The following is a 71,604-nucleotide window of genomic DNA, read 5'->3' as shown; positions in this document are numbered from 1 at the left end:
TGAGATTGGATCTTGACGAAGGGAGTGGGAGAGGTAACGAAGGAGAATGTCCCCTCCTTAGAATGGAGCTTCGACTTGAGGATAGGATGGGAATTTTGTAATATTTGGAGTGCATTTTGGAGACGGGAAATATCAGGGGCTTTTGATGTTAGCAATGCCAGAACCGCGGTGCCGGTTCCGCCGCGAACCGCTCTGCACCAGCTGCACTCTGTGCCACCAACGGTTCGACCTTTTGGCTCAACCTTGTGAACAGACATAGCCATTCTCTGATTTGTTGTAAAATGACACCTGTGGAGAAGGGGTTCAACGTTGTCTCTGTCTTTGTGTTAAGCTTAGTAAGACAAGTATGTATTTATACATCTTTGAAGACTCTAGAGCTAAATAAATAAATAAACAAGGTTATAGGGTCGTGTTGCTATTTGGTAGAATTGTCTGGTGACTGGTATAAGTTAGAACGGTAGAAGAGCCTTTAATAACATTAACTCCACTTTTTATGTACCTCAGATCAACATATGGACAAAACGCATTTACTCCCATCTCTCAGTAAATGTATCTATCTATCAACCAATCACATGCGCACTGATGCACTTCATTTCTGATCACATTTACTTTACTCTTCTGCATCGTGGTTAACAATATTCTCATAACGCCAATAGGAATAGAACATTTGCACAAGTTTTGAATAACCTCCGTTAGCAACTTGTGAGCATTTAATTTGTTTCATGCAATAGATGAAAAAATAGATGAGATAAATTATGCAATTTGTGAATTTTTTGTGTGTTACGTGAGATAAATTATCATGAAAAATAATATTCTCTTTATTTATATGAAAATTGTTTTCTCCAACTATAGGAGATAATTATCTCATGTCACATAGACATAAAAAGACATATCTGTAATCACTACTAGAAAAGCTATTATTTTCGAAGGAATTTTTCGACGGAAAAAAATTCTGTGGAAATTACTGACGGAATTTTCGACAGAATTCAATTATCGTTGAATTTTTTTACGGAAAATAGATTCCGTCAAAAACTATCGACGAAAAATTGATTCCGTCGAAATGTTTTCGACGGAAAAAGGATTCCCTCAAATATTTTTGACGGAAAATGAATTCCGTCGAAAAAGGATGAATAAAATAAATGCAAAAGAAATTAATTTTGTGTAGTTTTTCGACGGACAAAGAATTCCGTCGCAGATTTTGGACGAAAAAATAATTCCGTCGAAGATTTTTGACGGTAAAATAATTCCGTCGAAAACGGGTTAATAAAATAAATGAAAAAGAAATTAAGTTTGTGAAGTTTTTCGACGGAAAAATAATTACGTCGAAAATGGGTGAATAAAATAAATGAAAAAGAATTTTATTTTGTGAAGTTTTTCGACGGAAAACTGATTCCGTCGAAGATTTTTGACGAAAAACAAATTACGTCGAAAACGGGTGAATAAAATAAATGTAAAGAAATTAATTTTGTCAAGTTTTTCGACGGAAAAATAATTTCGTCGAAATTTTTTGACGGAAAACTAATTCCGTCGAAAATGGGTGAATAAAATAAATGGAAAAGAAATTAATTTTGTGAAGGTTTTCAACGGAAATTGGATTCCGTCGAAAATGGATATATAAAATAAATGGAAAAGAAATTGATTTTGTGAAAGTTTTCGACGGAAAAATAATTCCATCGAAGATTTTTGACGGAAAATGAATTCCGTCGTAAACGGTTGAATAAAATAAATGGAAAAGAAGTTGACTTTGTGACGGTTTTCGACGGAACATTAATTCAGTCCAAAACGGTTGAATAAAATAAATGGAAAAAAAATTGATTTTGTGAAAGTTTTCGACGGAAAAATAATTGCATCGAAGATTTTTGACGGAAAATGAATTTCGTCGTAAACGGTTGAATAAAATAAATGGAAAAGAAATTGATTTTGTGAAGGTTTTCGACGGAAAATGAATTCCGTCGAAAACGGTTGAATAAAATAAATGGAAAAGAAATTGATTTTGTGAAAGTTTTCGACGGAAAAATAATTCCGTCGAAGATTTTGGACGAAAAATGAATTCCGTCGAAAACGGATGAATAAAATAAATGGAAAAGAATTTCATTTTGTGAAGTTTTTCGACGGAAAATTGATTCCGTCGAAGATTTTTGACGGAAAACAAATTCCGTCTAAAACGGGTGAATAAAATAAATGTAAAAGAAATTAATTTTGTCAAATTTTTTGACGGAAAAATAATTTCATCGAAGATTTTTGACGAAAAACTAATTCCGTCGAAAATGGGTGAATAAAATAAATGGAAAAGAAATTAATTTTGTGAAGGTTTTCGACGAAAAAATAATTCTGTCGAAAATTTTGGACGGAAAAATAATTCCGTCGAAAATTTTGGACGAAAAACTAATTCCGTCGAAAATGGGTGAATAAAATAAATGGAAAAGAAATTAATTTTGTGAAGGTTTTCGATGGAAAAATAATTCTGTCGAAAATTTTTGACGGAAAAATAATTCCGTCGAAAATTTTGGACGGAAAACTAATTTCGTCGAAAATGGGTGAATAAAATAAATGGAAAAGAAATTAATTTTGTGAAGGTTTTCGACGGAAATTGGATGAATAAAATAAATGGAAAAGAAATTGATTTTTTGAAGGTTTTCGACGGAAAATAATTCCGTCGAAGATTTTTGATGGAAAATGAATTCCGTCGTAAACGGTTGAATAAAATAAATGGAAAAGAAATTGATTTTGTGAAGGTTTTCCACGGAAAATTAATTCCGTCGAAAACGGTTGAATAAAATAAATGGAAAAGAAATAGATTTTGTGAAAGTTTTCGACGGAAAAATAATTCCGTCGAAGATTTTGGACGGAAAATGAATTCCGTCGAAAACGGATGAATAAAATAAATGGAAAAGAATTTCATTTTGTGAAGTTTTTCGACGGACAATTGATTCCGTCGAAGATTTTGTACGAAAAACAAATTCCGTCGAAAACGGGTGAATAAAATAAATGTAAAAGAAATTAATTTTGTCAAATTTTTTGACGGAAAAATAATTCCGTCGATGATTTTTGACGGAAAACTAATTCCGTCAAAAATGGGTGAATAAAATAAATGGAAAAGAAATTAATTTTGTGAAGGTTTTCGACGGAAAAATAATTCCGTCGAATTTTTTTGACGGAACACTAGTTCCGTCGAAAATAGGTGAATAAAATAAATGGAAAAGAAATTAATTTTGCGAATGTTTTCGACGAAAATTGGATGAATAAAATAAATGAAAAAAAAATTGATTTTGTGAAGGTTTTCGACGGAAAATGAATTCCGTTGAAAATGGATGAATAAAATAAATGGAAAAGAAATTGATTTTGTGAAAGTTTTCGACGAAAAAATAATTCCGTCGAAGATTTTTGACAGAAAATGAATTCCGTCATAAACAGTTGAATAAAATAAATGGAAAAGAAATTGATTTTGTGAAGGTTTTCGACGGAAAATTAATTCCGTCGAAAACGGTTGAATAAAATAAATGGAAAAGAAATTGATTTTGTGAAAGTTTTCGACGGAAAAATAATTCCGTCGAAGATTTTTGACGGAAAAAGAATTCCGTCGTAAACGGTTGAATAAAATAAATGGAAAAGAAATTGATTTTGTGAAGGTTTTCGACGGAAAATTAATTACGTCGAAAACGGTTGAATAAAATAAATGGAAAAGAAATTGATTTTGAGACTGTTTTCGACGGAAAATGAATTCCGTCGAAAACGGATGAATAAAATAAATCGAAAAGAATTACATTTTGTGATGTTTTTCGACGGAAAATTGATTCCGTCGAAAACGGGTGAATAAAGTAAATGTAAAAGAAATTAATTTTGTCAAGTTTTTCGACGGAAAAATAATTTCGACGAAGATTTTTGACGAAAAACTAATCCCGTCGAAAATGGGTGAATAAAATAAATGGAAAAGAAGTTGACTTTGTGACGGTTTTCGATGGAACATTAATTCCGTCCAAAACGGTTGAATAAAATAAATGGAAAAAAAATTGATTTTGTGAAAGTTTTCGACGGAAAAATAATTGCGTCGAAGATTTTTGACGGAAAATGAATTTCGTCGTAAACGGTTGAATAAAATAAATGGAAAAGAAATTGATTTTGTGAAGGTTTTCGACGGAAAATGAATTCCGTCGAAAACGGTTGAATAAAATAAATGGAAAAGAAATTGATTTTGTGAAAGTTTTCGACGGAAAAATAATTCCGTCGAAAACGGATGAATAAAATAAATGGAAAAGAATTTCATTTTGTGAAGTTTTTCGACGGAAAATTGATTCCGTCGAAGATTTTTGACGGAAAACAAATTCCGTCTAAAACGGGTGAATAAAATAAATGTAAAAGAAATTAATTTTGTCAAATTTTTTGACGGAAAAATAATTCCCTCGAAGATTTTTGACGAAAAACTAATTCCGTCGAAAATGGGTGAATAAAATAAATGGAAAAGAAATTAATTTTGTGAAGGTTTTCGACGAAAAAATAATTCTGTCGAAAATTTTGGACGAAAAAATAATTCCGTCGAAAATTTTGGACGAAAAACTAATTCCGTCGAAAATGGGTGAATAAAATAAATGGAAAAGAAATTAATTTTGTGAAGGTTTTCGATGGAAAAATAATTCTGTCGAAAATTTTGGACGGAAAAATAATTCCGTCGAAAATTTTGGACGGAAAACTAATTTCGTCGAAAATGGGTGAATAAAATAAATGGAAAAGAAATTAATTTTGTGAAGGTTTTCGACGGAAATTGGATGAATAAAATAAATGGAAAAGAAATTGATTTTGTGAAGGTTTTCGACGGAAAATAATTCCGTCGAAGATTTTTGATGGAAAATGAATTCCGTCGTAAACGGTTGAATAAAATAAATGGAAAAGAAATTGATTTTGTGAAGGTATTCCACGGAAAATTAATTCCGTCGAAAACGGTTGAATAAAATAAATGGAAAAGAAATTGATTTTGTGAAAGTTTTCGACGGAAAAATAATTCCGTCGAAGATTTTGGACGGAAAATGAATTCCGTCGAAAACGGATGAATAAAATAAATGGAAAAGAATTTCATTTTGTGAAGTTTTTCGACGGACAATTGATTCCGTCGAAGATTTTGTACGAAAAACAAATTCCGTCGAAAACGGGTGAATAAAATAAATGTAAAAGAAATTAATTTTGTCAAATTTTTTGACGGAAAAATAATTCCGTCGATGATTTTTGACGGAAAACTAATTCCGTCAAAAATGGGTGAATAAAATAAATGGAAAAGAAATTAATTTTGTGAAGGTTTTCGACGGAAAAATAATTCCGTCGAATTTTTTTGACGAAACACTAGTTCCGTCGAAAATAGGTGAATAAAATAAATGGAAAAGAAATTAATTTTGCGAATGTTTTCGACGAAAATTGGATGAATAAAATAAATGAAAAAGAAATTGATTTTGTGAAGGTTTTCGACGGAAAATGAATTCCGTTGAAAATGGATGAATAAAATAAATGGAAAAGAAAGTGATTTTGTGAAAGTTTTCGACGAAAAAATAATTCCGTCGAAGATTTTTGACGGAAAATGAATTCCGTCATAAACAGTTGAATAAAATAAATGGAAAAGAAATTGATTTTGTGAAGGTTTTCGACGGAAAATTAATTCCGTCGAAAACGATTGAATAAAATAAATGGAAAAGAAATTGATTTTGTGAAAGTTTTCGACGGAAAAATAATTCCGTCGAAGATTTTTGACGGAAAAAGAATTCCGTCGTAAACGGTTGAATAAAATAAATGGAAAAGAAATTGATTTTGTGAAGGTTTTCGACGGAAAATTAATTACGTCGAAAACGGTTGAATAAAATAAATGGAAAAGAAATTGATTTTGAGAATGTTTTCGACGGAAAATGAATTCCGTCGAAAACGGATGAATAAAATAAATCGAAAAGAATTACATTTTGTGATGTTTTTCGACGGAAAATTGATTCCGTCGAAAACGGGTGAATAAAGTAAATGTAAAAGAAATTAATTTTGTCAAGTTTTTCGACGGAAAAATAATTTCGACGAAGATTTTTGACGAAAAACTAATCCCATCGAAAATGGGTGAATAAAATAAATGGAAAAGAAATTAATTTTGTGAAGGTTTTCGACGAAAAATGGATTCCGTCGAAAATGGATGAATAAAATAAATGGAAAAAAAATTGATTTTGTGAATGTTTTCGACGGAAAATGAATTCCGTCGAAAACGGTTGAATAAAATAAATGGAAAAGAAATTGATTTTGTGAAGGTTTTCGACGGAAAATGAATTCCGTCGAAAACGGTTGAATAAAATAAATGGAAAAGAAATTGATTTTGTGAAGATTTTCGACGGAAAATGAATTCCGTCGAAAACGGATGAATAAAATAAATGGAAAAGAATTTCATTTTGTGAAGTTTTTCGACGGAAAACAAATTCCGTCTAAAACGGATGAATAAAATAAATGGAAAAGAAATTGATTTTGTGAAAGTTTTCCACGGAAAATAAATTCCGTCGAAAACGGATGAATAATCAGAAAGCATATTATGTTTGTTTGCGGAATATCTTTTTCTTCTCAATTATGATGTTATTATCATTACCAACTTGCTTATTACTCAATTAATAAAACATCGCCTGTATGTAATTGCAATAAAACAGCTAACTGAAATACCTCATAACATAGATAATATAAGTGTCTCTAGAAATCACGGGACTACCACAAGTAGGCCGGACCAACTAGCAGATTCTACAACTCCAATCTAAAAGTACTAACATAAAGTGTCATGGACAATCTCCATGGTCACTCAAATAAGGCAACAAGCCCAACATCAGACAACAACATAATCATAAATAGCGGGAAACATAACAGCATCCAAATCCAGACATGGCAACAAGTCCACAGCTCAAAGTCCAAACACAGCAGATTCACAATCTGTTATGGACCAATACTATATTAATAATAACGCACCACAAGCATATAACTTAAAGACCACGCCTTTCCTTTACGTTTTACGTCTTAAGGCTTCATACCAAGTCATAAGCTCTTAATCACTTGATTCTGACTTAGTTCATTTATTACAGAAATTTAACTTCATCAATCTAGGGTCCACAAACCCCCAATAGCCTACTGTACACACAACACAGCTATTGTTCTTCGAAATCCCAGAATAACCAGATATTCCTCGGGGACATATCCGGATATGCAATATCCGAATATCTCACTGACCATATCCGGATATACAATATTCGGATATTCCGATTCCCATATCCGAATATCCAAATCCCATATCCGGATATCACATATCCGGATATTTCTCGGGCAGATATCCGGATATTTCACGACAGAATGCAGAAACTGCATTTCGTGAAGATATCCTTCCAAGGTTGGGTTTTTACTGATTCTAGACACTTAAACATGCATTTCTAGGTGTGTTTGACCAACCCCAACATTAAGTTATCATCTTTTAGCCTTTAGATGCATCGAAGTTCCATTTTTAAGCGTAAAAACTCAAGATCAAGGGTTGAACCACTCACCCAAGCACAACCAGCCAACAAATGGTGCTCTTGGAGCTCACAAGACCACTCCAAGGTTCTGACCAGGACAGGATGCGAAAATGGAGCAACAAGGTGGGGTCTTTCCTTCACAAGGTAGCTTCTTGGAGCATCAAGCACTAAGAAAATGAACCCCTTCACCCAACTCAGAACACAGCTCCCACACACCACCAACACACTGGACACCACTCAGAAACAACCCTCACACTCAACCTCAAGGGTCACTCTTACTCAAGTAAGGCATTTTGATGAAGAAAAGTGGAAGAAAAGGTTTCAAGCTCACACAAGGAGGCACCAAGGCAATGGAACAGTGCTCAACAACCTGACCAGCAAACACTCACGCTCAAAAGTCTGTTTTCTAGGGTTGAGTGCCCTTAAAGAGAGTATTTATAGCCCAAACACACTTAAACACACAGTATTAGCTTTAATTGCTACGCTTAGCATTTTAATCCCAAACTTTGAATTCTTAATAGGCTATCACTTGGAGTGTCCCAGCAAGAGCATGACAGGATGCGCACATTGATTATGCAGTTGCAGGGTACAGTTGCACAGCAAGAGGAGAGGGCTGCACAGCAAGAGGAGAGGGTTGCACAACAACAAGAGAAGGCTGCACAGCAGGAGAAAAAGGCTCAGCAATAGGATAGTCTCATGGTTAAGATGCAGAGGCGAATGGACAAAATGGAGAAGCTTTTGCAAAGGCTTCCTGTGGAATTATTAGATACTGAGGATGACGACGAGACTCAGCCCCCATCTCAGGTCGTAGGTGATGACTATGATCATGCAGGTCATCCATCAGCATGACTTTTGTATCTTTGTTGGATGTATATGACATGGACTATTGTACATAGACTCTTTTGATTAGTATATGATAGGGACTTTTGTATATGTATGTCCCTTTTGATTAGCATATGTCTTGCACATTTATAGATATATGACACTTTTGATTAGTATATGACAGGGACTTTTGTATATGTATGTCCCTTTTCATTAGTATATGTCTTGGACATTTATAGATGTAGGACTGTTTTTATTTGTATATGACAGGGACTTTTGTATATGTATGTCCCTTTTGATTAGCATATGTCTTGGACATTTATATATATAGCACTCTTTTGATTAGTATATGATAGAGACTTTTGTATATGTATGTCTCTTTTGATTAGTATGTCTTGGACATTTATTCATATAGGACTCTTTGGATTAGTATATGACAGGGACTTTTGTTTATGTATATGTCTTGAACATTTATATATATAAGTCTCTTTTGATTTGTATATGGCAGGGACTTTTGTATACATAAATTATAGTAACATCAAATAATTTTGATATGTTATTTTCATTATATTTGTTTATCAGGTGAGAAACAAAAATTGGTATTAATTTTGTAGAGAAACAAATGAAAAAGCAATTTTGTCGAAAATTGAGACAAGATTTTTCGACGGAATTATATTCATTTTCTGTCGAAAATTTTCGACGGAAATAGTTTTCTGTCGAAAATCATTATAAGATTTTTCGACGGAATTTCATTCATTTCCGTCGAAAAATTTCGACAGAATTTGTTTTTCGTCAAAAGTCATTACAAGATTTTTTGACGGAATTTTATTCATTTCCGTCGAAAAATTTCGACGGAATTTGTTTTCCGTCGAAAGTCATTACAAGATTTTTTGACAGAATTTTATTCATTTCCGTCGAAAAATTTCGACGGAATTTGTTTTCCGTCGAAAGTCATTACAAGATTTTTCGACTGGATTTCATTCATTTTCCGTAGGAAATTTTCGGCGAAATTTGTTTTCCGTCGAAGATCATTACAAGATTTTTAGACGGAATTTCATTCATTTTCCGTCGAAAACTTTCGACGGAATTTGTTTTCCGTCGAAAATTGAGACAAGATTTTTTGACAGAATTTCGTTCATTTTACGTCGAAAATTTTCGACAGAATTATTTTTTCTGTTGAAACTTTCAACAGAAATTATTTCGTCGAAATTTCTTTCGAAATTTTTCGACGGAATCTGTAATTCCGTCTAAAAAATTGTTACCCACGAAGATATTTCTGACGGCTTCATTTCCGTCGAAAATTCCGTCGAAAATATTATTTTCGACGCAATTTTAACCATTTTCGAGGAAATTTTTCCGTCGAAAAAAAGACATTTTCTAGTAGTGAATTTCTCTTCTTTTTTATTTTTCTTTAACTTGGGGGATCCACATTTCTTGTTAGTGTAGGAAAAAAACTTCTCTCATGTTAAATGAAAGAAGTATTACCCTTATTTCTATATGAATTTAATATTTGTCATTTTAAATGACATAAGTTATGTCATTTAGTAGAGAGATAGACACAAGAAATGAAAATCAGGGGGGAGAAAATGAGTGATTTTTTTTAATTTAAATATTAAATAAAAAATATTATTATGTTTATATCTCTCTTAAAATGACAAATATTTTTTCCTTTATATTTATATATATATATATATATATATATATATATATATATATATATGGAAAAATGTTTATCTTTTTAAATGACACAACTTATATCCATTTACTCTCACAAAGAGGTGGGACCCACACCTTTATTTTTTTTGTCAAATCTCTCTCCTCCTTTATCTATCTCTTTCTCTCTTTTAAAATGACACAACTTTACATCCTTTAAAATGACACACTTTTCCCATATTGTAAATAGTCAATTAAACCAAAAACTTAATCTGATAAGTGAAGGCATCTTTAATGATTTTATATATCTCTGACACGTTCTCTCATACTGGAGTTTATTAGGCTTGAAGGGTGGACAATGCATAGGTCCACCTATTTGTGCTCATAAACTCCACAAGACTTAATTATCTATTGATTAATTGGGGGCAGTGAGGATCGAACCCTTGACACCGAGGCTCTGATACCATATAAATAACTAATTTAACCAAAAAGGTTAAAAAGATAAGTAAAGGCCTCTTTAATGATTTTATCTCTAACACACACTAGTTTATTACCCCTGCAATACATGGAAAAAAATAGAAGTCAGTTTGTTTGTTTCATAAAAGTTAATATAAATTTTAAATAAATTTTATAAATAAAATTTCCTAGGACACAGTTATTAAAGAAATGATTAAAAGATAAAATAGATAAGGAATTTGCAACTTAACATTGAATGATGTCTACAATAGACTATAAGAATGTTACATCAGTGACTCAAAAAATCTGCAATAATAAATCCCTTGGAAGAGAATTCAGGGGCATCTGTCTCTGTTTCTCAATCGCTCCCCGCTTTGCACAAGATGAAGTATCAACCATCGAAAAAAGGTTTAGGAAAAAAATAGGAATATCGGAAGGTTTCATAAAATAACCAAGATTAAGAAAATAATAAGAATTAAGAAACTAACATGTAGTTTACAAAAAAACAAAAAAAATAAACTTCATTATACATATAAATTAAAAGAAGTCGGTTGAAGTGTAGACACATAAATAATAAAAAATTTAATGACAAACATAGCTTTACGATGCAAAATGTGTCTTTTCATGTTTTTTAGCTTAAGATGGTTTACCATAAATGTATTTTATTAAACTTTTATTGTAATCAAACAAGGAATAAATAATTCCAAATTTTAAGTAATAAGCGAATTATTGTATATTAATTATCACATAAGATTAACTTCAGAAGTTGAAAAAGAAAAACGAACACACAAAATTTAGATTATATGGAATATTATAACGTCAAATAATTAATGTTTAACCTCATGTTAAATATTAGACAATCATTCACAATTGTTCAATCACACATAAAATAAATATTAAGACATAGTATATTTTCTAACTGTCTAATAATTATCAAATATATAGTTCAGCAACACCCAAAATAATGTTGATACTACACAACTTCTTCCCCAGCAGCTCTGTCCATACACAACTTCCTTTTCTCCAGCAAGGTGTCTGTGACTTCAGCAACAAAACTAATTAAAAAAAGTATTGGGGTCACTATACTGTATTAATAATATAGCATATAAAAATAATATGCAGTACAAAATTATAAACACACAAATAATTGGTAAGTACTTAACTCTTTCTCTATATTAATCTTTTTGTTAGGATGGTTAACTGAACAATTAAAATTTTCATCCTTGACAACTTAAGATTTTATAATCAATGGTGACAACAAAGTAAGGGAAACATCTACAACATTAGCACTATCACATGTTTGACTCTCATCATCTTGGTAAGACATTAAAAATGTCATACAAATAACACAAAAAACGTTTAATTTATAAAATTTGATTTTTTTTTATTTTAATTTAAAGATACTGCTACTCATTCTGGATCTGTTGATGCAACATCAGTGTCGCAAACATTATCGAATATTGTTTCATCATAAAAATTAAAAATACTTGTAAAACTAATACAAAGTACTAATATAATCAAATAACATTTGAAAACAAAAACAACATACATTCGAGTTAACAATAGAATTAAGGTATGATGCGATAATAGTTTCGTTGCAGCAAACTTTAAAAACTTGATATTTTGGCTCCGAGTATGATTCCAAATTCTTTTTTTTTTTACATTGACTTTAAATAACATTAATTTGTCAGTAAGAACATTGAGCTCTTATGGATAATGATCCAAATCACCACACTGCATCAAAATATTATACAAAGTTAATTTAATTAATTAATATTTCTTAAAGGAAACTCAGTGAACATAGAGTGTTGAGCAATTATAATCAGACCCTTTTGAAATGATGCTCGCGTAAATCAGCAGCACTCATTCCAAACAAATCAACACAGTCTCTATTGAACATAAGAAGAAATGCAGAATCTGTGTTATCCACAACCTTCACTTAAATACTGAATTTTCCAGACATTAACACTAGCTATTTAGTTACGCATCACAAAGGAATAAGTGAAATGCACAGTACTTTGTAATTGAAATGTTAAGATTCAAAACACGTTAAGGACAATAACTTACTTGGGATGATAAGCATCTAAATGTTTCCGGCAGTTCTTACAACACTATTTTCCAAAATCAGAACAAATGGAATATAGACAAAAGTAATGCACGTTGTAATTGAAATGTTAAGTTTCAAAACATTTTTCTAAGAGTTCTTGCAATAACTTACTTATGGTTCCAAAAGTAATGCACGTAATAACCTGACAGGTGAATAATAAAAAAATATAAGAACACAAAAAACACAATCCAATAAAGATATGGGAAAGTAGTCACCATATATATATATATATATATATATATGTATATATATATATATATACGGAGAATGTTATATTGACAAACTTTTTTCTTACAAATTTACAAACTATACTAAGTCTGACTAGTCATACATTCTTCATTGAAGTCTGACCGGTGAGACTTAGTGTAATTTGTAAGAAAAAAAGTTTGTCAACATAACTCCTCCCTATATGGGAAAAACATTTCTCCGGCAACTTGATATAAGTTTATCTCCGGCTATCCCAAAGCTACGTCTATAAATATATATAGTAGAAATGCTTTCACTATATATATATATATATATATATATATATAGGGGCAGGATATTCTTACACCGGTGTAAGAGTTAGAAGTCTTACACTCAATCTTAACCATTGATCCACTTATATCCAATGGCTCACATTACTAAAAAAATTTGAGCCCTTAAATATAAATGAGATCAACAGATAAGATTAAGAGTGTAACTTACACTGGTGTAAAATGATCCTTAGCCATATATATATATATATGGAGAATGTTATATTAACAAACTTTTTTCTTACAAATTTACAAACTATACTAAGTCTGACTAGTCATACATTCTTCATAGAAGTCTGACCGGTGAGACTTAGTATAATTTGTAAGAAAAAAAAGTTTGTCAATATAACCCCTCCCTATATGAGAAAAACATTTCTCCGACAACTTAAGATAAGTTTATCTCCGGCTATCCCAAAATTACGTCTATAAATATATATGGATTCATGTAAGATGAGAACTATATTCTCATGTATCGAATTACTAAACTCACGTCATGTGGAAGTTATTGTTAGAAGAAATTGTGGCAATGCAATATTTGGTTGGAACTTGTGTTTGGCCATAACCTCATCCTTTTGACTAAAGATTGAAAGATCAGCTATCGAACCATGTGCTGCATATTTATTTTCCGAGTTCTAGCCCATACTGATGGAGTAGCGGACGTGGTGGGACCCCTGCGTCATGTTTTTCGGACAATAAATTTCACGAGGTTTTTACTAAAAACTTCCTTAGTTCTTATACCATTAATTTGTAATGAAAAAAAATCAAGAAAATATATATTCTAACAATTTTTTTTTTTTATACTTGTTCTAACAACTCTTTATATATACCCGAACAAGTAAAATGTAAAAAAAATATGAATGTTTTGATTTGCAAATAGCATTACTCAAAATGAATTTGGTCCATGAAAGGCACGAAATGCACATGTTGGTAAAACAGAGCTCAATTTTTAATATACTAGCTTGCAGTTACATTATATCACTCGTTCTACTATAACTTTTAATAATTATTTCGTCATTACTATAAAAACATCACATTAGAAGTCAAACGCTCTATAATTTATTTTTAGATTATGAGTACATCATAATTTATTTCTAGACATTTTGAAGTTTGAATATTGATGCAAGCACATAAAAACTCAATACTATTTGATCTAGACCTAACTTATGTGAGATTAAAGTCCAATTCATAAAAGACCCAACAAGTCCAGAAAACCATTGCTTAACCATTAAGCGAACAAATTTATCCCACGTAACTTGAACATCTCGCGTTCTCTTGACACATGCTACCAGCAGGTCAAACAAGTGAACTTGACTAGATAAGCTACTTAAGACAACTTGGCTACTACTTGAACCAATAACTAAAGGACAACACTAGCTTGCCATGATATCTATAAGGGTTTAGCCTGACCATCTGATAATCTATAAGTGAAAGTTATCATTTTCCACTAGTAGAAATAAACACCGCCATACAAAGACGACTTAAGCAAGGCATCCATCTATTATAAATACAAAGGCACTAAGTCCATGTAAACCTGAACAACTTGAGTAATAAACTGATTTGGGTGTAGTACCTTTTAAGTACCTCCTTCAATCTCCTCAAACAACCCAAACACTTTCACACAACATCAACTATCATCTCACAGAGCATACCATAACCCAAACCCTCATCAAGTACCAGGTTCAACCGTATGTAATCCATACATTAAGACGAGTAGCTGATATCCATAAAGTATTAATTTTTTTAAATGAACACATCTGCTTTGTTATATTAAAAGCCATAATGCCCTGCGTCCGATGGTTACCATTGAAAAGGTAGTTGACAAAATTAAATGCCCAGTGCCTATCAAAAACCCTAGTTCAAATGAGAAGAAAGTACACCGTTCATTAAAGATACGTTTGGTATTGCACAAATGGAAATATGGTATAATACAAAATTACATAAATGAATGAAAAAGTGGGGACCTGTCACTTCATTTATTTGGTATCATCTAAAATAAATAAATAAATTCCATCTATTTGTTTGGTTTTCATCAATAAAATAAAAAATGCATGTAAATATGTAATAAAGCCAAATAATGAAGATTATTATTCTTATTTCCATTTCCTTTTCCTCTCCTCCTCCTTTTTTAGGAAGGTTATTTTTCTTTCATCAAAAAGGAATAAGGTGTTTAGCTGCCACCGGAAAATATTAAAAGCTGGGAATACAGTTAGATAAATATAATAAAAAAGGATATTAATTTCACATAGACTTTGAGATTTGCACAAAATAAATGACTAAAATAAATAATAAAACAAAATAAATCAAGTAAATAAATTTGTCTTTTAATGAAATGTAATTAATCAAGGTTTACTGTTTCCTTAAGCCTTTTAAATATTTGGAAACATGAAATTAATTCCATTTAGCCACAATAGATGGTGTTTATATTTACGATAAATGACTTTAATCAATTACTACAATCATCACATAGACATAAATATCATAATGTTACTTTTAAAAAAGGATTATAAGCTAAATCAAAATAACTTGAACAAATAAATAAATATGCATGATACATCTATCATTATATTAAAATTCTAAATTAAATGAAAAATATTACAATGGTATATACTAATTTCATACTAGCGATAAAAATTCAACCTCAAATTGTTATAAACTTGCTGCAAAGCTTTAACCAATTACTACAATCATTAAAAAGAAAAAATTATTAAAATTATTATCTATATTTGTTATAAAAAAAAAATAAAAAAATTATTAAAATTATTATCTATATTTGCAACAATTATTAAAATTACTACATCGAAAATATTTACCTTCAATAGCACGAAAGAAAGCCATACAAATTACTCTCTCTCGCGAATCCACCTGACAGGTTTTATTAATGTTCATGCTTGTATTCAGGGGTGGTCTTCCCACTTGATCATGGTGAAGAACTTTATACTTGAAATAAGAATGCAGACAAAATAAACACACATGTGGGTACTCCTTGAAGAGTTGTGATCACTTAATCTTCCTAAACTTGCAAATTGCTCAAGTGCGCTATACCAAGGGCTAATGAGTTTGAGCCCAGTACAGTCACGGTGATATTGGGTGAAAATCATGATATTTTTATAATTTTAATTTATTTCAGGGTTATTATAATCTTTATAATTTTTTAATATTTCAATTCCAAAACGACATCGTTTTGAGAGTAAATGCAGATAACTTATCTACAGTAACTCAGAAATATTTTTTTTGTTAAACTATTCATGTATTTCATGCATGGCCATGTTTATGTAACTGGTCAATTACCAGCTCCTTACTTTTTTTTCGTTCTACACATTTTATACATTAAATGTCTGTTTGGTGTGATGTATAAGATAAGATATGATAGTATAAACCCTGATAGTAGAAGGCCTGATTAAATTTTAATACTATACAGCGTTTGACATGATATTGTATAAGATAATATATTGTGTAAGATAATACTATCCAGTGTTTGGTAATGGACTGTATAATACTAGATTGGATGAATAAGCATTGGGCTCTTCTCCGTGTAAGATAGTCAGTTGACTTTTTTCAAGCTGAAGAAAAAACACGAGGCGGGCTCTTCTCCGTAGAGTCCAAGTTTAAAGAGTTGGGCTGATTGTTATTTGTTTCGGTAGCCCAATTGAGTCCAGTTAATAAATTGTTAAAAAAGAAGAAGGCGAACGACAGGGGTAAAATGGTCAAACTATAAGGTGGACTGGAACACCGTTAGATCGTGGTACCGAATCGCTGAGCCGTAGATATATAGCCAATAAGAAAAAGGGAAGAGCGGCTTTCAAAAATTCAAATCTCAAACCCACCACCCCCTCCAACCCCGCTCTCACATCCATTCAGAGAGAGAAGCAATTTTCAGGAACAGATCTAACACCCAAAAAAAATTAAAAATAAATAAATAAAAATCGAAAATGTCTGGGAAAGAGAAGGGCGTCAATGTTCAGGTTCTCCTCCGTTGCAGGTATTCCTTTTATTATTATTATTATTATTATTATTATTATTATTTTGAATTTTCTTCGTTTTTCCGCATTTGAACTTCTTATGGAACTCGAACTCTTACGTTTATGTATTGCAGGCCGTTTAGTGACGAGGAGTTACGGAGCAATGCGCCGCAAGTTGTGACTTGCAGTGAATACAACAGAGAAGTAGCGGTGTCTCAGAACATTGCCGGCAAGCATATCGACAGGGTTTTCACTTTCGATAAGGTTTTTCTTTTTACTTGTTTCTAATAATTTCACTTTTGTGTTTATCAGGACTAGCTTACTCTTTAATTGTTATAATTTCGAGTTTCATTGTGTCTCAGATTCGATGTATTGTAATTGCAAGCTTGAGTTAATAGAAATGCATATTGTAATATATTCAATTGTATGTTCTGTAAGGTTTTTGGTCCTTCTGCTCAGCAGAAAGATCTTTATGAACAAGCTGTTACTCCAATAGTGAATGAAGTTCTAGAGGGATTTAATTGTACCATTTTTGCATATGGTCAAACTGGTACGGGAAAAACCTACACTATGGAAGGGGAATGCAAAAGGTCAAAGGTATTGATTTGGTGTCTATACTCTATCTCATAATCATTCACCAAGTGTTACAAATCAGTCATCTTAGTTACTTACTTCATTTGATGATTCTACCACAGAGTGGGCCCAATGGAGAGTTGCCTCCAGGAGCAGGAGTCATTCCTAGGGCTGTTAAGCAGATTTTTGACACTCTTGAGAGCCAGAACGCTGAATATAGTGTGAAAGTCACCTTTTTAGAATTGTATAACGAAGAGATCACTGATTTGCTTGCCCCAGAGGAACTTTCAAAAGTTTCTTTGGAGGAGAAGCAAAAAAAGCAGCTTCCTCTTATGGAGGATGGTAAAGGTGGAGTTCTTGTAAGAGGCTTGGAGGAAGAAATTGTAACAAGTGCTAGTGAGATTTTTACTCTTCTTGAAAGAGGGTCTTCCAAACGGCGAACTGCGGAAACGTTATTGAACAAGCAGTCCAGGTAACTGTTGCTACTTTGTTGTTTTAATTGACACCTTGTCAAATCAGATTTCGATCTTATACTGAAATTCGGTTTTTCTTTTCAGTCGGTCACATTCACTATTTTCAATTACAATCCACATCAAGGAAGCAACCCCAGAAGGTGAAGAACTAATAAAATGTGGTAAACTGAATTTGGTGGATCTAGCTGGCTCAGAAAATATATCTCGTTCTGGAGCTAGGGAGGTAATACATTATGAGCATAACATTTGTTTAGTACGCCATACACCCTGGGAATTTCCTAATAAGTAGTAATTTTAATATTAGTTGAATTTTGTAATGTTTGTTAGGGTCGTGCAAGAGAAGCTGGGGAAATTAATAAAAGTTTGCTTACTTTAGGGCGGGTGATCAATGCACTTGTGGAGCACCTTGGTCACATCCCTTACAGGTTTTTATTTTTGGGCTCCTGACATTGTTTAATTCTCTGTATCTACGACGTTATCCCTTTCTTTGTATGCTTACATGGGTAAGTTGGTATTTAGGGATAGCAAGTTGACGCGTTTACTGCGTGATTCACTTGGGGGAAGAACCAAGACATGCATTATAGCGACAGTGTCTCCTGCTGTTCATTGCCTAGAGGAAACTCTGAGCACACTGGATTATGCACACAGGGCAAAGAACATTAGAAATAAACCCGAGGTTTGTTGTTGATTGGATGACTTAGTATTTGACAATTTTATGCGTATTTAGTCATATATCTTCCAAATATTTCTTGTGAATATGATCATAGTACTTTTTCAAAGAGATTTTATGAACCATGTATTTGATCCCATTTGTATTGTGCAATGTGCATTCATGATAACATATGTATAGCTAAATGTTTAATAAAATTGTTTATAATGAAAGTCTCGAACAGAGGGACTGATTTGATTGCTCTATTTGATCCATTGTTGGGATGAAGCTTAATTATCTATGTTATCAAAATCTTATAAATATTGGTTCTTTCGATTCATTTTGTTCAAGCATGCTGGGGCAACTTGAGTGCTTTTAGGGTCATTTTCTTTTTTAGAAAGGATCTGCTACTTAACAAGTTTGCTTCTCTGGTTTGACAATTTTTCTTTAGAATAAGATGCGCAAGATGTGAGGATGTTTTTCATTTTGCTTTAATATGATTCATTGCCGTGCCTTAAGCATTGTTTTTCACCTCCTTTTTCTTTTCTATTTTTTTTAGGTTAATCAAAAAATGATGAAATCAACACTTATCAAGGATCTTTACGGTGAAATCGAACGCCTTAAGGCGGGTGAGTTGCTTCGTATTTTTGTGGTTTTTTATTTGCTAAATTAAGATTTACTTGGGTTCTTTAGATTTCTTGCTTATGTGTCTTATGGTCCATGAAATTACTGACTTGACCAGAGGTGTATGCTACACGTGAGAAAAATGGAGTGTATATTCCAAAGGAAAGATACTATCAGGAGGAGAATGAAAAAAAGGTTATTGTTTCTATCTTCCTTTTTGTCTGTTGTTTTTCTGTTGCGATATGAATAATTCAACATATATTCATTAAGAACAGCAGTTCTGTTTCATGTGACTTTCAGCTGCTGAAATCACAGCGACAATTTTTATTTAGTGCCTTGGACATTTCTAGTTTCCTAGCATGGTTATTTTTATTGTTGTTCATTGGTAGGTGTAAGTATAAATTTGTTTGGTTGTTAAAGCCACTCTCTAAGGCCCTTCCATTGATGCATATGCTTTTCTTCTGTTTAGGCTATGTCAGATCAGATTGAACAGATGGGGATCACAATAGAAGCACATCAGAAGGTTTGCTTTCTTGAAAAACTATTATCTGTAGAAGATGCAATGCGCCTGCTTGTTGTTCTTGTTATGACTGAATTATTTTTTTGTTACAACCAGCAACTTGAGGATTTGCAAAACAAATACATTGATCAAGTTCGGCAATGCTCTGATTTGAGCAACAAACTTGATACTACTGAGGTGAGTTATCGAAGTTTTTGTTCTTTGTTGCTGTGAAATTATACATGCGCTTGCTTATTAGGTAAAGATGTTAAACCACACAGAAAAACTTGAAAAAGACTGATAAGTTGCTTGCCAACAAAGAGGAAGATTTAAGGAAATGTCAGTTTACCCTGAAAGAAAAAGACTTCATCATATCTGAGCAGAGAAAAGCAGGTATGCATTGCATGATCATGTTTCTATGATTGTTTCTCTTGTAACGTTGCTTTAAGATATTATTTATTATGTGTGACAGAAAATGCTCTGGCTCATCAAGCATGTGTTTTACGAGCTGATTTGGAGAAAGCTCTCGAGGATAATGCTTCATTATTTTTGAAAATTGGTAGGATGCCTTATTCTTTTATCTGCTTGATTGACTAAAAATATAAGAAGTATTAAATACCTTATTTATGTCTGGTAATTATATAGGTAGAGAAGATAGATTGAACTCGGATAACAGAGCTGTCGTAAACAATTTTCAAGCGGAGCTCGCCCAGCAGGTTGGTTCTCTTTGCAACACTGTTGCAACATCACTGTCTGAACAGATCGAACAACTACAATGTGTGGAGAAGCTCTGTCATTCTTTTTTGGGCATTCATGATAAGGTGCGTGCATCAAATATCCAATGCAGTTGTTCTTGTTGTTGACCTTCTTTCACGGTTTCATCCAATTTCTCGAATCCTTTTTCTATTGGGCTTTTTGTTCATTTAAGATCCACATTTCTTAGTTTTTTTGTTTTTTATATTATTTTTTTTGCTTTTTGTAGTGGTGTTACATTTATTGTTATCTTTTATTTTTAAAATTCTCTCAATCCCCTTGTTGTCTGCAGGCGGTTATTGATTTGAAAAAGAAAGTGACATCTCTAAGAGCCTTGTACATATCTCATATTGAGGCAGTGCAAAATGTTGTGCGTTTGCATAAGGCGAGCTCTGATGCTACCTTGGAGGAATTATCATCTGTTATATCCTCCAATGGTCATTCTATTGAAGAAGTATGTTATATTAATGTCTTTTGTACATTTTTCAAATTTTTTTCCAACTCTAATAGAATTTTTTTTTATTCCTGGTGAATCAGTTTCTTGCATCTGAGGCCACTGAAGCTGGTTCAATATTTGATGATCTCCAAAGTTCTCTTTCAACTCAGCAGGATGAATTGGCACTTTTTGCAAGGGAACTAAGACATGTATGTGCTTCAAGTTTTACTTCAGTCTTTCTCATTATTACTTTTAACAATTTAGTCAATTCTTTGTATTTTTCGTTTATCTTTCAGTACAGCTCTCTATACTTTACTTCAATGTTCTTTGTCCTGACTGATGTTCTTTATCTACTTTTGGTTGTGTTTTGTTCTGTGTATTGTAAATGAAAGAGATTCAATCTCAGCGTTGAACAAATAAATGATATCTCTGAGAGCTCTCAAGAATTTGTGGATAAGCTTTTCGAAGAATCAAAAAAGCTTGAAGACTATGCATCACAGGCTGACCAAGTGCAAATGAAGAGCATTGCTGAGTTTAAGAAAGTTTATGAGGTTATGATGTAATATTAACGTGTATGTTTGAAAGATGGTTATGGTTGTTGACATCTGATGTGGACATCTTATTTTATTCTGTACAGGAGCAGTCAAGATCTGATACAGAGAAACTTATTGCTGATATGACTAGTTTAGTTTCTAATCACATTCGTCGTCAAAAGGATCTGGTCAGTTTTGGGTGTTTTTTTGTCATATTTCTTTCTTATTTTTTGAGCCCTAATGGTTGATTTTTTTATTTTTTTTTTGTGTGTGGCGGGGGGCGATTTTTATGTGTTTCTGCTTCTGTCAATTTAATTGTCGTCATGGATTCATGGTTGGTCTTGCAGGTAGACGCGAAGCTTGTTGATCTTCGAGAAAGTGGAATCATGAACAAGTCATTCTTGGATGGACATGTGTCTTCAATGGGAGATATTGTGACCCATGCAAAAAGGAAATGGCAGGCCTTTTGCTTGCAAGCAGAAAAGGATGCGAAAGACACTGCTGATTATTCTGCAGCAAAGCATTGTCGAATGGAGGTACTCCTGCAGCAGAGGTAAGTGTTATTTCTCCAAGTTTTCTTGGTCTTCAACTCTTGATCCTCTCACAGTCTAACAATCTCTTTTTGAATCCTTTAGTGTTAATACTTCTCAATCGGCTTTGGATCATTCAAAGAGGACGCATGAGGCTGTCAATGAGATGGGGACCAAACATATATCTGCAACACTGTCACTTATCAGGTGTGAGGTGAATTCATTGTAATAAGAATGTCTTGGCTGCCCGTGTCTACCAAAAATGAGGTTCATTGGGGATGGGGGCGGGGAGGGAGTGTTATATGGTTTTGGTTTTGCCCAAGTTTATGCTTGGGTTACTGATGAAGGGTTTCACTGTTTTCTTAAAATACTTAAGTAGTCTTCTCATTAATAGGTTTCATGCGAAGTGATATCAATTACTTTGTACAGGAATGCTTCTGATAGCAATGAGCAACATGTCATGGAGATCGATTCTGCGCGAGTTGCAGCAGAGGAGGATGTGGCAGAGAACAGTGAGGATCTTCTTGAGCAGTTTGATGGTGAGTAGTGTTCTGGATCTTGGTCCTTTGATTTAACAGTATATTGCAGCAAAAATTACCAGTTGCAGATGAATTCGAGTGATTGTTATTACTTCCAAATATCTTTATGTGATTAAATAATGCATGCGAATACCCTAGCTAAAACAGTTTAACAAACATTTACTGGACTCTGCATTACCAATACCTCACTATTTTTATTTTTTGTTTAAAATATTTCTTATATATTTTGCATTCATGTGAGGTCCTTCTTTGTTGGGGTATTTTTGTAGTCGCGTCTGCACAAGAGCGGGAGTCCATATCTGGCGTGTTAGATGTGGTGAGCAATCATGCAAATACACTTGAGACGTTCAGAGAGGATCACGCTGGCCAAGCTGCTTCCATTGAACACAAGGCATGCGAAACTTTTCAGCAGCAGTATAGGGTAGGTTGACTTGGTCTTCTTTTTTTTTTCTCGGAAGATCAAATATAAATATTATTATTAAATAGGAAGAGTAACATTTTTTCCCATTTTGCTACCTCTTTGTCTTGCAGGACTATGAGCCTAGTGGTACCTCACCAATAAGATGTGAGCCTGATGTTCCGAGTAAGGGGACAATAGAGTCTCTTCGATCCTTGCCAATTGACGCCCTTCTTGAGGAATTCCGGGAAAATAATTCATGTGAAATTTCTGATGTCAAGGAGTTGAAACCATCACTTATTCCACGTTCTCCTCTCATCCAACTCAACTAATGGTGGTAGTAACTTGTTCGGTTGGGTCCATTTTGGAATCAAATTTGTGCCTGTATCTGTAATATCGCATTGTTTGTTTACCATTAAAATTGTTCTGAGCATGCGTCATTGGTTGATCGGATGTAATGTGATATCTCGGGCAAAGTACTCATGTAAATCCCACCTTGGGATGAAATATAGGATAAATAATTATTTTTATGTCATGTTCTCACCTGTCATTAATTTTTATTTTTATTTTGGAATTTTTGAAAGGACAATTCTTTTCCATCTCACTGCTTAGATTTTGAACACAAGTTATGCTTCTAAAATTAAATCTTCAGGTTCGACCTTTTTGTTGTTAGTAAAAGTGAAACTTTCAGGCTTTCAGGTGATAATAATAGGGTAGGTTGTTCTTGTAACTTTTTTACGCTAATCACTTTATATAATTATTTTGTTATTATTAGATGAAAATTGAATTAATTGTTCTAATTTAATGTTATTTTGTAACTGTTAATTTGATTTTAATATAATAAGGAAAAGAACGATTGTTAAAAAACAAAAGTAGAAGGTAATAATAGTCAAACTCTTTAACAGAGAATTAATAAACTTATCACCAGGAAAAAAAAAGAACTTAATTTGTGTAGTTTTAATTTTTAATAATAATATTTCACCAAAACAAAAAATATCGATTTTTGCTATAAATACTTTGTTTCTTTTTATGAAAAAGTATATTGTTTATGAAAAACTTATTTAACTATGGTTGAATTTTTTAGACATGTTTTTTTTTTTTAAAAGTATTTTTTTCCTTAAAAAATTCAAATTAGTGGCCCTTTAATATACCTAATGACTAGAGGCCTAATAGATCAATTATAACAGATAAATAGAAATTATTTACATTTATTTACACTATTAATTTTTATTTAACTAAATCAATTTATTTTTTAATTTTTAATTTACTGTTAAAATAATAGTACCAATTTAGTATAATTTATGTGAAATAAAAAATAGTAATAAAAGAGGAATTAGCATTGACAATCAAAATTATGTCATGTGACAAAATATGGTCATTCTTTCTGGCGTGTCAGGTTCCGCCATATTACAACCTAATCTCTTAATATTACTAAGGGTAAAGTGTGTGACATTTTAAAGGATGTAAAGTTGTGTCATTTTAAGAGAGAGAAAGAGATAGATAAAGAAGGAGAGAGAGTTGACAAAAAAAATAAAGGTGTGGGTCCTACCTCTTTGTGAGAGTGAAAGGATATAAATTGTGTTATTTAAAAGGATAAACATTTTTCCCTATTACTAATGGGGTAGCGAGTCTAAAGTGGAGTGGATGGATAAATTTTTTCCATTAAAAGGTATTTTACAATTTACAATGATTTTTTAAATGGAGCACATTTGTTTCTCAGTCGGTAAATCAGTTAAATCCATTTGGTTTTTCATGGTTGATTTTCTATTTTTTGAATTTTGCTTGGCCTTTTACATATTGCCTTGATTTTGTAGCTGTGACTTATTGCATTATCCTGCATTTTAAATTTATGTCTTCCATTTCTAGCTTACTTGTTGAGTCATATTATACTTTATTATTATCAAAACTTAGTCTTTCAAAATTAATTAATTAATTAATAACTATTTTATCTCTTATTCAAAATTATATATCAATATGTCTCTCTTTAATCGATTAATTTGATGATTTAATTGATTAAATGGTCAAAGCTGGAAAAAATGGTTGACTTGAAGATATAATCAATTAAATCTTCAAGTTAATCAATTAAATCTCCCTACAGACACACAGGTCAAATCTCCTCCATAAACAAAAGCAGATTCCATGCAGAAAAAGCAAATCAACAAGCATAGATAACCAAACAAACAAAGAAACCAACAAAAGAAAAACGATTCTTGGAAACTGGATTGATTTACATGAACTGATTTTGTTACTTTCCTTTTGATATAGTACGAACAACGAACCGTTCCCGTCTTGCATATTCATCATAAAAATACTTAGTAGAATCTTCAATCAGTTTTCCTCGGAGGTTATTTGAATTTAATGTAATAGTAGTTGATTGCGATTTGTATTTAATAGGAGCTGATTGTGTTTTGTATTTAATAGGACGCAATCAGCTCCAATTGAATACAAATCGCAATCAACTCCTATTACATTAAATTCAAATAACCTCCAATATCGTGTTTGTCTCGTTCAATCAATGCTTTCACGCTCTTTTGGAATATTTAATCGATTAAATATAAGTTTTAATCGATTAAATCAATTAAGAGAGATATTTAATTGATTAAGAGGGAGAATTAATCGAATAAATCTTCAAGTCAACCATTTTTTTTCTTCTAGTTTTGATCATTTAATTGATTAAATCTTCAAGATAATTGATTAAAGAGGGACCGATTAGTAGATACTTTTGGATAAAGGACAAAATAATTATTAATTAATTAACGAATGGCACAAGAGTCAAAAAGCCCTTAGAGTTTTGATAATATTATTTTTACTAGATTCACATAACTGCGTTCAACCCATTGGTCGGGTGAATTTGAGGTTTATTGACCTAACAAAGAGAAGATATATACGATAGTTGATGGAGATGATAACTGTAACAATCCCCGAAATAATAAAAAAATAGACTCTTTTTTGGTCTAATTTCGTGGTCCATGTAGAATTCAAGCGCATATTATTGATTTTATTATATTGTTATGTTTTTATATTTTTATTGATTATTTTAAAAATTAATTAATATTAATATTTTCAATATTAATTAATGGGTTCATTTTTTCTAAAATTATTTTAGAAAAATTTGTTTAATTTTCACCGAAACTACATTATTTTGGGACGAAATTCATGATGTGTTTGTAATTTTAATTTATTTCAGGGTTACAAAAGTCTTTATCTTTCTAATTTTTTTATTTTTCAACCCAAAATTATATCATTTTGGTAAATATTAGACAAATTTTTTCAAAGTAACTTTAGAAACTTTATTCCCTTAATTAAAATTAAGCAATATTGATTTGGGTTTTTATCCATATTAATATTTTCTAAGTTAATTCAATATCAAATTAACAAGAATTCTTTTGTATTTGAATTAATGAGAATTTTCCTATATTTTAAATTGATTTTATTGGATTATTTATTTTCTTATAAAAGGTCAAATATAATGCTTACCAAAAAAAAAAGGTGAAATATAATGTCTTGTTAGAAAAGAACAAAGCAAATATTTTTTTAAAAAAAATATTTCTAAAAAATTCTATTAAAAATATACTAAAATGGGTCAGCTTTGCACACGACGATATGATACGCGTGCAAGACGCCAGAAAAAATTTGTATCAATGCGCTAGCACATTTTCTAGCATAATTATGTAGTAATTTCTTCCTCTACCCCGGAATTAATGACTTAATACTTTGCACTTAGCATTTACTTATAAAAATAATTATAATTTACTAATGTTTAAGTTTGTCGTACTTTTTAATTTGTAGCAGATGAAATTATTAGGATTAAAGTGACGTGGTTAATTATTTAGGAACCACAGTTTTACAGATTAATTAAAATCTTGCATAATATTACCAAAAAGAAAAAGTTGCATAATACAGTTTTAAATAGGGGTCCAAACTATGATGACCTAACCGAAAAATCGATAACCGAATTAATCGAATAAAATTGGATTGGATTTGAAAAAAATATCCAAAGCGAATGGATGATTACATTATCAAACTAAAGGAATTAGATCAGATAATTTTTGCTTTCGAAACCGATCCAATCCAGACCGCGAACACACCTAATTTTAAATCTAATTATATCAATTATTTGGAAGTTACACGATAAATAATATTCTTATAAATCATTTAGTCTAGTGTCTTTGCCTTTTAACGAACAAAAAAATGAAAATATGGATTAAGGTGAATCCAATAACACCTGCCTACAAAGGGAAAAATATTAATAAAATTTTTATAAATAATTTAACCATATGTCTAGCTATTTGAATTGTTCAGAAACAACCCACTACAAAGTGTGGAGACAACATTTCAACGGGTATCTCTACAAAACCAAACATAATCCAAACAGATTTTATGGTCTTATTTTGACATATACGTAAAAAAATTATGGATATTACAGCTAGCAATTTTTCATAGGCACAAGCATTTGGCAACGTCTTTCTGAAACAATTTTTCACAAAGAAGTTGTTATGACTGTTTTTTTGGATCGGTGATGCCGTTGCGAAGGCTTCAAGGTTATTTTTTAAAAGTCAAATATATAGATTATTTTTTAAAAATATTTGAAATAAAAAACAAATAAAATAACTACTCATTATTACATAGATGAATATTGACCTAGGTTCCTGTTTGAGTCTCTTATCTTCCCGAGAGAATCGCCCAAAACAACGAAAAAAACTAACGCGGACCTTTTTACATCAACCTCCTCCCTCCATTGAATTTAACCCTATAGATAATGACAATCTCTTGTTCTATCCTATATGCGAAAGAGTAAATCCATAGCTGTCATCCTGCTAGGATTAGTTTCAATCAATGATTCTTTCCTTTATTTCCTTTAATTTCTTCTTTCTAATCAATGATTCTTTCTTTTATTTTCTTTAGTTTCTTCTTTCTAATCAATGATTCTTTCCTTTATTTCTTTTAATTTTTTCTTTCTATTGTCATTTCAATATTAGGTCGTCCTTAGCTGTGTACTAGGATCAATGTCAATCAAGGATTTTTTCCTTTATTACATTTAGTTTTCTCTTTCTATTGTTCTATCTTGGGCCTTCTAGAACATGAGCTTATTATATAAGTCTGCAACACCTCTATTTCTTCATAGTTTATATTTTCGTTTTCTACGAAGCAACTTACACAATTGTTTTTGTTTGATTTTGTAATTGCTATTTTTCTTATGGCTCTCCCAAAGTGTCTCGCCATCTCTCTATTGGTTTTCTCCCTTAGTGTGATATTGATAAACAATGGTGTTGAGGCGTTTCATAAAGTATACCCTCATCTTCAATTTCTTACAGCGATTTCCGTGAGTGAACAACACAGAACTGGATATCATTTTCAACCTCCTAGGAACTGGATCAACGGTTAGTAACGTTCTTAATTTTTTATACAATTTTTAACCTTGCCATATTCACAGCATTTTGAGTGCAGTTTCTTTCTTCATCTTTTTATTTATTTATTTGATTCTTATCTTCTCAATTTTGCTGTTATTTTAAACTTGTTAACAACGTTATATATAGTATTGGGATGGTTGTACAACGATAGTCTAGTTTTCATAACAAAATACAGAAGAAAAATTTTAATCCAGAATTACAGATTGAATTGTGATTTAATATTATGGTAAACAACTTATTAGCACATTTAAGGGGGAGAAAAGCATTCAACATAACAGTTCGCCATAGGGTATGAATTTTGGAGTAATAAAATTTGACAATGTATGTCCTTTCTTTAATTTTAACCCATTTTCTTGATTTCATACTGCATATTATGCTCTGATGATCTGATCCGATTCCATAGTTTCTAAACCAAATTCTAATGTAAAAACCGATGAATATTTTCTTTCTTTCTCGTCACTTTTGATGTGGCTACTACTATATACGATTTGTGCTAATTTAGGTAAGTCAATAGAGGAAGGGTTCTGGACATCAATTTCGTGTTTCTAGACTAGGCGTCTTAAGTAATATATTTGTGCTAATACAGTGCCAATGTTGTTGGGGGCAGTTGATCACTCACACATGAAATAATAATAATTACATAATGTGATCCTATTAATTTAACTGTAATTCCTATGTACTTTTATTTTCACTCCAGGTTTCTAAATCTACCTCTAGTATTATGATAAAATATTAGGGTCTTCCTTATAAATATACACGATGACATAACTTGCTTCTCAAATTTGTATTTCATTGTTTTTAAATTGTTATATCAGAATTACACCAATAATGCTAACTTTGTTTTCTAATCCTTTCATGGTGCCTAATTGGTGAAATGAACGCATAAATCACATTCAGATCCAAATGGTGAGTGGAAACTTTATTTTTTATTTTTGTTATTTCATTTCAATCACCAAATATTTTGTTGCACAATCTTATATTTGAATTTGTAAATGCAAATACAGGACCCATGTACTATAATGGCTACTACCATTTGTTCTATCAATACAACCCCAATGGTTCAGTGTGGGGTAATATTGTGTGGGCCCACTCTGTATCAAAGGATCTTATCAACTGGCAAGCACTTGAACCCGCTATTTACCCATCCAAATCCTTTGACAAATTTGGGTGCTGGTCTGGGTCAGCCACTATCATTCCGGGTAAAGGACCCGTGATCCTCTACACAGGAATTATTGATGAGAAAAACACTCAGGTGCAATGCTATGCCATGCCCGAAAATGCATCCGACCCTCTTCTCAGAAAATGGGTTAAACCCGACCAGTTCAACCCAATTGTGGTTGCAGAACCTGGCGTGAACGGCAGCGCATTTCGTGACCCAACAACCGCTTGGTGGAGCGAGGACGGGCATTGGAGGATGTTGGTTGGTAGCAGAAGGAAGCATAGAGGAATGTCCTATTTGTATAGGAGCAAGGATTTTGTGAAGTGGATCCGAGCCAAACACCCGATCCATTCCAAAGCAACCACGGGTATGTGGGAGTGCCCCGACTTTTTCCCGGTTGCATTGAATGGGGAAGAGGGGTTGGACACATCTGTTGGGAATAATGTTAAGCACGTTTTAAAGAATAGCCTTGACCTGACTAGGTACGATTATTACACATTAGGAACATATTTTCCAAAAAAGGATAAGTATATCCCGGATAACACTTCAGAGGATGGTTGGGGTGGCCTTAGATATGACTATGGTAACTTCTATGCTTCCAAATCATTTTTTGACCCAAGCAGGAATAGAAGGATCTTGTGGGGTTGGGCCAACGAGTCTGATGCCTCGACGGATGATGTCAAAAAAGGATGGGCAGGAATTCAGGTTAATAATTAAAATAATAACTATGTATTTAATTAGATTTGTTTCAATCGATGATGCATCTAGCTATTGTTCAAACTTTTTTAAATACTTGTGTATGTTTAAGGAATATATATATGCATCTGTGTTTATCTTATAATCTACAGGCAATTCCAAGAACCTTGTGGCTTGATTCTAATAGGAGACAATTGGTACAATGGCCCGTTGAAGAATTAAATAGTCTTAGAGAAAAAGAAGTTACGATGAGCAACAAAAAGCTTGAAAAAGGAAATTATGTTGAAGTAGAAGGAATTACCGCTGCCCAGGTCAGATTTTCAATGAAGCATTATCATATATATATATATATATATATATATATATATATATATATATATATATATACTTATAAGTGTATGTGTATATTTTAATTAATGATATTATATATGTATATATATATATATATATAAGTGTATGTGTATATTTTAATTAATGATATTATATATGTAAATGCAGGCAGATGTGGAAGTTACTTTCTCATTTTCAAGATTGGACAAAGCAGAGATATTTGATCCTAGCTGGGTAAATGCACAGGATCTCTGTGCTCAAAAGGGTTCAAAGACTGAAGGTGGGGTTGGACCATTTGGGCTTCTAACTTTGGCTTCAGAAAATCTAGAGGAGTTCACTCCTGTGTTCTTCAGAATTTTTAAAGCTCCAAACAAGCATATGATTCTTTTGTGCTCTGACGCGAGGAGGTTTGTATAATTCAAATGTGGATGAGGACTTCTAATTTTCTCTTTCATAACCTCTTATTTAATTTAATTTGTTGGTTGTTTTTGTTTTGCTTTTTTTGAAATAGTTCCTCTTTGAAGAGCGAATTGTACAAGCCATCATTTGCCGGCTTTGTAGATGTGGATTTAGCTACTAAGAAACTTTCTCTTAGGAGTTTGGTAAGCACAAATGCAATTCCTCCTCCATTTGGTGTTTACGTATGATATTAATTTATGAGCTCCCATAATAACTATATATACTTACTGATTCTGGTTTTTCAACTAAATGGCAGATTGATCACTCAGTAGTGGAGAGTTTTGGAGCAGGAGGAAAAACAAATATCTTGTCTAGGGTTTATCCAGAGCTAGCTTTGACAAATCAAGCTCACTTGTTTGTGTTCAACAACGGTACTGAGCCCATCACCGTGGAGAACCTCAATGCATGGAGCATGAAATCTGTAGAAATAAACTGAACAGCCAGAAATCAGTGTGGACAGAAAATAATGTAGCTTAAAGCTTCTTATCAAAGATTTATTATTAGGAAAATATGTTTGTATGTTATAAGAGAGTATTTTTCTCTCCTACACACATATCAATTTTTGTGTTGCTTTTTTTTTTTACTTTTTTATAAGTGTGTGGGTTTCACACATGACTATCTCTATAGCATGAGAGAACTTTTCTTTTATTGCATAAGATTAATAAATTTCTTTATTATTATATTTTTGATAACTTTGGTGTTCAATTCGTGCGGCATTTAGCCATTTTTTCCCCTTCGAAAACGTGCATTAATATTTAATAATGCCCCGTTTCTCCCACATCTTAATGCTGTGTAAATTACTTTCACATAGAATTTTGTCATGGTTAAAGCAAGATTGGATTCGAAAGTCGGAGATGGGTATGGAGAAGCTATTAACAACTAATTAACTTTTATTGGGAATTTTTTCATTTCTCCCACGTACGGCCTCCTCCCCTCTTTTATTATCTTTTCTTTTAAGACATTAAGTGTCACATTTTTTTCTTCATATTCTTCTTTGGATATGAGTTCTGGAAGGTCGTCATGCTTGAAGCAAAACGAAGGAAAAGAGATGTTACATCTGTATTATTTCATGCATAAGCTTTGGTACAATTCATTTCTCCCTTTTATACTACAATACCAATACCCTAAACGTCACATGTCTACATCCTAGCATTTACTATTCATAAACTGACTCCACAACCTTACAACCAATCCGCAACTGACCTAACAGCCCACTACTCTTAGCTTCCTGTTATTGTCACTAAAGCTACAAACAACAACTTTAAGCTTAAGCATCATAGTCCTTTAACCAACAGGGTTTATGTCTGTCTCGTGGAGGGACGTTTCTCTTCATAACTTACGGCCTCCTCCCCTCTTAAATAGAGAATTAATAAACTTATCACCGCGAAAAAAAAAAAACTTAACTTGTGTAGTTATAATTTTTCATAATAATATTTCCACCAAAAAAACAATATTGATTTTTGCTACATTTTTTTTTGGAGTTAACCCAATTTTAATTACTTTTTTGAAGCGGGTTGACTTTTCCATATATCCACACAAGTTTTGATTATTTGAGCCGATTATGTGACTATTCCTGAATGTGGAACGGGTTAAGGTTAAAGATATTTAAATTTCTCCCAACTTTGAAAAGTGGGGATCGAATCGAAGCACTTTTCTTTTCACTTACTCAATTCCTTTGCTACCATAACTGAACTATCACCTTTTGGTAGCTACAAATACTTTAAGCCGAAATATATTCCACCACCAGCAGCAGTTGGCTTGATCTTTAACGAAAAATGCCTGCGAAATTTGTATTATAGAATGGAATCATGCTGTGTTTCGATAAATTTATTTTATTTTCGAAAAAAATTACGATTAAAATATTTGAAACATGTTAGATAAAAAAACTTTGAAATCACTTTTGACTAAGTTTTTTTTTTTTTAAAACAATTTTATTGAATCAAAGGGAGACTTATGGATATGTTTTATAATATAATTTTTTTACACTTATTTTTAGGAATTACTCTTTATGACATTTTAAAAAGAATTTAAATTTCTTTTTTTGAAAAAGTATATTGTTTATGAAAAACTTATTTAACTATGGTTGAATTTTTTAGACACGTTTTTTCTGACAAATTCAAATCAGTTGCCCTTTAATATACCTAATGACTAGAGGCCGGGCCTAATAGATCAATTATAAAATATTAATAGAAATTATTTACACTATTAATTATTAGTTTTTTTTGGTAAACAATTACTTAACTAATTTTTTTAATTTACTGTTATAATAATAATATAAATTTAATATAATTTATGTGAAATAAAAAATAGCAGTACAAGAAGAATTAGGATTGACAATAAAAAATTAGGACTGACTCAAAAACAATATATCAAAAAGTTTTACGTTTTTTAATGCAACTTAATAACACATAATTTTCGTCAATCTCTCTGAATGCTGGGTTCGAACACTTGAGGATTGAAGATAAACTCTCCAAACCAACAAGCCAATCGGGAACCAGCAATTTTCGTCAATCTCTCACACAAATTATACTGAACTCCTAATACACAATTATGATCTTTTAATTTATTTTTATATTCTCACGGTGCTTTGGCTCTTTTTATTCTCAGAGTATTATGTACTAACTTTTTTTCTTTCGTTCAAACACTAACTAGAAAATATATATTTTAAGAGATTAAGTATTCTTATTTATAGATCGAATAATTCATTTTGTGCTATCTTTTCAGACCACATCTTAAAAGATAATCGTTCAATTCATACTGAAAAGAATACACACCATCGGGATAGGAATATAACTTGCTTATCCACCTCACGTACAGATCATCATTGATGGAACATGGATCAAAATGTCATTTTTTTGGCAAAATTTTTGTCCAAATATCACGTAAACAATACTTTTTACCAGACTGTCATGTGGGCGTAATTTGCTACGACTGGTAGCAAATTACGTTCGTTAATGATTTTATGACATGTGACACAGTTTCGCAGGAAAAAGCTGATGTGTCATAATTCGCTAACAGTTATAGCGAATTTAGTCTGCAATATGACTACGTGTCACGAAAACTTTGGCCACGAAATTCGCTACCAGTCTGGTAAAAAATACTGTTCGCGTCACTTGTGAATAAAAAAATTAACAAAAAGTGACACTTTGACCAGTGTTACCATCATTGACAATTGAGAAAGAGTCAAAATCAAATTTGAACTCGTACAACTCACCAACATATGAAAGATTCTTCTAGACTGACGGTGGAGAAAGACAGCAAAATTGAGTTAGGTTTTCTAACACATAAATCTATGCAAAACTTTTTTTTTTCTTGAATATATCCAAACGTCTCACTAATAGATCAAATCTATGTAAAACTTCCACATCAATATAAAAAGCCTCATCCTTATGATCTGGACACCGAAAAATGCATGCATTGATGGAAACACCAAGGGAGCAATCAAAGAATATGGTGATGTTGTGCACGTTTTCGGTATACGGGAAGAGGTCTGGGTCCAAGGTTGGCTATACGACAAGAACAAATATCATAGCTCCTAAGCCCAAAAATCTTTGAGCTCCATTATCATAGTGTTGTGGATGTGTTAAAGTTGTGCACTACGAAATGTTTCCTGAGGTACGATTAAATTATATGCAATAAAACCAATTAGGAGAATGATATTCAATGAATTGGATGCTTTGCGAAAATAATAGTCGGAAAGGTGTGAAATCAAATAGGAAAAGACAAAACAAATCTTTAAAGCAGGAGAAAGAAAACGGGTCGGGGTTTGAAAAAGTAATGGTGGATTTCAACCGGTGGAGGTGATAGGTGGGTTGGTGATAGTGGGAGATAAAAACAAATAATTGTGTAGAAATTATAAAGGTTGTGTTTGGTACGAGCAATCTGCTGAGATAGATAGATATCGGAGAAGTGGGATTCTAGCTTGACTATGTTTGGTTGAATAGATTTCAATATTTGTCTACCGAAATTATTACCCCAGGCCGTACCATTTTGCATGTCAATTGCACCAAAATAAACAGTCCCATATTCTCACTTCGCATGTGGTATTGTCGGTTGTCTAGCTAAATTAGCTAAATGGAGACATGAGACAATAATTAGCTGACGAACACACCCTCACGAGAGAATGAAAGTGAAAATGTCCAATCCACAATCATAAGCCTGTTTACGGGTAAAGGTAAAGGGTAGCCTTGGTGATTCAAATTTTTTAAAAAACAGGATTATTTTAGTAATTGCAATTTATTTTTTCATCAATATTTTATCTCAAACCAAACATAGCCTATATAAAATTTAACTAATTTTTCCGGTAATTTTTTTTCCAACCAAAAAAATTACAATTTTCTATCAAACTCACTTTCTAACAATTTCCCTAGTATTCAAAAAATTTATCGTTAACTAAATGGCCTAAGGAAGATAGTTTTCAAAATTACTGATGTGGACGTGAACGTGATTGATTGAACCAGGATAACGTTTGGATGATGGTTAACATCGAATTGATTTTTTAAAACATTGCTTAATAGTCTAATTTTAATTAAATACTACCACAAAGAGTAAACAGGATTTGTGAACTAAGGATTACTTTATCATTATCAAAACACCATCGTTCTACATTAATATTTTAAATAAGGGAAAATTTCAAAAATTTCCGTATGAATATTTTTAATTATCACTTATCCCCTCACATAGAGGGGGTAAAAGATAAAAAAAATTTAAATCAAGAGATAAATGATTCAAAATTTTAAAAATAGGGTAAATAATTATGGGAAAAATGATTTTTTTGAAGTTTTCCTTTAAATAATTAAGCAATTAGCTAGGTTAACTTGCATTTACTATAAGACCAAACCATGCATGTATTCTGTGCAGTAAGCACACACAGATATCGTTTCTCAAGGTGTGTAAAGTGAGAGTAAGAAAACAAAAGTTAACATGGAAGCCACAGGCAGCAGCTACGACCGAGCAAAAGCAGTTAAAGAGTTCGATGAGTCCAAGATCGGAGTGAAGGGTCTCTCAGATTCCGGCATCAAAAACATCCCACACTTTTTTGTCCACTCTCCACAAACTCTCTTAGACCTAAAATCTACCAAAACTGTGTCAATCCCTGTTATCGATCTCTCCAACAGCAACATAGCCTCTCAAAACCACCGTCCCAAAATCGTTGAACAAATCAAAGAAGCAGCCAAAACCTGGGGTTTCTTCCAGATCATCAACCACGGTGTGCCTGTGTCTGTTCTTGACGACACCGTTAAAGCCATCGAAGAGTTTCACGACCTACCCCACGAAACCAAGGCCAGTTACTATAAACGAGAAGAGGGACGAGGCGTGATGTATGCTAGCAACAACGACTTGTACAGGACAAGTGCTGCCAGCTGGCATGACTCTCTTCAGATGTGGATGGCGCCGGAGGCAGCGAAGGTTGATGAGGAGGATATGCCGGAGATATGCTGGAAAGAGGTGGTTGAATGGGATTTGCATGCAACTAGGGTTGCTGATACGGTGTTGGAGTTGCTGTCAGAAGGGTTGGGATTGGAGGGTGATAAGTTTAAGGAGTTAACGTTTTCTGAAAGTAGAGTGATGCTAGGGCACTGTTACCCATTCTGCCCGCAACCCGATTTAACCATGGGAATCACGCCGCATACAGATGTTGGTACCATAACGGTGTTGTTGCAGAACCACTTCAAGTGAAGCACGACGGTGAGTGGGTGGATGTCAACCCTGTGCATGGTGGTCTCATCATCAACGTTGGCGACTTTCTTCAGGTATGTGTGCGTTGTATCTGGATCCTTTAATGTTGTATTAAAAAAATATAATATAAAATTATTATTATAATTCCTTATGACCAAGAATTTATTCCTCGGTGCTACTGTTAAAAAGATGATATGTTGTTAACCTCGACCATGAAATTTTATGTACGTGTGCATATTTAGTCCAAATATTGGGGGCAATGTTTTTGAAATAAAATTTTAAACAAAATTTTAAATGCATTAAAAAATAAAAGAATATAACTAAAAATGTATTTATATCCATCATCTTACATGAATCAATTTTTTTGTCATATTGAGAAAAAGACAAGATCAATTCATGGAATAATGTGTCATTTCATTTTCTTTATTATTATATAACTTGTCTTTTTATTTATATAATAAAATTTTTGATTCATATAATATGAGCGATATAATCCTCAAACAACAAAAGAAAAGACAACTTCGACTTAACATAACTTAATGATATAAAACATAAGTAGTAAATAAGATGTGTTTCTTTCTTAGTACATGTATTTGTATTCATGGCAATGCAGCCACTAAAATTATTTTTTAAGTGACATTCTTAATTAATTAAAAAATATATCTCTTTTTTACTAAAAAAAAAATATATGACCAAATTTATGTGTATAAGACAACCAAATAGGTTCGCCAATGGTTGTTAAAGACGATTTAAATAGAAAGAGTAAATGGGACGATTAATTGGTTCAGTATATAAGTGAAAGGTGGAAATTGTTAACTCTCTAGAGTAGAAACTCATTCAGCGAAATGCTATTTTGCTCAACTAATAAGAAAAAGTGCTTAGTTTTGAAGGAGAAAAAAGTTTTACGTTATTATTTGTATATTTATTGCCTTTGTTTGTGATGATTTAATTTGAATCTCTTTTGTTGTAGATAATATCTAATGGGGAGTACACGAGTGTACAACATAGGGTGTTGGCAAATTCACAGAAAAAATCGCGAATCTCAATTGTGATATTCTTCAACTTAAGGAAATGGAAAGGAGATGGTTACTATGGGCCTCTTCCGGAGTTGTTGTCGCCGGGGAACCCACCGATTTATCGAGATTTCACATCGAAGGAATTTATCGACAACTTTTACAGCAAGGGAATTGACACCAAATCTTTTATAGAAAAGATTAGAATTCAAAACTGAAACGCTATTAAATGAGAGTACATTAAAGTTTATCTTTTTCCTCGTATTTTTTTTTTTTCAATTGAAAATTGTAGGGGAGATAGTATGTATTGCACCGTCCTAAGGTCATGAGGGTGTCTTGAATTTGTTCATCACTTTTATATTACTTAACTTTTTGCACTCAAGTGAAATTGTGCAAAAATTATAACGAAAAACGTGATGGACCAAATTGTGGTTTGTATTAAACATATTCCTATTTTGCATAAACTTTAAATGCTTGGATAAATATTACTTCCGAATTGAATAATGAATTTTACAGAGTATTTATATTTCTCACAGTTTATATTGTATCTCTTGGTAATATAAGTGTGTTAAAGCGATGTAAAAAATATATTTAAATAATTTTATGTGCTAACTATGGCTAGTGTAAATAATCATAATTACATTACACGTACGTAGAGTTGTGTAAGTTATAATTATCTTTAATTTAATCATTCCTATGTATCAAAAAAAATCCAATTAACTTTTTAATTATAGTGCTGTGACTTGTGACAACATTCTCTTATATCTAAAAAAGGTCTCTTGAAGACTAGAACAACTAAACAATATCTAAGAAGAAATATTATTTCAAGTAACGCTACATTTTTTAATAAATGTGAAGCCGACCACTAGTTGAGTCACAACATGAAAATTCAATTCTCATACAACATGAAAAAACCAAACCACATACATAAATCATGTTATATCGCATCACCTAATAAGATGCATATCAAAGTAAGTGTAAGGTTTTCACCAAAAAAAAAAAAGTAAGTGTAAGGTGTTAAGAGATAGCAGTTTATGAGATTTTGTTTTTTATTTCACTCAAAAGGAATATAAATTTTTTGCATAAGACAAATGCTTGATGCTAATTAGTCCTACGCACACCACGTTAAAACTTAGCGAGATAATACAATTATAGTGTAATGTGAAATGGAGCTAGCTTCGGTGCATATAACAGCGTAGGAGAAATGTGCCCAGTTTAAAATGATAGGACATTCCTTGTCAGGGAGAGCTTGACAGCAATTTGTGCTATGTAGAAGCCAGTAGCACTCCTTCCAAAAAATAAATAGACTTTCATTTCGCTATAGTTTCATCTGAGTAACATGCCATGTTTATAGGTTCATTTCGTGTTAAGACCTCGCTTAATCCATTAATGCAATTGGGCAGGGTATACTTTACTTTGTGTCTTTTTGTTTTAATGATAATGTTGCTAGGGGTAACAAGAATGGCAAGCCCAAACAGAGACAGGAACTTGAAATAGATCATATAATGTCATAACAAAAATATAGTTGACAGAAACAGAAACATGTAACATTAATCAAAACCAGAGATATAATCAGCAGTAATTAAGCAAATCAAAAATTCGGTCTCCGAGTCCAAAATCAAGAAGCGACAAACAAAATCAGCGACCAGAACTCACTTGATCTTCTTCTTTGGCCTCAACTGCAAGAGGGAAACAATTGTTCAGTCACCAAACACGGCAGTTAAGGTTCAACATCAAATTGATGAAGTGACATAATTATCTTAAGACTAACCTGATTACTATGACCACACTTCTTCTTGCGGCAGTTTACAGCCCTTGGATGTAAACGAGCATAGCATCTAACAAACCAACAAATAGACACTTTGGTAAAAGAAAACAGAAAGCATATTATAAAAGCATTGATAAAATGAGAATGTACCATCCAAGAAAATCAACTGAAAAGCAAATAAAGACAGTTGACAAAGTTAAGAGATGGAGATCAATATAGGGAACAAGTATAACCCCTATTGCACTTGAAAAGCAAAAGGGGCTAAGTAATTGTCCCATTATTAAGGGAATAGTGAAAGAAAGGTAACATAGCATACTTGCGGCAGATTGTTTTGTCTTGGTTGTATTTTCGAGCCAAAGCCATCAAAGAAGGCTCGATGATACCACCGCGAAGCCTGAGGACAAGATGAAGGGTTGATTCCTTCTGAATGTTGTAATCAGCTAAGGTGCGTCCATCTTCCAATTGCTTACCTGCGAATATCAAACGCTGTTGATCTGGAGGAATGCCTTCTTTGTCTTGAATCTTCGCTTTCACATTGTCTATCGTGTCGCTACTCTCTACCTCGAGAGTTATCGTCTTCCCCGTTAGGGTTTTCACGAATATCTGCATCTTGATCTTCTTTGCCGCTTCTTCACTTCACTTCTCTGTTCTCTCCGACTTTTTTATACTATCGTTTCTAGGGTTTCATTCATTTGTTCTTGTTGGGCTCCAAATTAATTTGGGCTCCATTTTGGTGAAACCTCAAGAAACAAATAATATTGGGCTCCATCTTGGAATTTTGTTATAACTTAATAGGAGGTGTTTAGTAGAAGAAATTTTTTTAAAATCCTGAAAAAAGTGAGATTGATAATTCGATTTACTCATGTTTGAGAGGAGGATTGTAAAACTTTTCCGGGAAAATTCGGATTACCGGAATTCATGTTTATAAAGAAAATTTCTATATTAAAATATCACCAAATAAGTGATATTTTGAGAATACTATGTGATGAGAATATTTGATAATTTTTTTGGGACATAATTAACCTCAATCTATATTTTCACCAATATTTTACAATCAACCAAATAAAACACCAATAAAATTAACCTAACATTCTTGTGAATATTTTTATCTATAAAATAACTTTTTGGTAATATTTTTGAAAAACTCATGTTTCCATCATATTCTCAGGAATCATAGTTTTTTGATAAAAAAAAATTTCTTCTCTACCAAACATTCCCTTCATTCAAATTATTGCTGAGTTTATAATCTTATCAGGTTTACTCTTCACTAACATGAATTTATAGATTTTATTTTGAAAATAATGTTTTCCTCCAAATATTTTTTTTCTATTTTCTTTTACTTAAAACTTAAGGTCTGTCTATTATGCAAAGTCATAGATGAAAGACACAAGAAAGGGAGAAAAGTGATGATTTTTACCATCTCATATTTTGTAGGATAAAAAGAAAAGGAAATTAATAAATTCAGATGCATCTATGTTTTCAGATGTACCTAGCTTACGTGAGCCTCGTAGACTTTCATTCATCCTTTCTTTTTAAGGAACGAGGGGAAAATATTAGTGACACGAGAAAGGAAAGTGAGCCTCGAATGTTTAAACGATTCCAATATTTTCAATTTTTCATTTATTTTTATAAAACTAAACAAATGTAGGGAACTAAGTTGAATGATAACTTTTATTTTCATGGCATTCCTTCCTTTTCTTTTTCTAACGTAATATTAAAGAAAGCCTAATCAATCAGTTGCCTACAAGAAAAATTTCTCAGCTGGTTTCACTGAATATTTATTTTTGGCCATAATTAAATATATACACGTACATGAAGAGACACACTACACATGTATAAACATAACAAAATAATTAAACATAACATAACCCTTGTAAGTGACAATTATGAATACTTCTGGGTTTTACTCAACTGTGGGGTGGACCATTAGGTGAGAGATGAGGAGTGCAGTGTCAAAATCAGCGCACTGAAGTTCGCATATACAATAAAAATTGAATGTAATTTTTTGGTAGTTGATAAATTGTACATAATGAATTTGTTATGACTGGCCAACCACTTCTGCTTATTGTTTAGAATTCCGACTCTGGACACAATTTTAACGATGGATACCCCATAGTCCAACCAAAACAGGAACTAAAGGGATTCTATCTTGGAAGCAACAATCTCAAGAAGTCCCTTTGGGTTGTCCACGTGAACCCAATGACCAGCATTTGGAAGAACACAGAAGGAAACCTTTCCAAGAGATTCATTTCCTCCCCGACTGGATAGTTTTTGGATCCGCTCAATAGCACCTTGGTCCCATCTGTCACTTTTTTCGGCACGCACAATTACTATTTCCATACCTTTCGGTGGGTTCTCCAATAGATTCCAATAGGACTTTATACTGCAGAATTCTAACATTCGGCATTGTTACTTTTGGATCATGGAGGAAGATCACAGAAAATACTTACGAATAACAGAGAAAAAATATAAACACAGATTTTAGAATATTTTTGAGACAATTCATTTTTATATAGAATGAAGTTAATCTGCTTTATTTACCAGTAAGAATCGAACATCTCCTTAGCACTTTGAAGATCAAATAACCATGTCTCGTGATCACCAACTTTCTTCAGATTGGAGCCTATCCAATCTGACAATGCCTTAGAGTAACCAAGTCCCATCAGATGACTCACAAGCCACCTGAAAAGCGGCCCAAAGTGCATTTAAGTCTAACTAGAATATAGACGGGCATAAGGAAGATTCATACATTTTAAATTTTTGGTACGGTGTTCAATTATAATTGGGCACAATAACAAGGTAAATACAGTGCACTTTCAACAAGACTCAAGACATTCAGAAATTAATAGCAGACGTTAGACAACCAATCAGATCAAGACCTCATCCAAAAAAAATGAAGAAAAAACCTATAGTTCCCTTCTTCTTGTGATATAGCCATTTGAATTTTTTTTATTTAAAATGTGTAACAAGCATGTATAGACTGATGAGAAGATCCTATACATGAAACTAAATGAAAAATGAACAAAATTCTCTCTCTCTAAAGTCTGTATGTTTTATTGGAAGGATGAAATATAACTTCATACATACTGTTTAGCATGTACTCATATCTTTTAATCCAAAAATGCTACTGGAGGAAGCAACATATACCAGGGCATAGAGAGTCTCCACTTGACACCCCAAAAATGATTACTAGCCTATTGACAAACTTACTACAAACATGGAAGATAATAAGTTTAGGGATAGAGAGTCTCACTTCCGGGATGGGAATTGTGATGGTAAACTTTGCAAGGTTGCTAAAACATCTCGGACTTCTTCATTACTGTTTTCAGGGTTTACTTCCCCAGGAACAGAATCCAGTACCCAGAGCTGTTCTTCAGCAGGTATAAAAGGAGAAAATTCTTATAAATAATGAATTGAATCTGTAGTGAAAAATCTAAGCATTTTAATGAGTAAATATAGTCCGCTTGACAGTTGTAGTAAGCAAGATACAAAGAACATTAGGCCTATACTACAGGTGCTTCAATTTAAAATCTATAAGAAAAAGATTCTTGAAAATCAAAATACTACAGCAGAGGAAACCTGAGAAAAGGAAAGAAAATGGAAATAGATTAGGCATATTGTATGTTTCTTAAAGCTTGATGATATATTTGTTAATTCACAAGTCTATAAATTGATTCCATTTCCATTCATGATGACACATGGGTTACATACTATATGCAGAACAAGTTTGTTACAGTTTATTTTACTTTAGTCGAATGTTAAAGTAATAGGTACTTCTTAACTATTTACTACTTTAAATGACGTAAGGTGTCTCCATCTTCATATAAGACAACACTATTTCATTTATCTCATAATCTATTAGGTATAAGCTAGTGAGAGGTAGGAAAGAAAAATTAAATTCTTCTCATCCGTAACATCAGAAAAACACTGCTTGAAGTTTTAAAAAATGCACACAAAAGACAGGGAAATTTCAAAATGCAAAATTCTACCAGAGTGCGAAATATACTAATAGCAAACCTCATAATGTGCATAGCCATCATTTCGCATACGTAAAACCAAGTGTTAGATGGCCGTGTCTTACTTATCCAAAAAAGAAAGAAAAAAAGGGACTCTGGTCTCACAACAAGCACATATAGGGCTGCTGTTTGTATCTGTTAAACTACATTTTTTACCAACAATATATTCTAATGCACCACAAGTTATGCACATTTTACAAGCCTTAAGTCATGAGGGAACACTGACGTACCTATTTTACCCCACACATTTGCATGAATATATATTCACAGCTATGTTAAACTTGACACACTTATACCACTATATATAGCTGACAATCTTGATTTTTATCATGTTATTTTGGGCTAATTGGGGAGCCAAACTCTCTAAACCAACCTTAGATCGTACTTTCTTGGTGTATATTGATTAGTTTCGTTTTTTAGTTAGTTTGAATCATTTGAGTGTTTTTTAATAAAGCTAGGTTACTTTCTTGTGTGTAAATAACATTTTAACTAAGTCCCTTTATGCTACCATGTAAGTAAGTAATCTTGGGAGCAATTGATGAATTTCGCAAGGATTAAGAGGAAATTCATGGAATCTTTCAGCTGTTTTTGGTCAGCTACGGTTATACTAAGGAATTACTTGATTAAAAGAGAATTAGTCTACCAAGGAATTGGGTATAATCAAAACTGGGAATTCGACCATCAATTAGAGATTAAGGTTTTGAATCAAAGCTTAGGTTCAATAACTTCAAGGAAGAATTAAGAAAAATCCGAACCAATGAGTAATCTCTTCTTCCTTTACAAAATTCTTTATTTAAAAAATAAATAGATAAAATTGCAAACCATATCAAATTCTACTTCAGCATTTTTGTTTAATTCATTTTTCAACTCTCCTCTATGCATAATTAGTTACTTTCAGCAATTGCCAAGGTCATATCCATAACTTCTTATTAAAATAAAAATGTCTTTTGATTAATTGAACTGAGGGATTCATTACTATTTAATAACTATTATAGTAGAGAAGAGGAGAAATATAGTGATAGTGAAGAAGAAAAACCTGTTTAGGCCAGAGAGCAGAATCACCATAATCACCACGGCTACAATTCTCAGCAAACTGCAAGGCCACCTTTCCACCCATGGAATGGCCTATAACAACCTCAGGCCAACACCAACCTTCAGCCTTTACCAAATCGGCCAAATCTTTCGCCGTATTATCCAAATCATGAGGCGGATTCAGTTTCCTCTCCGTTGATTGTCCATGATTCCTCATATCCAACATCACCATCCTCCAATCTACACAGAAATAACCAAACAAAAAGAAAATCGATAACTCAGTTCAGAATTCGCATATCGAAAATATTAAAAAGGGGAAATGAGAAGTATGGAGATACTGGAAGAGGGAGAGGAATTGGAGAGAGAGTGCAAGAGGTTGCGAGAGAAAGATCTCCAATTTCTGGCAGATCCCAAAAAGCCATGGATGAAGACGGCCGTTGAGGTGTAAGGTTTGTCTGGATGAGCTCGCAGTTCTTCGTAGGCTATGGTTTCAAGCCACCTTCGATGGAGACTCGGTGAGTTGAGAAACCGAGTTAGGAGATGGAAGCTGTTTCTGTTTCCAAGAGATGCCGCCATTTTCTGCTTTACTTTTACTTTGACTGGGCATTTAGTTCAGCTGTGGCGTAATGGCGCTATGGAATGGGTTAACTACAAGGAACACGGAGGATCATGCTATAAATTATTGACATATTTTATTATCCTCTCGCGTCGAAAGAAAAAAACGACGTCACGTCTTCCGTCACGTGCAAAGATTACAATTATATAAAACAATCAATCATTATAATTTGTTAACGGATTTTATAAGAGTTATCCTGTAAAAAGAAAATGATTGTGTAATATTATAAAGATTTGTTTTGCGTGTCTTGGTTTTTTTTTTTAAAAGGTACGGGCTCCACAAAATATTGTGTGTGTAAAAAAATTTCTTGTGTCATGTTAAATGATAAATACAAATCTCTTTGTTAACTACCTATTTTAACACGTGCTTTTCCCTCCATTTTGATCCTTGATCTATTCTTGTATGATTATGAATCTCATATGAGAAGATCATAAATATATAAAAGTGAATCAATGATTATGATTTATCTCTTCCTTTTTATCATTAATTCATGTAATATGATAACTATACAAAGGTGAATCAACAATTATAATTTCTTAATTAACTATTTCAATATTTTCTCTCTCTTTCTTTATTATCATTGACTATTTCATTTTTTTTCACATGAGAAGATCACAACCTTTATCAATTATAATTTATTAATTAATTATTTTAATATTTTTCACATGCATCGATATCCGATCAGTCCATACATAATTTGCAAATTAAAGATTTTGAATTTATTTTCACAAAATAATAAATACGAAGAACTGAAAAATATATAAAATATAGTGACAGCTGTGGGATTTGAACCCACGCCCTTTCGGACCAGAGCCTAAATCTGGCGCCTTAGACCACTCGGCCAAACTGTCTGTTTTTCATTGTACGTTCGAATAAATTTTTTCAAATAGTAGAGCAACTTGGTCAACTGTTCTTAACTTTTTGGCAACCTAACCCGGTGAAATAGCGAGTGCTTCAAAACAAATGCAACATTCTTAGCCTGTCCGCGTGCATATTATTGAAGAACAAGTGGGTCATGTTGATACTATGTGCACCAATATTGATGAGACACGAAATATGACAATATATCTCAATACATTAATTCTAAAAAATATTAAGTTTTGATACGTAAGATATATTTTGATATTAAATAATATTTTTAATATATAAAATATAATTACATTAAATACTTATAGCAGCTATAATAAATCATATAATCAATTAAATATTCAAATTTTATAACGTAAAAATACTTTTTTATGTTTAATTAAAAAAAATAAATTAAATTAAATTTTGAATCTAAAAAAAAAATGTCAAAAAATATTGAAAATATATCTCAAAATATTGACTACGTATCTCAAAAAATTAATTATGTGTCACAATGTGTCAAGATATATCAATATTCAACAAGTATTCTATACACATTTTTCTCTCCAAATAACATCATATTTTCTAAAGCTTTAAGACAAGGTTAACGTACCAAAACCACCAGCAAAATTTATGAATTGGACCTATTGACCAATAAGCTTCTTCCAGGTGTCGCAGTCTACACCATTTCCATCGTCATTTGTCAATAATCTCATACTCTTTGGATAACAGCTTGAGAAAACCCAGTTTTCCAAAACTACAACCCGATGCTATTCCAAACTCACCTGTCACTTTCCTAATCGCCCAACCTTGCACGCAGATTAGCCCTGTGACGTAAGCTGTTTCCGCCGAATGTGAATAAAATTGTAAGGTAGCAACATACTTTTAAAAACAAAAATTAAAATAATTGAGAACATATTTTTAGTAATTAAAATATAACTTTTTTATAAACGAAATATTCTGCGGCTGATAAAGGTGTAAGTGGGTCAAACCGATATACAAGAGTCGACTGCGTAGACTATATTAGATCAGACTCGACTTATTACATATAATCAAATAGAACAGATCAGAATTTTTTAAAAAAAAAATTATTTAAAAAGCAGGACATATGTTTTGTTTACATGTTAGTCTTATAAATCTACACACTGACTTATATCATATTATTTATTTTAAATTAAATTAAAAAATATTATTCATAGTTGTACCAAATAATGATAGTTCAATTGGTGCATGTGAGTTGAGTAGGTGGTGGAAGGACCTAAGTTCGATCCACCACCAATACTACATTTAGAAGTGGCATAAGATCTGTACCAATCGCTAGCTACAGTAGCATCAGAACCAACATTTAGTGTCGGAGAAAGAGTTATTGATGTTTATCGTTCTAACTTGGCTGAAGATATCATCGCAGCTCTAATATATGGTGGAGATTGACTACATAATAAGTATGACTTGAAGAAAAAATAAAAGGTATAAAAAGCTCTTTTGGTTTTAATCTTTTCTTTCTTTCTACTGTTTAATCTTGTTTTTTTGTTTTCTACATTTACAAATTATTTGCCATGTAATTTTGGAATTGTATATGCACGAGAGAGAAGATAATAAGAAGATTTTGGCTACTACAGGCATCATGATACATTTGTTGGATTCATGCAATTATTTTAATTTGCACAGTGTGGATTGATTTGTTGGATCTAATGAAATATATGTTATTTAGTTTGGGTATCTTGCTTGCTTCTGAAAGTGATTTAAATGCAGATTGTGATAAGTTGTTGTTGTGATTCATGATTTTGTTTGTACGCTAAAATTGTGATTTTTGTTTTAACAACAGAATTTAAGTATTGTGTGAAGTTGATTCATGTTATGCTGGAAAGTTATAAATTAACATACTAATGGGTCAGGTCAAACCATTAGTTTTTTATAAACGAGATAGACAAGGCTAACAGTTAGACTTGTACTATATTATCGGATTATGTTAAATTAAATATTTTTAGCTTAAACTTAGACTTTTTGAAACAAAGCTCGCCCTAATGCAGTCGACTTTAACCACTAGTGGCTGATATTTTAATCGTAATATGATCAATTGTTTAAACACAAACATATCAATTTTTTCAAAAAGTTTAATATTATAATCATGTACTAATATAATTTAATTCGATACACTTAAATTGGATACACTAAGGAAATGTCGAGATAAAAGGATTTTTAAAAATTGAAAATATTTTATAGTAAACACAAATTATTATTATTTAAATTTTTTTAAAATGTATTAGGCAACATTTGGATATTTTTTTATGATAAAAAAAAAATTGTTAGTGAAGACTTTTTCAATTTCAAGTAATGAGTAACCAACAGAGCAACTGAAAGTACTCCAATTTTCATACATTATTTTTATAAAGGATTAGATTTTTTTCGTTCATGCATATATATATATATATATATGCAATAATTTCAATACGATATTGTATTGGGACAGAAATTAAAATATTTTTATAATTTTAATTTATATTAGAATTATTATAGTTTATATAATTAAAAAATTTTAATCTTTCAATTTTAAAATATCGTCATTAAATGTAAATAACTTATCTTCAATAATTTCAGAATTATTTTTCTATTTTATAAATTATTATTTTTCCTTAGGTGCTATTTGGTTGGAGTTTTCTAAAAAGTCGCCCATGCAAGTAGAAGTGGGTATCATGGAAAGCCTTGTTTGGTTGGCTGATTCTTAAAATTTTCCTACCTATTCCACTTGCCTGGCAAAGCATGTTTGGTCGTTGAAATCCTTCCTTTTTCACTGTTGAGAAAGACATATTCAACATGGTTTTTTGTTAGTTAGATGGGTAAATGAAAAGGTGAATCATGACCCAGACCAAAATACCCCTGAGACGGCAGGGTCCATCACTTCCGTCAGGGTTGATTCGGATGTTAACTCTCTCAGCGGTAGAGAACCATTGCAAGCTGATGCAGAAATTGGAGATGATGGGAAGTTTCATGTGGTGGTGAGAAGATCAGCTTCTTCTTCAATCAATAAGTCTCTTACTGGGGTTGAAGAAGAGATGTTGAAGATGCAAAAAAAAAAGGGGATCGAGGAGCAAGAGTTGTAATGATCTAAAACCAATGTTTTCAAGGTCTGTCAGTGATGGCCAAAGAAATAAAGATATCAGGGGTGGTACCTCTAATAAGGAGTTACACAAGTTTGTTTGGAACTCGAGTGCAGCACCAGCTTCTTTTACTCTTATTTCTCCACCGAAACACAAGCCATGGCAATCTGCAACAACTGAACCATCACCTCCTCAATGTTATGGAACCTCATTAGCTCAGCATCGAACACTTCCGCGGTCCACTCTTCACGAACCACTGACTGGACCCACCTGGGTAGATCAATACCCTCCTCACCCAAAGAATAGGGATATTTTAGTAATTGTGACTTATTTTCCCATCTATATTTTACCTCAAACCAAACATAGACTTTATATCTTACCTAATTTGCCCAGTAATTTTTTTTCCAACCAAACAACTTTTTTTACATTTCCCTACCAAACTCACTTTCCAACCATTTTCCTATCAATTACATTTTCCTAATATTCAAAAAATTTCTATTCAACCAAACACCCCCTTAAAGTCTTCGTCCCCATTGATCCCAAATTATGCAAAACTGTCTTTTTCACGGCTATATGAGACCCAAACAGGGAAAAAAACGAGGTCCAATGGTCATGCCACGTCAGAAGAAAACGCGGGACCCACACAGAGAGGTCATCAATTTTTCTTGCTTTTCACCGAGCTGCGACCCTCCGCCACATCACTGTGTTTGATTATTATTTACCATCTTTCTGTTTCTTCTTCACTCACCCTTTCTCATTTCGCACTCATTAACCAAGAAAATGGACTCCTTTCACCGCCGATCATCATCCTCCTCCGACCGATTACTCGGAGTTTTCACCTTCTCGCCTTCCCCTGCCGCCGCTGCCGACGAGCTTAACGAAGCCGAGCTCTTTTGGGCCACCGATTTCCCCGGATCGGAAAATCAAATACCCTTGCCACAGCCGGCGGAAAAAAATTCTCCTCGGAGTTTCGATCGCCGGCAAGACTCTGGCATCCTCGTCGCATTAACGAAGCCCGATCGTCGTGCCGGCGACGTTCCGGTGTTTCGCGGGAAGTCCTCTGTTTCGTCTTCGATGATGATTCCTTCGTTGCCGAGACTTCCACCTGGTCCTGGCTCTGAGTCCGTGTCTTCTAGAAAGTTCCAGCAATCGGCTCCCGTGAAAGTCCCGATTCTGCTGTCGAAGGACTTCGCGAGGAGGAGGAACGGCGATGAGCTTGGGCTCGTTGACGACGATGACGACGACGACGAGATGTTGCCGCCACATGAAATCGTCGCTAGGGGTTTTGGAGTTTCACCCAAAACCACTTCTTCGGTGTTGGAAGGGGTTGGAAGAACACTCAAAGGGAGGGATCTCCGTCATGTAAGAAACGCTGTTTTGCGCAAAACCGGTTTTCTCGATTAATCATTGCCGGGTTTTCTTGTTATATATTGTTAAGAGTTTCCACTCAACTTTGTTTTCGTATGCTCTTTTTGTTCATGCTATTTATGGAATTTGGAAATGATGCAAATTAATGAACAAAACTTGAAGTTGCCTATTTTCTCGTTTCTATGTGTTTTATTTTTCTTCGAATTATTATAGTTTTTAAGTTGATTATTTGCTTCTATTTATTGATCATTGTATATTTTCTACCCTGAAACATCTGAACTAGTTTGTATTATGTGATGTATATTTTATCTCCTTGCTCTCGTGAGAAACTAAGAGTTTGGGGATTTGGAAATGCCTACCGTAATTTGTGGGAATTCTTAAATGGCTAAACTACAATCTTACTGCTTTTATTTTTATTTCAATTGCACTGTCTGACTGCTTTGATAATATAAGTTAGTGGGAAAAAATTGGGGTGAATAATGAAGTGAAAACTAATCAGGTAATTGCCACTTTTCCATGTGATTGTGATTTTTACTAATTTCTTTCCTAGGAGGTGAGGTGGACAATAATTATGCTAGAAAACCTTGGAGAGTAGGTGAGATTGTTGTCAGTATTCAGGTTGTTGACCTGTTATTATGAATATTTCGTCACGAATTAGATTTTTATTATACTTTACAAAGAACCATAAATACTGGTAGCTTACACTCATTCTCTAATACGGAAGAGTTGTGAATAACAATATCATACTGCATGATTCGTTCCCACTTCTCAGATTTCAGTGGAAAGCCGTGTCATATCCTTGTCATAGGTACTTTGGTTAAACGATGTTGATTTGAGAAAACAGCGTTGCCCTCGTATGCTAGACTTGATGATTTAGCGCAATGAGTGCAGTTCGTCTATTTTCCTTCGTGAAAATGATTGTTTGTCCCACCATAGTTGAAGTTATGGGTAACTAGATTGATTCATGACCTTGTAAAGTTGCTTGTAGAACGGGGTTGAGTCATGACGATGGACAAAAGCATTAATTTTCCAATTTTAAAATATTGTTACTTTATCACTAACAAAGGAAAACAGACAAAAGTTTCAGCGTCAAAAAAGCTAAGCAGATATATTGTGTTGTAGTTCTGCAGAATAAAAGTCCTTTGCGTCACAAGATTAACTTTACTAGTTATCTTTCGCGTAATATTCAACAGTGCAAGATTTTTTTTTTTAAAACAGACTATCATTATTCTTTAAACTATTCAAACCCCAAAAAGTACTTTGGCTGAAAAACCATTTTAAGTGAAAAAATAAACTAATATACCAAGTTCATCAAATACTTACTTCAGGTCTGGGGTTCGAGTGTCCTGATGTTTGGTTCCATTCTTTTCAATAGTTTCCTAGTTAAACGAAGTTTGATCTTTAGAAAACTAAAGTTTGTTTCAAGACCAAAATCCATTCATGTGAAATGCATAGCTTTTTGATAAAGATAGAAATTTGTACCGTTTAAAAACCGAATTTGAAAGTGATTTTTTAAGAAAACTCGAATAACTGTTAGATACACTTTTTGTTATATATTTCCCTGATAAAATTTTGTCAAACCATACTACTTTTTTTTAAGTTCTCCATCTATTCAATTTTTTCTATGGATACCTAGTAATTAGATTTCTATAGTATTATTAAAATTTATCTTCAACCAATAAATAAAGTTGGATTCGTTCGAAATACACATTTAACACCACAAGGAAGGACTGAAGACTAGTACAGTTCTAATGTCCTTTCATTTTGTTTTTCAAACAAAAAACCCAACGATATTGTTCACGACCAGAATATAACCACAGCGAGAATTCTTAAATTAGAAAAATGTCAGGTTCCGATTTTCTTAAATTCAGTTTAGGTCATAGTGGTTAAATTCTAGAAATCAAAAACAAGATGCCCAGAATGAGAGCAATAGCAAGTCAGAAATAAGAATGGATATGCCTCAAAATTTTGAGTTCAAAAAGGAAACTTCCTTTCACACATCTAATTGATTCATCATCCTTGCCTTCCATTTTCTTTAAAAATGAAAAATAAAAAAATAAACAGAACACCAAATCAGCAATCTGGGTAAAACCAGTTAGATTGGCAACCACAAATAAATATATATATATATATATATATATATATATATATATATATATAAATAAACTTTTTTGATGCATTTGTTTCCCACCTGACATAGAGGCATTGATAAAAATGACCTAACCAAAGGAGCCGAACTACCGTTTGTTGAATCTAAAGAGGGCAAATTAAGCACAAAGCTATTTACCGTAGAGAACAACAAACGGCATAGAAACCAAAGGTATAGAGATTCAATGCCTCGTAATTAGAACAAGGTGGGAGAAAAGAGGACCCAGAAGGAAAACCCTAATGAGAAACCTCAAAAAGTGATGTTGATGTAGCGCTGCTATGACTCAAAACGCTTCCATGGTCAATAAGGAAGGCGATCTTAAGGGCTGCGCTTACAGATTTACAATAACAGGCAAAGATGAAACGGCAAATCGAAAAAGTTGTGTGTTATACGATAGAAAGATAAACCCTAATGGACGATGAGGGGAAATTTATAATCTCCTTCATATGTTGAAAGACGATTTTACCCCTATATATGGTGGCTCGGCTTCTCAGCTATATGGGCCGGTACTAATTTAGGGTCTTCACTCGCGAATATTAATATTTAGCTAACGCGTACTGAAGGATTTTGGGCTCTTGGCCCATGAACCATGATGTACACTTATGGCCCAAATTAATTTTTAAATTCTTAACGAGTTACATGTTCGAATCTCGATTCTAAAAGATTATTTTTTGTGAACTGGGACCACCATCTTTTAGGTGGTTTCTTAGTGTAAATAGGAGGGTAAAATTGGAAAAGAAGAAAAATAATAGGGATAAAAAGGGAAAGAAAAAATTAATGATGTGAGAGGGAGCACCAAAAGATTCAGTGGTCCTGGACCATATTAAATATTTCTCGATTCTAGAATCTAATCTAATAATAATATGAAATACCAATTACTGTAAACGAACCGTTTAGTAGACGGATAAATTTTAGATTCTCAGTCAACTCACATTTGGAATTCTAGTTACTTATGTTTGGTATAAGAATTCTTAAAAAATTTATGTGAGAATGAGATTCCTAGGATTAAAATTGTGAATAAGAATCCCGTGAAATAATAATATTTAGTGGATGATATTCTTGGATTCTCACGTGGTGGTAAAAAATTATATAATTTATAGGACATAAATAATCCTGCTTCTATACTTTCATGACTAAAATATCCTCTATTGTTAAATCTGTAGCCGTCATATTCTACTCTGGTTTGAGAATTAAACTGGTTTCAGAACGGTCAAATTCATTTGAAAAATTTGAGTTTGATCTTCAACGCCGTGTTTTAACCATTTTGTGACATATTAGAATTTTATTTTCGAAATTCATCAAACATATAATCAGTAAACTTGAGTCATCATTCCAGAAAATATTTTGACATGCAAAACAATTTTGTAATAACATTATTGAAAAATTCACTTTCTATTGCCTTTCGTCGTTATTATACAATGTTACAATCATATTTATGTACACTATCCGTGTTTTGTATTTTTATTTTTTTTCCTTTTGGGTATTCGTTTTTATTTTGTTTTAAGTAGGACTGGCAATGTGGGCCAGCCCGCCCCGACCCGCCACTAGCCCGCCCAAAATGGGTTGGCCCGCCCCGGCCCGTTTTGACAAAATGGGTTGAATTGAGTAACCCGGCCCGTTTTATGAGTGGGCTGGCGGGCTACGGGCCAGCCCGCCTAAAATAAAAAAATATAAAAATAAAATACAAAAAATTAAATTCTGCATAAAATCACATAAAAAAATCTGCATAAAAGCATACAAAAATTTGCATAAAATCCTAATGTGCTTATGAAACCAAGAAGATCAGTGTTTAATAATCTGCATATAAATATGCATCTTTCAATCCAAAAAAAAAAAAAAAAAAAATCATATCAGGATAAAATAGAGTAACAAAACAAGTAACAAAGTGTTGTATGAGCAGTCCACAACAATTCAAAAAAGCCACTTGCATGCAGAGAAATCTAAGATACGGAGCTACATAACAATTGGGTAATCTAAAAAAAAAAAAAAAAGGACTTGGCGGGCTAGCCCGCCCCGTGGCGGGCTGACCCATATGGGCTAGCGGGTTTGGCGGGCTGGTGGGTTGAAAAACTCAACCCAGCCCGCCCTATTTGGCAGGCGGGGCGGGCCAGCCCGGCGGGCTCAGCCCATTTTGCCGGCCCTAGTTTTAAGTAGTTTCCCATGATTATTTTTCTTACTGTACTGATATCTTACAAAAGTTGGCCCAATAAATCCCTGTAAAAAACAGTTTGACCCAACAATACTTCACTTGGACCAATTCAAGCAAATTCAACCTTTTTTTTTCCTGTCGAATTCATATAAAGCCTCAGGCCCTCGCAGTTAGGCAGTTGTGAGTGTCCCTGCAATATTATTCAACTCTTTTTGGCACAAAAAAATTAATTTTGAATTTCTACACGCAATCATCAAATCATATTCTTTTGCTTTATTGAAATTATCGAACTAAAATCTTATATTCTAAGACAAAGTCATTCTTGTTATCGAACTAAAATCTTATATATATAGAGGCAGGATCTTTTGACACCGGTGTCAAAGAAAAAGTTCGACACCTCATATGAGAACCGTTAGATTAAAAAAAATCAACGATTCTGATTTGTAAACATGTGACACCTTTGATTTTTTTTAATCTAATGGTTCTCAGATGAGGTGTCAAACTTTTTCTTTGACACCGGTGTCACTGGATCCTGCCTCATATATATATATATATATATATATATATATATATATATATATATATATATATATATATATATATTCTAAGACAAAGTCATTCTCGGGAAACCTCTGCCACGTGTCTGTTCCTCCTTTAATTTCAGGTTTGCTTTCACACTACAAATTTTAAAAAGTTTCCTTATTTGGTAATTCAGGGAATAAAAAAAGTATAAAAGAAATTATAATCTAGACTCAAAATCGATGGACACCATTTGCTGTCTCAAATCAATGGTGCAGATTTGTTCTTATTTTTAATGGAACACAGCTCATCTCATTTTCAAATTTTAAATTTCAAAAACTGACAACTCAATTAATGTTCACCTACTTTGTCCATTGGAATTGTTAAACGTTTAACAAAACCTACACGCCTTCTTTTGTAGTCGTTCACTTATTTTGACATCATCTTCTTTCTCCTGTTCTTACTGCTTTTTTTTTCCAGCTTCCATATCAGAGCAAAACCACATCCTTTCTGTTCTTTTTAGTCGTTCTTTTTAATCAATGGTGCATATTTTTTTTAGTCGTTCTTTTTTTATCTGTTCGTCGTTTTTTATCAGTGCACAATATTTTTGTTCTTGCTGCTGTTCGTCTTCGTTTTAATTTTTTTTCTCCGTTGCGATTTTCTTGCTGTTGTCGTCGCTTTTTTTTACATAATGTTCGTAGTCATCTTTATTGCCTACCATGTCTTTCTTCATTTCTGTTTGTAGGGGTTGTTGTGTTGGTATTATTTTTTGTTTTCTATTAAATCTCCTTCTTCTGCAAACGTGCCACGATTTCTTTCTTCATATCTGTTTGTAGGGGTTGTTGCTTGAATTCGTGTTCTGTTTTTTGTATACTAATTCTCTTTTTTTCGTTTTGTAGGGCGGAAGGTTTCGTCGTATTTCATAGTGTGTGGGTTTAGGTTTCGTAGTATTTGACAATCAGTTATTCTTTTCCAGTTCTTCAATTTTGAATTCTCTATCATGCATTATGTTTCTTTTCTTTCTTTTTTTCTTCTGATTTCGTTGCTAAAGTTGAATTCTTTGGAATGAGTTTTAGTTTTTCTTTTCAATTTCTGATCTCCTATTCTCTCTGATGTAGTGAAAATCGTGAAAATCCCTTCACAATCAGGTATTCTTTTTCAGTTCTTCAATTTTGAATTCTCTATCATGCATTATGTTTCTTTTCATTTTTTTCTTTTGTTTTAGTTGCTAATGTTGAATTCTTTGGAATGGGTTCTAGTTTTTCTTTTCAATTTCTGAACTCCTATTCTCTCTGATGCAGTGAAAATCGTGAAAATCCTTTCACCATCAGTATTCTTTTTAAGTTCTTCATTTTTGAATTCTCTATCTGATGTTACCTTTATTTTTAATTTGGTAAAACCCTGATATTTATGAAATGTTTTTGGTTGCAGTCACAGGATGTTGCACGAGATTTAGGAGCAGTTTGCACACCTGAATTTATGCTTTTCAAGAAGGTAATAACAACCAGAATCGGTCATCGTATTGCACATTGATCCGTGACTTTGATTTGGGGTTAAACTAAACCATCAAGCTTTGGTCTCTTTCATGATCATGAGCTTATGGTTGTGTTTTTCTATTTGTATGAAGTGTTGGATGCAGCATAAAAGATTTCTCATGCTAAGATTCAAATATGGCTATTGACTTTTTAATGGATGCACTATTCTACAGATTTCTTATGTTAAGATGGTTATGGAAGTTGCAGAAATGACTTCAAGTTGGAAAAGAGAAGAAGTTCAAAGAAGGCCAGAAAATTGTTGATCAAATGTTGTATGAAATAATCACATCCAAACGCAGAATGCAAGGCTAGAGCATTAACAGTAGCATCCTAGCTGATGAGTCAGGGTTGAACTTGCTAAATGCTCTTATGAATGCAGAAGGAAAGGGAAAAATAGATGATATATAAGTTTTTTAGAGACACAGCAATGAATCTTCTTGCAGCTGGAAGAGACCCAATTAGTGCAAGCCTCGCTTGGTTTTTCTGGCTGGTCTCAACACACCCATCTGTGGAAGCTAAGATTCTTGAAGAGATCAGAGAAAATTTACCAGAAACATAAGGTAATTGGAAGGATTTATGTGTGGAAGGGCTTAATGGGTTAGTTTACCTTCATGCATGTATATGTGAAGCCTTAAGGCTTTATCCTCCAGTTCCTTTTGAGCACAAATGTGCATTGAAATTTGAATTTCTTCCAAGTGGTCGTAGGATTAATTCAAATACCATGATAATATACTCTTTGTCCTCAGTGGGAAGGTTGGAGGAAATATGGGGAGAAGAATGCTTGAAATTTAGACCAGAGACATGGATTTCTAAGAGAGGAGAGATTACATGTACCCTTTTCCAACTTCCAAGTTTATTGCTTTCAATGTTGGACCAAGAAGTTGTTTGAGTAAGAACATAAGCTTCACTCAGATGAAGACTGTTGCATTTCTATATTGTGGAAGTATCACATCCACGTCGTCAAAGGCCATCCAATATCTCCAAGTATGTCCGTTTTCCTTCATATGAAACATGACTTGAACGTTATGGTGACAAAAAGAAGCATTTGATCAAGGGATCTCACTTCAAAATAAGTGGTTGTGTTCGTCTCTCTACATGCAATGTTTGTGTGAAATGTTAAAATTTAATACTTTGTATTTTTGGGTGTATACGTAGCCTTTGTTCATGTTTGTTTCGTTCCCCACTCCACCCCTGATGTCAAGGTATAAATATCTATAATTTATTAGTGGTTTAATGTTAGCATTTGTAACGACTCAAAATTTATTTGGAAAATAAAGAAAAATAATGAAATCGTCATTAATTTTATTTAAATGGAGAAAATTGGAAATCTCCTTTTATTTTGCAAGTTGGTAGTATTTTCTGTTCACACCACTACCCCTTAAGAACTTTCCTTCTTTGGCAAATTCAAATTATTAAATATTGTTAAATATTTTAAAATTGTAAATATAAATTACGAAACAAATAAAAAAAAAGTTTTATTGAGTTGTGGTGGCAGACACCTCATTCAATGCCCAATTGTCCCACTCAGCTGTTTCATGTCAGACTCTAATGATGATGATTTCTAAAATTGAATTGAGAGACTCTTTTCAAATTTCAAATTCAAACTGATCATGATTTCTACATTGGAATGATCAGCTCTTTTAAAACAATATATGATCAGCTCTTTTAAAACAAGATGTGATTTCTATTTAAAATTTCAAAATATGATTTCGATTTTGTTTTTCAAATTTCATTTTTTAAATATTTCGATTTAATTTTTTAAATTCAATGTTGGAAACTTCGCTGATGTGTCACTCCCTGCTTAATTCTGAAAATTGTGTTCACACTACATGACATATAAAAATTTTCTTTTAAAAATCGAATTTTATTTTTTAAATCAAAAAATAAATGACCATTTGTGGTGGCAGACAAGTCATTGAATGTTCCACTACCCATCACATTGGAATTGGTCAGCTGATTTAATTGCTTTTTACATTGGAATTGACTCATCTGATCTAAAATTCGAATTTTGAAATGGAATGACTCAGCTGTTTTAATGGCTCATTTGATCTAAAAATTCGAATTTTGAAATGGAATGACTCAGCTGTTTTAATTGTTTTTTACATTGGAATTGCTCATCTGATCTAAAATTCAAATTTTGAAATAGTTTCAAATTTTGAATTTAAAATATGGATGGTGGAAAAAGATTTGGAGAGTTTTGGGTGGCAGGAATTTTTATGTAAATGTCAACTCTAATACGGCATTCGAATTTTTACAAAAATTTGACAATCACCAACTGTAAGTAATAATAAAAGGAATGATAAATTAAAATTCTATGTAAATGTCATAAATTATACGGTGAAAGGAATTTTAAAAGACTGATTAAAGAATCAGACATAACAACACACCATAAGCTATCATTTACTAATCAATCGATTTCTCACCAAAAAACAATTAAAATTTAAAAGAGAAATTAATTTAAATTTGGAAATTAAATGAAAAAATAATTTAAAATTTTAACTTAAAAAATAATTCAAAAAACAAATTGTCATATGAGTAATTTTAAAAAAAAATTAATATAAATGTTTTTAATTTATATCTATAACCAATTTAAAAAATATAAAATTTTAAATTAAAAGAGAAAAAACTTCTTTTAAAAAAAATATGTATAATTAATATAAAAGAATTTAAGATTTAAATTTTAATAAAAATTACAAAATTACATCTATGATTCTGTAAAAAATAAAATATTAAAATTTAATCACTATAAAAATGAATGATCATTTAGTGAAAAAAATTACTTTTAAAAAAATGTATAATTAATATAAAAGAATTTAAAATTTAACTTTTAAATATAAAAGTTATTAGGAGATTTTTAATGCACATATTTCGATTTTCTTCTCATTCCTCACTCTTTTGAAATTCGAATTCTGAATTGATTTCAAATTTTAGATTTCAATTTTAAATTTCAAATTGTAATGGTGGAAAAGGATTTAGAAATAAAAAAATAAATAAATAATAATTTCTTTTAAAAATTGAACTAAAAAATCAATGGAAAATTAAGTTAATCATTTATGGTGGCAGACAACTTATTCAATGTCCCACTGATTTGTACATTAGAATTATTACGCTCTTTTAAATGCTTTCTGCATTGGAATTGCTCACTCTTTTGAAATTTGAATTCTGAATTGATTTCAAATTTTGGATTTCAATTTTAAATTTCAAATTGTAATGGTGGGAACGGATTTGGAAATAAAAAATTAAATAAATAATAATTTCTTTTAAAAATTGAAATAAAAAATCAATGGAAAATAAAGTTAATTATTTACGGTGGCAGACAACTCATTCAATGTCTAACTCATTTGTACATTGGAATTACTCAGCTCTTTTAAATGTTTTCTGCAATGAAATTCCTCACTCTTTTGAAATTCGAATCCTGAATTAATTTCAAATATTGGATTTCAATTTTAAATTTTAAATTGCAATGGTGGGAAAGTATTTGGAAATTAAAAATTAACTGAATAATAATTTATTTTAAAAATCGAAATAAAAAATCAACGAAAAAATAAGTTAATCATTTATGGTGACAGACAACTCATTCAATGTCCCACTATTTTTTGCATGGATATTTGTTAGCCCTATTAATGCTGCATAAAAAACCAAAAACATTAAAAAAAAATTAAAATAACAAAATTATATATATTGTAAAATAAATTCAAAATCTGGAATTATATTAAATGAAAAATTATGTGAACTTGATATGTTAAAAAAGAGTTCAACATTTAAATTTTATGCAGTGGAAAAATGTATATATAATAAATTTGAATTTAATATAAAATTATATATTAAACCATAAAATATTTAAAATTATAAAAATACATTTATAGTCTATAAAAATTATTTAAAATTTCAAATTTAAAAGAAAAAATAAGAAATGGCGTAATTTATACTTTACGAAAAAAAAAAATTAACATAAAAATTATAAATATACATGTATAACCAATTAAAATAATATACATGTATTTTTTAAATTATATTTAACATAAAAAATTTAAATATACATGTTTAACCAATTAAAAAATATATAAAAATCATAAATTAAAATAGAAAAAAATTATATAAAGATATGTATGATTAATATAAAAAGTTTTAAATTTAAATGAAAAATGACAGCTAGAGATGGAAAACTGGACTCCGGGCCGACCCGCCAATATATTTTTACAATTCAATTGAAATTTTCTACTTCTTCTTTTATAATTAAATTACTAAATCTGATTTTAATTTTTGTAAAATACAAATTTGTGAAATTCCAAAGGCTAACGACACTAATCCTTGTAAAAAATAATTATTTATAAAATGCTGACAGTTAGAGGTGAAAAACTGGCCTCGGCCCGGAGGGCTGTTCCACCAATATATTTTTATAATTCAACTGAAATTTTATTATTCTTCTTTTATAATTAAATTACTAAATCTGATTTCAATTTTTGTAAATACAAATTTGTGAAATTCCAAAGACTAACGACACAAATCCTTGCAAAAATAATAATAATTTATTATTATTTTATAAATCTGATTGTAGTAAATGAAAGTTCATTTCTGAGATAAAATATAAAAACCTAGATGAAAACGGTTGTGTTACAAATAGTACCCTTAATATAATTTACAAGGAAGTATTTCAAAGATTGATGTCGTGAATTTCCTTCTCTCTACTATGAGATAACATCACTCCTTGGTAAAGGTAAAGAAAAAAATATGGCAATGAAGTACTTTTTTATTTATATTCGTTAACGTTAGGTTTTTTAACTGCTACTTTTTTTCTCATGCAGGAATCGCTTTTCATGCACACATGGTATATTGTTAACTGCTATTTTTGAACAAACAATATTCCATGGTCATCAATATATGGATGTATTGTTATAACACTTTTTATTTGTACTCACATGTTCACGTGTTTTTTTTTCATACTTTCATTTGTAGATTATTACTAATTCATTTCTAAGAGGATGAAGGATCACAAATGTAGGTTTGGCACCTTGCATGTGTTGCGTTAGTTTTTACGAGACAAACAAATCGATTTTTTTTTCCTCCGTGCAACGCACGGGTAATGCACTAGTAATATCTACTGGAGAGGTCAAACTCTAATCAAAATCAAATCATTTAATATAACTCAAATGATCAAGTTTAATTAAGGTTAAATAAAAGAAATTTAAGTATTGGAACATGGTTAATTGATTCTATATAACATGAAAGAGCATAAAAGGAGTTTAAACAGAGGGTTATATTTATCTTATTTTACATGAAATAACTAAATTTTTTACACACATAAAAGATGGGTGGGTCCCACCTTTTTTTTTTCTCTCCTCTTATCTATGATTTCCACTTGCAATCTTGTTTTTACATAAGATAACTATTTTCTTACAATATAAAAAAAGTATTTCCCTTAAATATATAACTGTGATTATTATTTTCGTCCGCCAAATGGTATAACTTGCTGAAAAAGAAAACATTTGACTATCCCGTCTCTCCGAAAAAGAGAGACAAACGCAATTTGGTAGGAGGGTTTTTTCAGGATTTTCGAGAAACTGTATTTTTCTAAATTTTAAATTTTCAGTTATTATCGTAAACTGAATGTAAAAATCATATTTTTGAAAATTGAGATTCCCGAATAAAAAAAAAAATTCTCCTCTACCAAACGCCTTCGTTCGGGCCGTTTTCCTTAGGAAGAAAAATGAATGCACACTTTCAACATCAAGGTGTGAAATGTATTAATTAATGAGAAAAGTGTTAATTAATGAGAAAAGTGTGTGACATTTTAAAGAATGTAAAATTGTGTCATTTTAAGAGAGAGAAAGAGATAGATAAAGGAGGAGAGAGAGTTGACAACAAAATAAAGGTGTGGGTCCCATCTCTTTGTGAGAGTGAAAGGATATAAGTTATGTCAATTAAAAGGATAAACATTTTTTTTAATTAATTTGTAGAACTATTGTCGCGCTCAACATAGTTAAAATCGAGTTTTTATTTAAAATTAGAAGAGAAGTAAAAAATCATAAAATATAAAATTGTAATGAAAAAAATTATAAAAATAAAAGCATTTGAAATATTGATAAAAATGTTTTGATGAAAAATTATAAAAATATAAAAGCACAGTTTTAAAACGAGATTTTAACTACCATGGCCCTGCTAGCTCCAAATACCCTATGCTTTCCATTATTATTGTATATAAATTAAAGGAAATATATTTCTTATGTTGCTGCAAAAAAATAATTTTTTTGTAGCAACCGATAATATATAATTATAATCAAAAAATTATTTTTTTTCCTCTTCCACGCCAGCAGACAACTTCTGAAGAGAGAAAAAAAACAGATTTAACATTGCAACCATGGTAGTTAAAATCGGGATTTTACCTAAAGTCGGAAGGAGAATAAAAAAATCGTTAAATGTAAAATCCTATCGTAAAACAAATTGTAAAATCGTAAAAGGGTATGGAATTTTGATGAAATCATTTTGATTAAAAAAATCATAAAATTACATATTTAAATCAGAATTTTAACTACCATGATTTACAGTTATTTATTTTCGGGAATAGATAGTTATAATCGGTTACTGTAAAAAAATTATTTTGCAAGCAACATAAGAAAAAAGGGACCTATAAATTAATAATGTATGAGGAATTCAGCCTATTACTTCTATCGAAGGAGATTTGAACTGATACGGTTTCATTTGTCTAGGTAAGGAATTTAGGCTTTCTTTTGAAGTTTGTAGAGGAGGGGAGGAAAAGGGATCGAAAGGGGAGGAAAAAAAAGAAAATTGAAGCTTCCCTTGTTTAGAAGTTAAAAATAAGATAAGGGAGAAAAATGAAGGGTTAATGAGATATTTCTACGATTTCAACCTTTATTAAAAAATTAATATAATTATTACATTTTAAAAATAAAATTAAATATAAAATTTCTAAAAAAATTATTTATGTACCTTTCACACTATTAAAAGGGATCATTTTTTCGACGAAATTTTATCACCGCAAACGACAAAAATTTCCTTGAAATATGCTTCGTCGAAAGGCGAAAGAAATTTTTATTTGTCAAATTTTTTTACGAAAATAAATTTGCGAAGAAATTTTTGACGAAAAATTATCCGACAAAAATTTTGCTTTACCATAAAAAATAAAACATTAACATAACATTTATTTAATGAATTTCGTCGAAATTTTCAACAAAAACAAATTTCATCCAAAAATTTCACGTGGATTGATGACATGGGGTGAGATTTCTCACGAATTGATGACATGTTTTTGTTCAAAAAAATTATGGACAAAAAAGTCTATCAAAATCTTCGACAGAAAACAAATTTCGTTGAAAATTTTTATGCGGATTCATGACATGTTTTTTTTGAAATTTGCGATGGAAATTTTCAACGAAAAAAATTATGTCAAAAGTTTCAACCGAAATTAGTTCTCGTCAAAAGTTTTGACAATAATGATTTCTTAAATATCATAATTTTTGACACAAATATTTTATGTGAAAATTTTGATGTAAATGTTTCCGGTCAATATTTTTCATCGGAAATATTTTTCTTCAAAATTTTTTGATGGGAAACATTCTCGTAAAAAATTTAGATCCCGTCAAGAATTTTGACAAAAATTTTTATCCATCGAAAATTTATGTCAATGATTATGACCAAATATGTCTTTTGATCTTTAATTTTATCTTTAGTTTCGACGAAATTTTTATTGTCTCTATTTCTGAAGAAATATTTTTTGCCGTTAAATTCAATCGGTATTTGAGACTTTTCTAATAATGTCACATTTAAAAAATGATTCGCACTCATATAATTTTCACATTTTAATGCTAAGGGTACATAAATAATTTTTTAATATTTCCTTCCTCAATTCTCCCAAATTGGGTGATCTTTAATTTTAAGGGTGAAAAGGGTTTTTTAGGATTTTACAAAAATCCCCAATTTCGTTCACCCATTTTCTTAAACTCACAAACAAGAGAAGGTATAAATAAAACCTTCCTCTTCCTTCCCCTTTCCTTCTAAAAATGACTCTCAAACAAGCCCTTAAAGAGGAGCTTTTATGTATTATGTAGCACGGGAAAACAAAAGTGGCTTCATGTCACCCTTATTTAGATACTTATGTCTGATACAGAAACATAAATAAAAAAATTAATCATTATTTAGAATAATTACGTTGCTTGGAATTAATTTCAATAAAAAATCAATATTTATAATGCTATTGGTAAATATTATTAAAAGCCTTAGTTATAACATGTGTCAATAAGGATTATTTTAACCAAGAATAAGAACACACCTACTTGCGAATAAGGGTATGTTTGAGAGTTTGGAGGGGAAGAGAAGAAAGGGAATCAGGGGGAAAAGAAGAAAAATGAAGGGTATCCCTTATTTGGAGTTAAAATGATGATAAGAGAGAAAAAAAATAGAGAGTTAATGAGATATTTTTATAATTTTAACCTTTCTTAAAAAAATAATATAATTAATATATTTTATAAATGAAATTAAATTTAAAATATCTAAAAAAATTATATGTAATTTTCACATTTAAATAATGATTCTCCCTCTAAAAAGTTACTTTCTCTCTTCCTTTTTTTTTTTTGATAAATATACTTTCTCTCTTTAAAATTGTCTATTACACATTGTAACTAAATTAAAATTATTGAAAAAATTATATATCACAGATATAAAAGTAAATAACTTATCTCAAAATAATGCAATTGGAAACAATAAAAAAATATTTTCATCAAATAATTTTAAGAAAGAGAGGAAATAAAAAAAATATGAGAAAGAGAGTAAGGGCACATAAGTAATTTATTATGTTTTCTCTTTCAAACCCCCAAATTGGGGGAATTATGATTTTAAGGGTGAGAAGGGTATTGGAGTGTTTAACAAAAATCTACTATTCACTTCTCCCATTTTTTAAAACTGTTATGAAATATTTCCATATCCTAACCACCTACCCAAGGATCCCTTAAAGGATAATTCTCCAATTATCCTAACAATATAAAACAGTAAGGCAGCTAAGGATAGAGTCCCTATCCCAACAGAAAGGAAGTTAAATCCTACTACAACTGGGAGATCTACACAAGCCCAAGAGGTAACCCTTATAAATAAGAGGTTAAAGACCCCAGGTATACAATTTTAACCTATTTACTATTACTGCCAACACTGTGCACACACACGTCTTGGCTATAAGCATATTGCTTGTGCGCAGTGATTGGGACATCGGCTATAAGCCTAGTATACATCTGATTATACAGTATCTCTGAACGCATACCATACAGTATACCAATACGGTCTTTCCAGGACCGAACATTGGCGCCGTCTGTGGGGAACGGCAAATTTCGACTCCCATCCATGGTGAACACATGCAGTATAGAACAAAGCCATAGATTGCAGGCTAACTCGCGCACCCTGAAATTGCTGAAACCACACACATATATATATAAGGAGACAAACCTACCGCAAAAAGGCTTTTGATCCTCCGAGAGACTCTAGAATGGAGCTCTAGATCCAAGCAGATAACGATTTGACAGAGATTCTCATCGTCGCAATTCAAGTTTAATAGCCCGGCCTCAGCCTTGAGCTCCAACTCAGCCCAATGAAGGACTTCAAGTTTAATAGCTCGGCCTCGGCCTTGAGCTCCAACTCAGCCCAATGAAGGGCTTCAAGTTTAAAAGCTCGGCCTCGGCCTTGAGCTTCAACTCAACCCAGTTAAGGGCTTCAAATTTATTAGCTCGGCCTCGGCCTTGAGCTCAGCCCAACGAAGGGCTTCAAGAATAAAAGCTCGGCATCAGCCTTGAGCTTCAACTCAGCCCAGTGAAGGACTTCAAGTTTAATAGCTCGGCCTCAGCCTTGAGATCCAACTCAGCCCAATGAAGGGCTTTAAGTTTAAAAGCTTGGTATCATCCTTGAGCTTCAATTCAGCCCAGTTAAGGGCTTCAAATTTATTAGCTCGGCCTCGGCCTTGAGCTCAGCCCAACGAAGAGCTTCAAAATTAAAGCTCGGTCTCAGCCTTGAGCTCCAACTCAGCCTTAGCCATAACTTCAGGCTCCGAGATCAAAATGAAGACAGAAAAGGAGAGATGTGATCCTAAGAAAAGTATCACACCCCAATCTGAGGTAAAAATGAAGTCGGAATTGGAGAGATGTGATCATAGCAAAAGGATCACACCCCAATCCGCGATAAAAATGAAGACGGAATTGGAGAGATTTGATCCTAGCAAAAGGATCACACCCTGATCCGAAAAAAAGAAGAAGAAGAAAGATGGAATTGGAGAGATGTGATTCTAGCAAAAAAGATCACACCCCAATCCGAGAAGACGAATTTGGAGAGATCGTGATCCTATAAAAGGATTACACCCCAATTTGAGATAAAAGAAAAATCGAGGCGACATATGATGTCGGGCTCCTATTCAAGATTTTGGCAACAAAGCCAAACGACAAAGTTTGCGGCCCAATAGGCCAGCCTCAAATTAAAAATCCATCGCTAGTGAAGCGTTGCTTAAAGTAGAAAGCCATGGTATGCGGAGCCGGGCTCAAAAAAAATATTGCAAAAAGTCTAGTCCAACAGTAAAGCCACGGTACGTTAAGCTGGGCTAAAATCAGAAAGGCAAAGATATCGCCTTCAAAAGTGTAGACAAGGCAAAAGCCAAGTTAATTTAAAGAAAGCCATGGTATGTGAAGCTGGGCTCAAAATGAAGAAGGCAGAAAACTGCCCTAGTAACTTAAGACTACAACAATAAAACCAAGTCGTTAAGGTTTTGGCCACAAAGGCCTAACAGGCTGGCCTCAAATCAAAAAGCCATCGCGAATGAAGCGGGACTCAAAATAAAAGCCACGGTATACGTATTCGGGCTTAAAATCGAGGAGGCGAACTCCTCCTTCAAGAATCCAAGACTATGGCAAAAGAAGTCAAGTCCGTCAAAAACAAGAGAAGTCATGGTATTCAAAGTCAGACTAATCGTTCAAGAAGGCACGAAAGACCTTCCCAAAATTAAGATATAGGCAGCAAGTCAAATCCAAAAGGGGGAAGTCGTAGTAAGAAAATCTGTGCTCCCTAAAGTAAAATACACCTTTACAAAAGGTCAAATCCATGCTAATAGAGATCTCGGTATGCAAAACCGAGCCAAATCTGGAACCACGACACTTAACGCCAGGAAGTGCAAAGTCGGGTTAATTATTAAGGAGGCACGAAATGCCATCCTAAAACTTAGGCGAACGCCTATTTACAAAAAAAAAAAAAAAAAACTTAGGCGAACGCCTATATAAAAGACTGACTATAAGCCTAGTCAAAACTAAAAAACCTCGACAAGAGAAGCCGAGCTCAAAGTCAACAAAAAAAGGCAAACACTGCCTCTCCACTCAGAGACTTCAAGAGAAGAGAAGCCAATATAAACCCAGGGCAGGATAATAGTACCTCAGTAGGGTCGACTTATCAATCAAACTTAGGCACCCCTGCAATCAGAGCTTCCGAATTGCCGGGCTGGGGGGCAACTGTTATGGAATATCTCCACATCCTAACCACCTAGCCAAGGATCCCTTAAAGGATAATTCTCCAATTATCCTAACAATATAAAACAGTAAGGCAGCTAAGGATAGAGTCCTTATCCCAACAGAAAAGAAGTTAAATCCTACTACAACTGGGAGATCTACACAAGCCCAAGAGGTAACCCTTATAAATAAGAGGTTAAAGACCCCAGGTATACACTTTCAACTTATTTACTATTACTGCCAACACTGTGCACACACCCACGTCTTAGCTATAAGCCTATTGCTTGTGCGCAGTGATTGGGACATCGGCTATAAGCCTAGTATACATCTGATTATACAGTATCTCTGAACGCATACCATACAGTATACCAATACGGTCTTTCCAGGACTGAACATTGGCGCCGTCTGTGGGGAACGGCAAATTTCGACTCCCATCCATGGTGAACACATGCAGTATAGAACAAAGCCATAGATTGCAGGCTAACTCGCGCACCCTGAAATTGCTGAAACCACACACATATATATATAAGGAGACAAACCTACCGCAAAAAGGCTTTTGATCCTCCGAGAGACTCTAGAATGGAGCTCTAGATCCAAGCAGATAACGATTTGACAGAGATTCTCATCGTCGCAATTCAAGTTTAATAGCCCGGCCTCAGCCTTGAGCTCCAACTCAGCCCAATGAAGGACTTCAAGTTTAATAGCTCGGCCTCGGCCTTGAGCTCCAACTCAGCCCAATGAAGGGCTTCAAGTTTAAAAGCTCGGCCTCGGCCTTGAGCTTCAACTCAACCCAGTTAAGGGCTTCAAATTTATTAGCTCGGCCTCGGCCTTGAGCTCAGCCCAACGAAGGGCTTCAAGAATAAAAGCTCGGCATCAGCCTTGAGCTTCAACTCAGCCCAGTGAAGGACTTCAAGTTTAATAGCTCGGCCTCAGCCTTGAGATCCAACTCAGCCCAATGAAGGGCTTTAAGTTTAAAAGCTTGGTATCATCCTTGAGCTTCAATTCAGCCCAGTTAAGGGCTTCAAATTTATTAGCTCGGCCTCGGCCTTGAGCTCAGCCCAACGAAGAGCTTCAAAATTAAAGCTCGGTCTCAGCCTTGAGCTCCAACTCAGCCTTAGCCATAACTTCAGGCTCCGAGATCAAAATGAAGACAGAAAAGGAGAGATGTGATCCTAAGAAAAGTATCACACCCCAATCTGAGGTAAAAATGAAGTCGGAATTGGAGAGATGTGATCATAGCAAAAGGATCACACCCCAATCCGCGATAAAAATGAAGACGGAATTGGAGAGATTTGATCCTAGCAAAAGGATCACACCCTGATCCGAAAAAAAGAAGAAGAAGAAAGATGGAATTGGAGAGATGTGATTCTAGCAAAAAAGATCACACCCCAATCCGAGAAGACGAATTTGGAGAGATCGTGATCCTATAAAAGGATTACACCCCAATTTGAGATAAAAGAAAAATCGAGGCGACATATGATGTCGGGCTCCTATTCAAGATTTTGGCAACAAAGCCAAACGACAAAGTTTGCGGCCCAATAGGCCAGCCTCAAATTAAAAATCCATCGCTAGTGAAGCGTTGCTTAAAGTAGAAAGCCATGGTATGCGGAGCCGGGCTCAAAAAAAATATTGCAAAAAGTCTAGTCCAACAGTAAAGCCACGGTACGTTAAGCTGGGCTAAAATCAGAAAGGCAAAGATATCGCCTTCAAAAGTGTAGACAAGGCAAAAGCCAAGTTAATTTAAAGAAAGCCATGGTATGTGAAGCTGGGCTCAAAATGAAGAAGGCAGAAAACTGCCCTAGTAACTTAAGACTACAACAATAAAACCAAGTCGTTAAGGTTTTGGCCACAAAGGCCTAACAGGCTGGCCTCAAATCAAAAAGCCATCGCGAATGAAGCGGGACTCAAAATAAAAGCCACGGTATACGTATTCGGGCTTAAAATCGAGGAGGCGAACTCCTCCTTCAAGAATCCAAGACTATGGCAAAAGAAGTCAAGTCCGTCAAAAACAAGAGAAGTCATGGTATTCAAAGTCAGACTAATCGTTCAAGAAGGCACGAAAGACCTTCCCAAAATTAAGATATAGGCAGCAAGTCAAATCCAAAAGGGGGAAGTCGTAGTAAGAAAATCTGTGCTCCCTAAAGTAAAATACACCTTTACAAAAGGTCAAATCCATGCTAATAGAGATCTCGGTATGCAAAACCGAGCCAAATCTGGAACCACGACACTTAACGCCAGGAAGTGCAAAGTCGGGTTAATTATTAAGGAGGCACGAAATGCCATCCTAAAACTTAGGCGAACGCCTATTTACAAAAAAAAAAAAAAAAAACTTAGGCGAACGCCTATATAAAAGACTGACTATAAGCCTAGTCAAAACTAAAAAACCTCGACAAGAGAAGCCGAGCTCAAAGTCAACAAAAAAAGGCAAACACTGCCTCTCCACTCAGAGACTTCAAGAGAAGAGAAGCCAATATAAACCCAGGGCAGGATAATAGTACCTCAGTAGGGTCGACTTATCAATCAAACTTAGGCACCCCTGCAATCAGAGCTTCCGAATTGCCGGGCTGGGGGGCAACTGTTATGGAATATCTCCACATCCTAACCACCTAGCCAAGGATCCCTTAAAGGATAATTCTCCAATTATCCTAACAATATAAAACAGTAAGGCAGCTAAGGATAGAGTCCTTATCCCAACAGAAAAGAAGTTAAATCCTACTACAACTGGGAGATCTACACAAGCCCAAGAGGTAACCCTTATAAATAAGAGGTTAAAGACCCCAGGTATACACTTTCAACTTATTTACTATTACTGCCAACACTGTGCACACACCCACGTCTTAGCTATAAGCCTATTGCTTGTGCGCAGTGATTGGGACATCGGCTATAAGCCTAGTATACATCTGATTATACAGTATCTCTGAGCGCATACCATACGGTATAGTAATACGGTCTTTCCAATACCGAACAAAAACTATACAAGGGGAAGACATAAGCAAAATCTTCTCATTCTTTTATTTTCCCTCTTAATATCGACTCTCAAACACACCCTAAGGAAGCCATGGCATCCTGAAATTTTTTTAATAGACAAAAGTTTTGTGTAAGGAAATACTTTTTATGTCCAAAGGCTAAGAAACATTACAAAATCTAAATCATGTAATTATCCTTGCCAAAACATTATATGAGAGGGATATTATGACTCCAAAGTACGACATAGAAGTTTTACTCTCTATTTTAATCCTTGATTTTTGTGTATCTAACGAT

At 32.7% G+C, this 71,604-nt stretch overlaps 6 protein-coding genes, 3 non-coding genes and 1 pseudogene across 11 annotated transcripts in view; 4 read left to right on the top strand and 6 right to left on the bottom strand.

Annotated features, from left to right (window-relative positions):
- LOC133309905 (uncharacterized) overlaps positions 1-263 on the bottom strand; it is a 3,180-nt gene extending 2,917 nt beyond the window's left edge. Inside the window, exon 1 of the mRNA XM_061510770.1 lies at positions 1-263. This exon is cut by the window's left edge and continues 544 nt beyond it. Within this exon, the coding sequence (XP_061366754.1) occupies positions 1-263 (263 nt within the window).
- A 16,655-nt stretch (positions 264-16,918) lies between these two features.
- Positions 16,919-23,349, top strand: LOC133309896 (kinesin-like protein KIN-5C). 2 transcript variants are annotated; one of them, XM_061510760.1, is made up of 23 exons: positions 16,919-17,031; positions 17,146-17,275; positions 17,450-17,608; positions 17,707-18,056; positions 18,142-18,280; positions 18,385-18,482; positions 18,577-18,733; positions 19,266-19,335; positions 19,449-19,525; positions 19,800-19,853; positions 19,947-20,027; positions 20,111-20,222; positions 20,302-20,388; positions 20,475-20,650; positions 20,875-21,036; positions 21,120-21,227; positions 21,411-21,569; positions 21,656-21,739; positions 21,899-22,104; positions 22,187-22,288; positions 22,511-22,620; positions 22,890-23,041; positions 23,152-23,349. In XM_061510760.1, exons 1-23 carry the CDS (start codon positions 16,982-16,984, stop codon positions 23,347-23,349), a joined length of 3,021 nt encoding a protein of 1,006 aa, XP_061366744.1. In that variant the 5' UTR covers positions 16,919-16,981. The 2 variants fall into 2 exon arrangements, with proteins under 2 accessions (XP_061366744.1, XP_061366743.1); XM_061510759.1 differs by having other exon boundaries at positions 19,800-20,027.
- A 4,865-nt stretch (positions 23,350-28,214) lies between these two features.
- On the top strand, positions 28,215-31,508 carry LOC133309914 (beta-fructofuranosidase, insoluble isoenzyme 1-like). Of its 2 annotated transcripts, XM_061510779.1 has the most exons (7): positions 28,215-28,398; positions 29,326-29,334; positions 29,433-30,292; positions 30,436-30,594; positions 30,782-31,020; positions 31,125-31,215; positions 31,329-31,508. In XM_061510779.1, the coding sequence occupies exons 1-7, from the start codon at positions 28,215-28,217 to the stop codon at positions 31,506-31,508; spliced, it is 1,722 nt and encodes a 573-aa protein (XP_061366763.1). The 2 variants fall into 2 exon arrangements, with proteins under 2 accessions (XP_061366763.1, XP_061366764.1); XM_061510780.1 differs by lacking the exon at positions 29,326-29,334 and having other exon boundaries at positions 28,263-28,398.
- Positions 31,509-35,995: 4,487 nt separating this feature from the next.
- On the top strand, positions 35,996-37,982 carry LOC133309886 (1-aminocyclopropane-1-carboxylate oxidase homolog 4-like; annotated as a pseudogene).
- A 1,244-nt stretch (positions 37,983-39,226) lies between these two features.
- On the bottom strand, positions 39,227-40,179 carry LOC133309899 (ubiquitin-ribosomal protein eL40 fusion protein). The gene is made up of 3 exons (XM_061510764.1): positions 39,849-40,179; positions 39,536-39,602; positions 39,227-39,443 (listed from the first exon to the last, which is right to left on the bottom strand). Exons 1-3 carry the CDS (start codon positions 40,139-40,141, stop codon positions 39,417-39,419), a joined length of 387 nt encoding a protein of 128 aa, XP_061366748.1. The 5' UTR covers positions 40,142-40,179; the 3' UTR covers positions 39,227-39,416.
- Positions 39,675-39,776, bottom strand: LOC133309924 (small nucleolar RNA snoR99). The gene has a single exon (XR_009751375.1). It is a non-coding gene; the product is annotated as a small nucleolar RNA snoR99 (small nucleolar RNA).
- Positions 40,180-41,307: 1,128 nt separating the features above from the next.
- Positions 41,308-45,227, bottom strand: LOC133309892 (uncharacterized). Its single transcript, XM_061510754.1, has 5 exons — positions 44,919-45,227; positions 44,585-44,820; positions 42,786-42,898; positions 42,074-42,214; positions 41,308-41,915 (listed from the first exon to the last, which is right to left on the bottom strand). Exons 1-5 carry the CDS (start codon positions 45,154-45,156, stop codon positions 41,666-41,668), a joined length of 978 nt encoding a protein of 325 aa, XP_061366738.1. The 5' UTR covers positions 45,157-45,227; the 3' UTR covers positions 41,308-41,665.
- A 740-nt stretch (positions 45,228-45,967) lies between these two features.
- Positions 45,968-46,047, bottom strand: TRNAL-UAG (transfer RNA leucine (anticodon UAG)). The gene has a single exon. It is a non-coding gene; the product is annotated as a tRNA-Leu (tRNA).
- Positions 46,048-49,836: 3,789 nt separating this feature from the next.
- Positions 49,837-50,888, top strand: LOC133309915 (protein S40-7-like). The gene has a single exon (XM_061510781.1). The coding sequence runs from the start codon at positions 49,921-49,923 to the stop codon at positions 50,542-50,544; it is 624 nt and encodes a 207-aa protein (XP_061366765.1). The 5' UTR covers positions 49,837-49,920; the 3' UTR covers positions 50,545-50,888.
- A 1,547-nt stretch (positions 50,889-52,435) lies between these two features.
- LOC133309923 (small nucleolar RNA Z266) lies at positions 52,436-52,536 on the bottom strand. Its single transcript, XR_009751374.1, has one exon. It is a non-coding gene; the product is annotated as a small nucleolar RNA Z266 (small nucleolar RNA).
- Positions 52,537-71,604: the final 19,068 nt, after the last annotated feature.

Source organism: Gastrolobium bilobum, unplaced genomic scaffold, assembly GCF_033153095.1.
Source record: "Gastrolobium bilobum isolate Gb01-03AN ecotype WA unplaced genomic scaffold, APGP_CSIRO_Gbil_v1 utg6679, whole genome shotgun sequence".
Taxonomy (NCBI): Eukaryota; Viridiplantae; Streptophyta; class Magnoliopsida; order Fabales; family Fabaceae; genus Gastrolobium; species Gastrolobium bilobum.
The sequence above is the reverse complement of the archived record's forward strand: the minus strand, read 5'-3'. Positions and strand labels throughout refer to the sequence as shown.

Coding starts and splice junctions, on each gene's coding strand:
- LOC133309896 (XM_061510759.1), top strand. CDS start 16,982: ATGTCTGGGAAAGAGAAGGGCGTCAATGTTCAGGTTCTCCTCCGTTGC. Junction 18,734..19,265: donor ACATTAGAAATAAACCCGAG/GTTTGTTGTTGA, acceptor TATTTTTTTTAG/GTTAATCAAAAAATGATGAA. Junction 22,289..22,510: donor GCAACACTGTCACTTATCAG/GTGTGAGGTGAA, acceptor TACTTTGTACAG/GAATGCTTCTGATAGCAATG.
- LOC133309914 (XM_061510779.1), top strand. CDS start 28,215: ATGGCTCTCCCAAAGTGTCTCGCCATCTCTCTATTGGTTTTCTCCCTT. Junction 30,293..30,435: donor AAGGATGGGCAGGAATTCAG/GTTAATAATTAA, acceptor TATAATCTACAG/GCAATTCCAAGAACCTTGTG. Junction 30,595..30,781: donor AAGGAATTACCGCTGCCCAG/GTCAGATTTTCA, acceptor ATGTAAATGCAG/GCAGATGTGGAAGTTACTTT.
- LOC133309899 (XM_061510764.1), bottom strand. CDS start 40,141: ATGCAGATATTCGTGAAAACCCTAACGGGGAAGACGATAACTCTCGAG. Junction 39,603..39,848: donor GACAAAACAATCTGCCGCAA/GTATGCTATGTT, acceptor TTGGTTTGTTAG/ATGCTATGCTCGTTTACATC. Junction 39,444..39,535: donor AGTGTGGTCATAGTAATCAG/GTTAGTCTTAAG, acceptor TCCCTCTTGCAG/TTGAGGCCAAAGAAGAAGAT.
- LOC133309892 (XM_061510754.1), bottom strand. CDS start 45,156: ATGGCGGCATCTCTTGGAAACAGAAACAGCTTCCATCTCCTAACTCGG. Junction 44,821..44,918: donor CAATTCCTCTCCCTCTTCCA/GTATCTCCATAC, acceptor ATTTCTGTGTAG/ATTGGAGGATGGTGATGTTG. Junction 41,916..42,073: donor GAGATGTTCGATTCTTACTG/GTAAATAAAGCA, acceptor AGAATTCTGCAG/TATAAAGTCCTATTGGAATC.
- LOC133309915 (XM_061510781.1), top strand. CDS start 49,921: ATGGACTCCTTTCACCGCCGATCATCATCCTCCTCCGACCGATTACTC.